We start from the raw sequence: 57500 nt of genomic DNA, 5'->3' as shown, positions 1-57500 counted from the left end.
TACAACACTATTACATTATTATACACTATTAGCCTGAGCTTTCATTGTGCCAGAGATTTCAGAGATGCCGCCGGGTACTGAGACATTTCTATTAGGCATATGCCAGAGTAATTTACAGAAATGTCTGATAGTTACTTTTCCCACAAGACAAAAGTTTACATGATCATCTCAGAAAGAAAATGAGTTGACCCAACATCAAATATTCCAAGTAAAATGAAAACGATTAAAAGCAAATGTTAGAGGAATTGTGATGTTAATGGTAGGTAAAGTAGTGAATTTTGGCCAGCAGTTCTGCACAGTTCTGATTTCACGGCCGCAATCCTTCAACTACATGCAGATTCACAAGACTGTTGTTACTTATACTTTCTTTGATTTCGTTTCCTTTACCGCGTGCGCATAGCAGGCGGCTGTTACCCGAGTGATAGCTTTGAGTGAGGGAAAAACAACTTTTACGATGCGACAACAAGAACAGTAAGAAAAAATACTATATTTGGTCTTATCCCTGACCTACGCATTTGCGCGCACTTGCCGAATAGGATGAACTAACAACATTAAGGAAATTAGAATAAAACAGTTGGAACGAGGGGTAAAATTGGTTTCAATTCTTTTACAAGTATTTACAAAGTTCAGCAGCCTATTTAACGAGTAAAACTTTTGAACTTCAAATAAAAAAATGTAAACCTTTAAAATATAATTTTATGTTACTGATTTGTCTCTTCGTTGTGTTTTTCACACTTGTGGAGCATATTAAACGTGTTCCAAAAGACATGAATTATATCGCGCTTCGCGCTTCCCATAAACCTTCCAGTGGTCCGGTCGCCCTGTACTTCGTACCGGTTTAACAAAGCAAACCCGCTCCTGAAAGCTGTTTGTTGGAGCTACTGCCATTTTTAGAGCGACTGCTGTTGTTGGAGCGACAGCTGTTGTTGGAGCCACTGCTGGTGTTGGAGCCACTGCTGTTGCTGGAGCGACAGCTGTTGTTGCAGCCACTGCTGGTGTTGGAGCCACTACTGTTGTTGGAGCCACTGCTGTTGCTGGAGCGACAGCTGTTGTTGGAGCCACTGCTGGTGTTGGAGCCACTGCTGTTGTTGGAGTCACTGCTGTTGTTGGAGCCACTGCTGTCGTTGGAGCCACAGCTGTTGTTGGAGCCACTGCTGGTGTTGGAGCCACAGCTGTTGTTGGAGCCACTGCTGTTGTTGGAGCTACTGCTGTTGTTGGAGCGACTGCTGTTGTTGGAGCCACTGCTGTCGTTGGAGCCACAGCTGTTGTTGGAGCCTCAGCTGTTGTTGGAGCGACTGCTGTTGTTGGAGCGACAGCTGTTGTTGGAACGACAGCTGTTGTTGGAACGACTGCTGTTGTTGGAGCCAATGCAGTTGTTGGAACGACAGCTGTTGTTGGAGCCGCTCCTGGTGTTAGGGCCGCTGCTGTTGTTGGAGCCGCTGCTGTTGTTGGAGCCACAGCTGTTGTTGGAGCGACTGCTGTTGTTGGAACGACAGCTGTTGTTGGGGCGACAGCTGTTGTTGGAACGACAGCTGTTGTTGGAGCGACTGCTGTTGCTGGAACGACAGCTGTTGTTGGGGCGACAGCTGTTGTTGGAACGACAGCTGTTGTTGGGGCGACAGCTGTTGTTGAAACGACAACTGTTGTTGGAGCGACTGCTGTTGTTGGAGCGACTGCTGTTGTTGGAACGACAGCTGTTGTTGGAGCGACTGCTGTTGTTGGAACGACAGCTGTTGTTGGGGCGACAGCTGTTGTTGGGGCGACAGCTGTTGTTGGAACGACAGCTGTTGTTGGGGCGACAGCTGTTGTTGGAGCGACTGCTGTTGTTGGAACGACAGCTGTTGTTGGAGCGACTGCTGTTGTTGGAACGACAGCTGTTGTTGGAGCGACTGCTGTTGTTGGAACGACAGCTGTTGTTGGAGCGACTGCTGTTGTTGGAACGACAGCTGTTGGGGCGACAGCTGTTGTTGGAACGACAGCTGTTGTTGGGGCGACAGCTGTTGTTGGAGCGACTGCTGTTGTTGGAACGACAGCTGTTGTTGGAGCGACTGCTGTTGTTGGAACGACAGCTGTTGTTGGAGCGACTGCTGTTGTTGGAACGACTGCTGTTGTTGGAACGACAGCTGTTGTTGGAGCGACTGCTGTTGTTGGAACGACAGCTGTTGTTGGGGCGAGAACTGTTGCTGAAGCGACGGCTGTAAGTTCTGTTGAAGGGACCGTATGGCTTGGTGAATGTTCAAGACTTTACGGTACATGTCCTGAGCGCTTGGTCGATCATTTCTGTCGTACTGCAAGGCCTCAAGAACGACCCTTTGCAAAGCGCTAGACCCTTGAGCACGCCTTGAAAACGTAATGCTGATACCGGGGCGAACCTTTGCCATGGCATACCCAAGGCCGAGTTTGCGCTCACCAAGAATATTTCCGAAGGCATCGTAAATATGAATATTTACGAAGGCACCGTAAATTGCTTTGTCATCAATCACGATAAAATCACGCTCTAGGATCGCGAAAAACAAGGTACCAAGGGAAAACACATCGGCTTCTTCGGTGTAACGATCAGTGAAGAATTCAGGAGCCACCCAGTGTATGGGACCAACTCCTGAGTTCATGTAGTATTGCATGTAACTGGCTATCCAGGAACAATCGTCTCGGTGAGCATCGATTCGTTTGAGTGCGATGTACTCGCGAGCGAGGCCAAAGTCAGCCAATTTCACATCCTCTGTTGCGGTTAAAAGCACATTATCCGCCTTTAAATCGCGGTGAACCACTCCGCTAGAGTGGAGGTGTGCAAGAGCTGCAGCTATTTGACAAATCCACTTCATATTCATTTCTTCACTACTCGGTCGAGCAAGGCGGTCGTTTAAACTTCCACCCGAGCAATACTCAGTCAAAAGCAGCATGTGTAAACCTTTACTATCTCGAAACTGGTCTGCTCCCATGACAGCAATCACGTTCTGATGAGAAATTTTGCTCAGTGTTGTAGCCTCGCGGACAGCATTATGAAGGGCCGAGATGTTCAAACAAAGAACTTCTTTTAACGCGTAGTCTTTGTAACTCGCCTCGTCTTTGACTTTGTAGACGACACCAAAAGTACCATTGCCAAGTCGCTGTTGGATTCTGACTGTTATGTTGCCAACCGAAACTGTTTGTGGAAGATCGGCTTGCTGCATTCTGTCAGTCGTATAAATTCGTCGAAAGATCAGCAAACGTTTGCTGTATTTCGTCAGTATAAGTTTTCGCCACTCTGCGTTATCACTTTAGTTTACAGAAATGTATCAGGTAAGCATAAAATTACTAGTTGCGATCGATTTTTCGGAAAAGCTCATGATCTATCGTGATCATTTGGTGTGCCGAAAACCGTTGCAGCGGAAAATTTATTCGGTCTGTCTTGCAAGATTTTTCAGTTGCCGAGATATTAACTTCGCGAAGATCAAAGGTGGTAAAGTTTTATTTTTTGGTTCGGATTTTTTTTAGAATTTTTGGAATAAACTAAAACTCCAAGAGATGGCACTGGGAAGTTTCGTAATTTTATCAGACTGTTGCTTTTTCGATTGACTGGAAAAAGTTGTTTTGTATTACTTTGGGGGGAAAAAGCTAGAAAAAGCTGTTACATGCCCAAATTATTCAGCAACAAACTCCTGCCAGTGATCTGAAATACCGGCCTTTTCCCGCGCATCAGGATATTAAAGAACGTGTTTTTACTTTATGCGTTCTGTCGTGACCCTTTACTGTCTTTGAGTTTGAACGCTTAGTTGATCATCTTTGTTGTATTCCATGTCTACGAGAGCTTTTTATTCGCAGTGTTGAACCATTGAGCAGAGCTTGACTGTGAATGCAATGCTGATGTCTGGATCATGTTGATGATGCTTTATCATTGAATTTGCACACATCAGGAATGCCTATAGATCCCCATGATAATGGCATTGTAAATTGCTTTTCTAGGAAATCGTGATAACATTTAGCTCTTTACTATAGTAGAAAACAACTTACCAAGAATTCGGTTTTCTCTCTGTAATGACCCCGAACTGACAGTTCCGGGGCGACCATGTCTGTCGCGTCAATTCTTGAGTTCGTTTAGTAATATCACGGTGTGTAATCTGGCCATCCGTGAACCATCGTTTTCGGTCTTGAGCGTCGATTCGCTTTAGTGTAAGCTGCCATCTACACCTCACCCTTAATCACTCAAGACCACATTTGGCTTCAAATCCAGTTTTAAGTGAACCATCTCTCGTTAGCAGTCAAGACAGGCGGCGGTTTGACTCGTCCTTTTTGAGTTCATTTCTGGAGTATTCTAGCGGTCAACCTAGACGCTCGTTTAAGTTTTCTGCATGGAACCGGTGTGCACTGCTGGTGACAATCACTTTTGAAGTTGAAGATTTTGTTCAGGGTTTTATCTTCGCCGCGACAGCATTACAAAGAACCGAAGCACTCAGACCGTCAAAGATCGTTTAGATCAAACTTTTATAATGAACTCTATTACCTCATAAGTTACATCAAAAGTGCCATCACCAAGTCGCTAAAGTTAATTGCCCCAGCTGAAGGATTCAGCATGTCTCTCTGAATCATATCGACGTGACTGTTTCCTTCTCCACTCTTAACGAAAATTTATCAGGCAAGCACGCATAAAATCAGCCGTCGCCGCTTCGAAACCGAAGGTCAATTTCTTGGAAAACCCTCTTGTTTGCTCAGTTTTTGCGTGACTTTTACGTTACATATCTATGTCTGTATCCTTATTCGGTTTTTCTTATGAACTACTCCGCCTGGGTGAAGGTGGACAAGACAAGGTCTGCAGTTGTTTGATTAACCCACTTCATATTCATTCCTTCACGACTAGGTCGAGCAAGGCGCTCCAAGTTGTTCGTTTAAGCTTCAACCCGAGCAGTTCTCAGAAACGAAGAGCTTAGTTAACCTCGAGAATCGAGATGATGGCGATCATGTTCTTGTGAAATAATTTTTTTTTAATCAACATTACAAAGTGTTTTTCCAACAAATCTTCGACCCCACTTTCTCCAAAACGGGTATCAAGTGTGTAATACTCAAGTAAAAGACATGAAAGGACTTTGTAGTTCAAGTTTTGAAATCACATGTAGATTTTACTTTTCCTTATTGAATTTCTGACTCCAAACCTATTTTGACCTTTTTGATCTGGTATCTCGTTAGTAACTTGAAACAATTAAATACAGTGCATGCGATAGTTAGTCAAAAAATTGAGACTGAATGCTTTCATAGGTTTCTCGAAATGCGCCTATTTCTCGAAAACTACTCGTTGGATATGCTGGAAATTTGGCAAGGAAATAAGTACTGTAGTGGATTCACGGAAGACACTCGGAAATTTAACAGTGGAAATTGTGGTTATTCTTTGACAATGGATAACAGCAATTGCTATAAGTTTGTTGAATGCAAATGATGATGAAATTTTAACGACTAGATTTTCTGCAAATAAACAAAACCCGATTTAAAGGCCAGTCTATTTATATCTAGTTTATGTTGCCAAGGCAACTCACTTACGTCAGCTAAACTATCAAATCACTATAAACAAACTGGTAATCACTATAAAGCGAACTGGTCTGTGCTGTTAACGAAGGATCGAGGGTTTTCAGTACAAAAATTCTGAATGAGGCATATTGGTATGCAAAACTGTGTTCAGCCACCGATCGCTTAACGGAGAAATGCAAAACCAACCCAAGTGCGAATTACTTTCGACACTCAAGTGAAAACCGCTCTGTGTTGTGAGCAAAACATGTTTTAATTTCAACATTAGATACAAACAAACCAATCACTAGCATCTCCATGGAAGATGTTAACAGCACTTGAAGGAATAAATATAAATAAAAATCTCAAGACGAAAATGAGTAACAAGTGTTGATCATTTCTTTCGCAACTGAAGTTTTCACGCAAGATAGGGATAATCCACGGTATAAAGGGATATTCGTCCTTTCGAGCAAATTGGCTTGGAGAACCACAGCTTGTTTTACAAGTAAAACTGTTGAGTCAATTATTCGTCGTGTTCGCGAGAAAAAGTATAATGTTGTCAGTTCACAAAGTCCAAGTTTTTTTCTGTCATTAGATGTTTCCATACACGAATAGCTTTATTAATGCAACGCGTTCCTTTACACTGAAAAATGGTTAAAATCTCTCTCCTTTTTGTCAGTAGCCTCCAAATGAGTGCCCTTGCACCTCGAACCGATTTAGCAACACCAAGCCGTTTCAGGTGAGGGCTGTTGATCGAGCTTTATACCTTGACGAATGTTCATGGACTTCATGACTTTGTCATACACCTCTTGAGCACTTGGTCGATCGTTTGCGTCGTACTGCAAAGCCTCAAGAACGACCCTTTGCAAAGCCATGGACCCTCGAGCATAGCTTGAGAATGCAATTTTGATGTGACGATTAAGCTTTTCCATCGCAAACCCAAGACCAACTTTGCCTTCTGTAAGATTTTCTGCAAAGGTACCATAAATTGTTTTACCATCAACCGCGATGAAATCCCGCTGTAGAATTGCGAAGAACAGCGAACCAAGGGAAAACACGTCGGCGTTCTCTGTATAATGGCCGGTGAAAAATTCAGGGACCATCCAATGTATGGAACCAGTTCCTAAGTTCAGGTAGTATTGCGCGTAACTGGTTATCCACAAACTTTCATCTTGTAGAATGCGGGTTGGTTTGACTCAGAGTTCTGTGTACTCGCGAATGAGCCCAAAGTCAGCCAATTTCACATCCTCTGTTGCGGTCAAATCGCGGTGAACCACTTCGCGTGAGTGGAGGTGGGCAAGAGCTGCGGCTGTTTGACTGATCCACTTCATATTCATTTCTTCACTACTCGATCGAGCAAGACGGTCGTTTAAGCTTCCGCCCGAGCACTACTCAGTCAAAAGCAGCATGTGTAAGCCTTCACTATAGAGGAACTCATCCGGCCCTACAATGGTGATCAAGTTCTTGTGCAAGATTTGGCTTAATGCTGAAGCCCGGCGGAGAGCATTACGAAGAGCGGAGTCATTCAAACATAGAACATCTTTTAACGCGTAGACTTCGTAACTTGCCTCGTCTTTGACTTTGTAGACGACACCAAAAGCGCCATTGTCAAGTCGCTGTTGGATTCTGACTGTTTTGTTGCCAACCGAAACTCTTTGTGGAAGATCGGCTTGCTGCATTTTGTTAGTTTATAGTATCTCTCTTCGGCTGCGTGTTATAGTTTCACAGCTTCTCGGAAAACTGATCATTATTTATCCTCATGATCAGGCTCTTCGGGGGAGGGGACGGGAAGAGGCATGTTGTTATGAAACGTATCTGAAATACATCTTGTCCTCAATTAAGCAAGAGCCGATTTTCAGTGGCCAACGTGATCCCACGGACACGGCGTCACATCTATAAACTTCAGTCGATGTTGTGAAGTTTATATGAAATAATTCATATATGAACTGCGGTTGTAGATGAAAGAGAAGAATGATCATCGCAGTTAACTTTCCAATTTAAGCAATTGGAAAGAAGAAACCTGAAAAAAAAAAAAAAAAAAATTCAGGGCTTCAACGGGATGCGAACCCGTGACCTCCGCGATACCGGTGCGATGCTCTACCAACTGAGCTATGAAGCCACACATTGTAAGCGAGGTCAATTAATTGAGTTCATATCTTCCCGTGAGGAGTGAAATGATGTGAAGTTTATATGAAATAATTCATATATGAACTGCGGTCGTAGATGAAAGAGAAGAATGATCATCGCAGTTAACTTTCCAATTTAAGCAATTGGAAAGAAGAAGCCTGAAAAAAAAAAAAAAAAAAAAAAAATCAGGGCTTCAACGGGATTCGAACCCGTGACCTCCGCGATACCGGTGCGATGCTCTACCAACCGAGCTATGAAGCCACACATTGGGAGCGAGGTCAATTAATTGAGTTCATATCTTCCCGTGAGGAGTGAAATGATGTGAAGTTTATATGAAATAATTCATATATGAACTGCGGTTGTAGATGAAAGAGAAGAATGAGTGAGTGAGTGAGTGAGTGAGTGAGTGAGTGAGTGAGTGAGTGAGTGAGTGAGTGAGTGAGTGAGTGAGTGAGTGAGTGAGTGAGTGAGTGAGTGAGTGAGTGAGTGAGTGAGTGAGTGAGAGAGAGATGTATGTATGTCACACCAATCAGATTGGATCTACTATAACAGCCAATCAAATCTCTTGTTGTAAAGGTAAATGGTATGTGAGAAGATTCGATCCCGATACAGTTTAGAACGGCCATATTTATTCTTCTATAAAGAGGAGGAAGTATTCATATATTGGGCTTACTTCGACACTTTCTCTGGGTTAGGCTGAGCATTTTAGTTACGAACGAGATGAGCCTTGAGGTTTGAAACACTAGTTCGTGAGTTAGTAATATGCAAATACAACGAGATATTTTTATTTTTAGTTACAAAGGTAACTTGATACTTTTGTTTCTCACAAGGAGTAAATTCAATTAGAGGTCACTAATCGTCGCTTCTAGTTCTTAGGACATGTTTTAGAGGAGACGAGACTATTTAGATTGGAAACAGTTCTAACGTTTACAATAGTAAGTGCAGGTGACGATTGTTTTGTTCTTGTTGCATGCAAATATAACGAGATATTTTTATTTTTAGTTAGAAAGGGTAATTTGACACTCTTGTTTTTCACAAGGGAGTAAATTCAATTAGAGCTGACGAATCGTCACCACTCTTCCCCACGAGATGTTTGCTATCTTTAGTTACAAATGGTAACTTAACACTTGTTTTTTATATTGGAGTAAATTCAATTAGAGCTAACAAGTTATCGGCTATTGTTCCCAGGATATTAAACAAGAAAAAGCTTTCATTTCTGGACGGTTTTTACGTCTCTGCAGTAGCAGTTTATTTTTATTTGATGGGCATTTTATGACATTCTTTTCAGTCTGATATTTTTAAAGGTAAAAGTATCAAAACTGTTCAAATGTTCTTTGAAGACTGCGTGGCACCAAGTTAAAGTGCAATTTAATTAAATCAGACTTTCAATGTGTCAGAGAGGGTTTTTTCTCTTTCTTTCTATTTTCGGTGAAGTAGTGTTGTTGTGTTGTGTTGTGTAAAAAGGGTAAACTTACGACTCGTATAAAATGCGAAAAGGTCTCTTAACTTGAGTATTTTTTAGCAAAAATTCCTCTTGGGGGTTGGACGGGTTATGTGATCGGTGAGTGAGGGTGTTATGCATGTGCACGTGTCACACCAATCACAGTTTGGGTTTTATCAAAGAACGAATCAAAGAAAAAAATAAGACGGTATCTACATTAATCCGGATACGTGTCAGATTACTGTAGTTTGTTCAGTCAAACATTTTAGGGCTTACTATTTAGCTATCTTACTATTACCGATGTAGCATCGTATGTACATCATAAATTCCCAGTTTCTTTCTTGCTGTACATCGCAACCAGAAAAACTTGTCAAATTAACCCAATCATTACTGTAAACAGCTCCATGAATGCTCCTATCTCCAAGACTTCACAAAAAAAAAACTCTTGCACGCCTTGCGTGCCTATGTTTTTTTTTTCCGGATTCAAGGTTGATTTTGTCGCAACATGGAATGTTTCATGTGGTAAGCTCTGAGACTGCTTCACGAGATACACAAAGCCTCAACTTGTCTCGAAATGTGAACAAATTTTATGCGTGACAAGTTGTGAGTTTGATGAACGAGCAACAAAGCCAAAATTTGTTTTTTTTTTGTTTTTTTTGCAACATAACAATTTCGTCTTTAATTTTGAGAGCAGACGTAGTACTGCTACAACTAATGTTATTACAACACTAAAAACACCAATATCACTAACAATAGACGGTTGCTCAAAGTAGACCCGCTCTCTACTATTCGAAAGAACAAGTTGATCACGCAAGGTGAAAAACTCGAAACGTCAGCCAAGTTGAGAGTTTTTGCATCGAACATATCGTCGCCGCCTTTAAAGCTGCGATATACGAAATACGGGTTTTGTTTCTTGTATTTCGCCGCCCTTAGAACACAGCGCAACATATTCATTATTTTGGAGTGCACGTTAGGTGGACTGCATGTGTTCAAAGAAAATTTGAAGGTGTATATTTAATAGACTTAATAAAGAACCATCGAAATAACATCTTGTTTAGTTATTATGAACTCGGATTTCGTTGTTTTGAGCTTAATTTATTTTCGCATTGCTTCGATTTGAAAGATTTAAACCTGAACAAGAGTTTCGAACGCTTGAGGAAGGACTTATTGTTTACCCTGCAACTTACTTGATCTGACCAAATGTCCCAAATGTATGTTGTTTCACAGGCGGCCCAGACGTTGAATACGATAATACATGACATTATGCTGTTGGCGATTGTGTTACAAGTTTAGCCGTTTATAAGACAATGTCAGGAGCCCATGACCAGGAGCCTCCATACGTACTGTACCCTTGAGTCAACCCTTTCCCGTATTAATTTATTTTTAGAATTGATCTCCCGCAGGTTTCCCGCATTTTCCACGCATTCCGCCATTACTGTTATTATTTCGCTGTAAGCTGTGACCAGCGGCGTGTGACGGGCGTGTGACGTATACAACAGCTTCCCTCTGATTGGGCATTCTAAAGAATTTGCGGCAACACGAGAGCCCCGCGGTGTTCTAAAAATAAATTAATACGGGAAAGGGTTGACTCCAAGGGTTAGTATGGGAGATGAAGGCTCCTGGTCATGGGCTCCTGACAATGTATGAGAATGCTTCGAAAATTACTCTAAATGCTATACCACGTGTAGAAAATAATTTGAATAAAATGGCTTACCTTATGTTTGCATTGCGTTATTTTGATGTCTCTGGGTTCCTGGAAGTGGTTTAGAGCCATTTTGGCGAGTTTTACCTTCGTAATGTACAATTCTTAAGCTTTCAGAAAATATCTACTTTCCGTCAAATGTCCGACTGTAAAGCGGCGCCAACGAATGATGGTCATTTGTACTGATACGTTAATGTTGAAATAATGCCGCATTAACTTCGTCAAGATTTTGAATCAGTTTTTTGTAGGCGCTGAAGACTGTGCCTAAGGAGCTCGATCGTAGTGTAGGATACGGTTTGATTGTTTGTGTGTGTTTGGCACCGGGTTTGGCAGGAACAAGTTATAGGTCCCGATCAGTCAACCGCAGGGAATGACAAGGGAATGGCATTTGAGAACACGAGAAAAAGTTAGAAAACACGAGCCGTAGGCGTGTTTTCTACCTTTCTAGATTGTTCTCAAATGTCCAGAGTGTTTTATCACAGTTTAATACACGGCTTAGGCTTCTTCATTTGCTTTATGATATAGAGGTAATGTGGCGAAAAACAATAAAACACGCTTTTTCTATGTTTTACACTCTGATAAAACATGGGTTTTTGACCAATCAGAGCGCGCGCAGAGTCCTATCTATATTATAAATAGGAATATATTGAGTGGAAACCGGTGAAACTGAAACTCGTTAAAATCGTGTTGAAATCGTCTCATAACGGCATGGAGACAAAAGTAACACAAGAGTCGAAGTAAGTCGTTTTTATTCAATTTCTTTTCCATTTTTCGAACTGTTACATACGATCGTTACATTCCCATACAAACCCTTATATTTGTGCTATTACGCAATGTCATATAATCATGCTCACGGCTCCCAAGGAACTTGGGATACCTGTGGTGCCTATTGCGTTTTTTTTTTTTCATAATAAAGTTATTTTATTATGTTTGCTTATACTTTACAACACTTCTGCTGTTACTTTGCACTAAAACAGTATAATAAAGGCTACATGCACTACTTACAATACAACAGAGCTATTAACACTACTTACAGTACAAGACAGCTTCTTCGCCCTACTTACTATAAAGAATCGATTTTGAACAATTTTACGTACGTAACAGCAATACAGGTATTTTCTAAATTGCATATCCGTAATTAATCTTTAGTAGCAATTAATCTAGAGATATAACACACTTTTCTAATACCTTTAAAGCATTAGCAGGACAGAAAATGCGAAGAAGCATCATAAAAGAGAACCAGAAACTTGGTTTTCTATTCTTAACTTGTAATTTACTTTTGTAATAAATTCAACCCAGTGCCTATTGCGTTTATTAACTAATCGTGCAAGCATTTTGAACATTTTAGAGCGATTGCCTTTTGGTGTAATTGTGGTTGTTACAGTTTGTCCTTTGTTTTAGTCATGACATTCCCCTACCAGATACCGGCGAACCATATGACGTTTTTTGAGTTAATGATTAATGAATATGGGTGTTTTAAATAAACTTAGTTGAACATTTAGTCAAGTTGTCCGGCCCCATCAGTTGCCGAAACATTTGCAAAATGATTATTGTTATTGTTACTAATATGATAATTATTATACATTCCCAGTACAAACTCTTATATTTACGCTGTTACGCGATGTCATATAATAATGCTCACGACTCCCAAGGAGCTTGGGATACGTCAGACTAAAACTTAGTTGAACGTTTAGTCAAATTGTCCGGCCCCAGTTGCCGAAACATTTGCAAAATGATTATTGTTATTGTTACTAATATGATAATCAATTTTTACAATGGCAGGTGTCAGCTCTGAACACCTAGCCTTATGGTAACAAAACTGTAAATCATTCTGCATTGCTGTAAATCAAATGCAAGTCAGAATACTCGGCTAATTGGCAGTGTGACAAAGGTACTTTTTAACATCCAAATTACCGCACCGCAAAATTATTTACGGTTTTGTTAACAGAAACCCGCACTTACATCTCATCTGCATCAGGTTTATCGCTGGTTTATGTAAGTTTATATTTAGACAGATGTTGAAACACGGTTCCTTGGCATAATCAATAATTATATTTTGGAAAATGGTAGCACAATGTGCCGTGAGGTTATTAAATTCATGCAACATGAAACGGGGAAACAGTTTTACTTCTTAGTAAATCGACCGGCTGGAGTAATACTTCAAGTTTGACCTGTGTGAAGCTTAGAATAGGACTGGGGGAAAATTTCAATGGTGCATTTGCCTGTGTGTGGTTTAATATAGCGATGACCAGCGATCGCCTTTCGCTTCAGTTGAGATCGACAAAAGTTATTCGTTGACTCCACCCCGGTGGAAAAGTTTGTCACAGGTGGTCACGTGAACAGCCGCAACCAGAGTCTTTCTCCCAATGACAAGGCGGAGGAGAGAGAGCCTGGGAACGATGGTTGGTCGTACCAGTATACGTTTTTCCGCATCCGGTATTTCCCAACCTCCCTACCAAACAAAGGCACGCAAGGCGTGCATGAGTTATTCTTTTTTTGTGAATATAAAGCCTCAAGAAGTAGCAGCATTCTGATTAGGTTAATCCACCAAGTTTGGTTACGATATACAGCAAAACAAAAGAATTTGTTTCACCTTAAGAAGTGTAATATCAGTCTAGTTTTATCAAGGTTTGATTCTAACAATTCGATCAGCGCTTTATTTATAAGAACTTCAATGGAGCTGTTCCCAGCAAGACAACTAAACGTCATGCAGTCTAAAATAGTAGCTAACGGTAGAATCAGATTGGTGGGTAATTTTTTATGGACCCATTCTATAACAAGAAGTAATAAAATGCTAAAGCATGGTCTTATTCTGTTGCCAGCATTGATCAGTTCGAATACAATTTCTCCGGGAAACCATTTCAAATTAATATCGCTTTTAAAAGGCATCTAACCGAGAAGACACTTTTGAAGGTGAAACAACTAGACCTTTGAAAGAAAATATAAATTTTATAAAATGCCTCAGGTATTTTTTTTTACCAAAACATAACTCAAAAATCGAGATTTTTTCTGCTAAGCGCTAGGGCTCAGTCCTCTAGTGCGTTGAGTTTATGTTGCAAACTCCTAACGTCGAGCCCAATAATAAAATAATAAAAGAATAAATAAAGGGATACTCATCAGCAGGACCAGTTGATCGAGCCATGCTGTTGTTGGAACGGTACTTGATGTTGGAGCCACTGCTATTGTTGGAGCGACTGCTGTTGTTGGATCTACTGCTGTTGTTAGATAACAATCTGTTATTTGAGCCGTGCTGTTGCCGGAGTCATGATGTTGTTGGAGCCATGGTGTTGTTAGAATAGAATCTGTTGTTCTAGCCATGCTATAATTGGAGCCATGATCTTGTTCGAGCCCTGCTGTTGTTAGAACAGAACCTGGTGGTAGAACCATGCTGTTGTTGGAGCAATGTTGATCGAGCCATGCTGTTGTTAGAGCGGAACCTCTTGTTGGAGCCGTGCTGTTGTTTGAACGGGACCTGTCGTTGGAGCCACTGCTGTTGTTGGAGCGACTGTTGTTGTTGGAGCCACTGCTGTTGTTGGAGCCACTGCTGTTGTTGGAGCCACTGCTGTTGTTGGAGCCACTGCTGTTGTTGGAGCCACTGCTGTTGTTGGAGCCACTGCTGTTGTTGGAGCCGCTGCTGTTGTTAAAACGGAACCTTCTGTTGAAGAATTCCTCACATCCTGACCACGCTGGGAATTCAAAAGATCTGTTTCAGCCCCAAAGTGCTAATTCAGCTCTATGGCCTATGAAGCTGATTTGACTCCTTGTGGGGCCATTTTGTCAATTTGGTCTTAATCGACCCCAATAAAAATTGTTTCAGCCCATTAAAAACCGATTTGGCCCACAGAGGACAATAAATCAGCCCCTTGGTGCGTATCAGCCCCTATCATTAGAGCCATTTTCGTTTAAGTCTAGTTGGCTAAAACTTAGGGCCGTCCCGGCTCCTATCAGTGGTGCCGTTTTAATATCGAAGAACAGAGTCATTTTGTTACTACACAAAATGACCCCAATCACAAGAGCCCATTTGACTCTGACTGGTGGAGCCATTTCCATTTGAGAAAAGATTTTTTTTTAAAAAAAATGTAACACTTAAGCCAAGATGACCTGATCGTACCTAGAAGACGTACCTAACCTAACCTCCTCAAATGGAGGGCAGGTGGCTAGTTTTTGGTCCAAGCACAGATCAACAGTCGGCCGACAGTCGGTGATGTGTCGGCGAGATGTCCGGCCGGTAGGGTGTCAGTAAGTTGTCGGTAATACGTGCTGTGATAAAATATTGATAATTTTCAGGCAGCATACTTCATCCCATATCCTTTACACAATAATAATAATAGATAATTTTCCAACTCCGTGTGATTAAAACTACTTGAAATAATGCGCTTCTGCAAATGATTTCTGGATATATAGTGCACGGAGTTTAGGGGACCCCCCACCCTTAGTTGACATTGACATATTGATTGTTAGTCACGTGATCACAAGATGTAATTTTACTCGGAACGTACAGTCAAGCCTCTATTAAGGAGGTTCGCGCAAAAATTTTCCAACGTTGATTTTTTTCTGAGACTTTTACCACTGTAAGATGATGAGTTAGTTGTGTCAAAATTGTAAAAAAAATGGGGGGTCACCGACTTCGCCCTGAAGAACCCCCTAAATCTGACAAAATCGGGCTTCAGTAGCGAATAAGGCCACAGTGTCTGTAAGCCCAAAGATATTGCAATTAGATATTTAAAAGGAAATGTTCTCTGCCAAATATTGTTTAAGTGGACCTAAGTGAGTTTAGTCAACAGGTGAGGTTCCTTAAAGAAGAAGTTTGCATTTAGCGACCATAGTTTCACGCACCTTGCAGCTGCAAGATGGAAGGATTCGAAGTCCCTTGGACAGAAATCTTGAATTTTTTTTAACTTCCCACATTGAGTTTTTGGTCATTTTTGGACAATGTGGAGATAACTGTAAATAAAATCTGCTTCTGGAAAGAAAAGTACGGGTCACCGAACGTCCAAGATCGTTAAATCCAGGCAAAGCTGTAGCAATGGCCATCTGCCCTATCATTGTTCATTTTGTTACTTAGCGCGCGCTCTCATGCAAGACGTGGCGTGTGAATTTGCGTGCGCAGTAAAGATGGGCAGAAACAATTAGCGCGAACGTCCTTCATTAAGGTATTAGCCAACCCAAAATTGACCGTTTTGCATAATTTTGGATTTTTATATGATTCGATAAATGTTAGGAATAGCTTTCGTTTAAAAAAAAAATCCACCAAAAAATGTTATTCGTACGGGAAGTTATTAAGCGAAGACAATTTTGCCATCTTAATTATTCTAATTAGCCGCTGACAACTCTTGTCATCGCGTTGTCAAATAAGGAGAGGTTACGTGACAGCTAAGTACATGTGTGTTTGTGTTTCACAAAACACACGCGATTCGCCATCTTGGAAGCTCTCAAAGTTGTCGTCTTGTGAAATCTATGAATTCTTCGAAAAAAAAAAAGATCGTGTCCCTTTCTTTGTCAAAACCAAGACCAAAGAAAGGAAAGAAAGCATTTAGCTGTGAATCGGAATCGGCAGCAGACATCGCTTCGAGCGACAAAGGCGACAACCAAGACGAATGGCTACAAAACATCGAAGAACATGAACGCAAACCGGATACGAGTGAAAGCAGTCGGTTGAAATGAGTGCAAGCCGTTCTAAAATTCGGTTAGAAGAAGCAGAAGAAGAACAAGAAATGTAGCATGCATAAAAAATAGAATCCAATAGGATTAAATGCTTGTTGTAAAAAAATTTATAGAAACCATTTATTTTGCTATAACATGAGCAATACCTAGAAAGTAAAACTTAGGGTTAAATTAATTGCTTAATTGCTATTACTGTTCAGGGTTGTCAGCGTTTTTAGGAAACCAATACCGCAACCGACGCCAGATTCAGACTGCCTTAATTACCCTTTGATACTGGTAGAAAATTTCACATGTACTATAGTGGATTTTATGCTCGGATCTGTTCAATACTGAGAGTTAACTCTACTGATTTGCAAGTTGTAATTGAATTTTTTCCTTTCAGTCCATAATGCGAGAAAACAGTTTGGTGTTCCACGTGGTATTGCAATTGTGAATAATAACATAACAAAGGCTGGAAATGAACCTCGAGCTCGCACACTCTAACGACATGGTTAGGCATTGATTGGTTACCTTATTGTAGCTGCAATGCGTAGATTTCTTTTTTCCCTTGCTCTGCAGTTATGCGATCAAGGTCAATGTATATGCCAGTTACGGTTTAAATGTGCGGGGCATTTTGCTGAGGATTTCAGTTAATATAATTAATTTATTTTGTGTTCTATTTGCAATATTTGTTTGTTTATTTACAGTGTCCTCAATTAGCACAACAGTGCTAAATACATTTGACACTTCAGGTGATTCCTCACATTTGCATTGCGCATCCTTACTGCGCATAATTTATGGCGTCATTAACGCGCGCACATTGAAAACATAGCGGATTTGCCTTGATATTGAGTTCTGTCAGTTGAGAAATGGCTATTTTAATCAACTAATCATTAGCTTTGCGTGAGAAAAGACTGATCTGATTTCTATGGTTGAAAATTGAATAAATAAGGAAAATAGCAGCTGCACTGTAGTCTTTTCTATTTTGCAGTTTGATAGGCGTGGCAAGCAATTTAGTTCCAATATTTTACCAAGGATTCAGCTGTCTGTCAAAATCAAACTTAAAAAGTTTATTTGTGTCCGACACAAGAATTGACTGTAGTTTGAGGCGTGTTTTCACGAGTCTGGGCTCACAAAGAGTTTACAATAACTTGGAATGCGTTCTTGTAATAAGCATTAAATAATGCTAAAATGGGACATATTTAATGCCTCACTGCTCCTTAACGAGCAAGAGCACCCCCCGTTTTATTTTATAATTAAAGTTCTCATATGATAAATATTCAGTGGACAAAGTTTGAACAAAAATCTATTGGCAGTTTTATTCCAGTGCGAGATACGTAAATGTGTTACTTATTGGGGAGGTGACAGGAAAAAATGTAACGGGCACCGTAAAAGTTTTCAAAAAGATGAATAACTTAAAAAAAAAAAAAAAAAGGCGTGGTTACCCCCGCATTATATGTTATGAAATGGAACTGGCAAGCCTATTCAACACGTGATTAGTTTCTGGTTGTGAGCAAAAGATATTTACACTGTAATTTAGCTTAAACAGAGAAGGCTGTCAGAGACGCTAAAAACGCTGCTACAACGATTTTGTTATTAAAAACATACCAAAAATGGTTTTTATGTGATTTGCCATGTAGTTAAAAGATCTTTTTAAATGTGTTTGCTTTTCTGTATGTAAAGGCGAATTCTAAGGAAATATGTGAAGAAATATCCATTCCTTCTTTTTACAGAAAAATGCTGATGTCAACATTTTTGTCGAGATTCAAGGCTAATCATCTCTCTGTGGACTCCAATAGCCCTTGCAAAAATCTACTTTTTTAGCGTGGTCCTAACCTGGTGCAAAAATCTTCGTATTTAGTAGGCACCGTCCTTAAGTTATCAATTGCATTTAACCCCATGTGTAAATTTAGAATTACTCTGAAGCATTTATCAACCTTATCCTCGGAAGAAGTAAGACCCTGGGAATGAGGTGAGCTTTTGCATCTTAGGGATTGATCAATTCTTTTGCAACACATGCCTCCACGTAATTTTGGTATGTTGGTTTGTAACCGGGAACAAGTATCAGAATTTTGCGGTTTTTAGCGCGAAGTCCGTAGTACAGAGTGTGGTGGTTCGGGCGCAGGTAGACCAAAAAGAGCTTATACAATAACAACAACAAGATTTATTTCTGCTCCCATTTCTCCGACCACATGCTTCGGTTCACCGCATCCCATAATAGACCAGTGATCATGTGACTGACACGTCACAACAGAAACACTACATCTCCCCCTAAGTTATTACAAATGTCAGCACTAGAGAAAAACTAAATGAACAGTATTACAAATCTAATTAATAGTCCTTAAAACAAACAGTCTCTCTCTTTATGTCTCTTGCACATTCTAAAACTAAGTGCATACGTAGTCTTTTAAATAGGCGGGTGGTTGTCTAGAGCGCGCAGGTCGCAAAACAACTGAATCGCCCGGCAAAGGGTTGGGTGGAGTCTCTTGCACCTCTGCTGGCTGGCTTGCAATTGTCATTGGATGCGTTTGTTCCACCTGGTCTGGCTCTTGGGGTAGTTGTGCTGGCTGTACCTGGTCTTCCTTTTCAGTGGTTTCAGGTGCAACGAATTTCTTCATGTGGGCTATGTTTCGCATTTTATTGTTCCCATTGGTATCTTCCAGTATGACGGCATTTCCATCTTTGTGAACGACCTTGTATGGCTCAGGTTCATAATTGGGTGAGAGTTTGTTCTCTCGAGCCTGTTTCAGTAGGACTTGATCACCCTCTTCAATGTCGCTGAATTTGGCAGCGCGTGTTCTGTCTGCATACTCCTTCTGTCTAAGTTTAGCATGAGCGTCCCTCTCTTTTAAGAGCAGCTGCCACTGTGCTTCAGTGGCTCGATCCTTGGGGATTTGGACTTTTGGAAGTTTGTCACGTAGCTTCCTCCCCATCAGTAGTTCTGCTGGTGATATCCCAGTAACAGTATGAGGGGTAACTCTGTACTGGAATAGAAAGTCTGCGAGTGCTTTTCGCCAATCTTTACCCTCTCGGCGCGCGATTCTCACGATTTTCAGTAAGGTCTCATTGCAACGCTCCACCTCTCCATTGCTTTGGGGCCAATAGGGCACGCCCTTTTTGTGTTCAATTGCTAGATACTCTAGGAATCCCTCGAATTCCTTGGATGCAAATTGAGGTCCGTTATCACTACGGACAGTCTCTGGTAGACCATGTGTTCTAAAAATAGCCTCCATGGACTTGATTACATTTTGTGCATCTGTTTTCTTGAGAAGGACAGCTTCGATCCAGCGAGAATAGTAGTCTACAACTACCAGGAGGTGATCTCCACTTGCAATCTCGAGAAGGTCAACTGAGATTTCTTGCCACGGGGAGTCTGGTAGTCTGGTTGATCTCACCGGCTCTGGTTTGGATCGGGGTCCGACAAGCTGGCAGGGGTGACATGTTCGTATTGCTTGCTCTACTTGCTTGTCCATTCGTGGCCACCATACTTTCTCTCGCAACCTGGCTTTAGTTCGGACCATACCTTGGTGTCCTTCGTGAGCCAACATTATGGTGCGCTTTTGAAGGCTCTGTGGAATGAGGATGCGGCTTCCTCTCATCACCACCTGTCCTATCACCCACAGTTCATCTTTAACTGCTTTGTAAATTGTGCCTTGTAACTGGCTCCAATCATCTGTCATTACAGCCTGCCGTAACATCTTTAGCGTTGGGTCTTTTTCAGAAGCGATTTCAACTTCCTTTGGCACCAACGCAGCTGGTACAGCCTCACTTACTACGCTGTACGCAAACTCTTCTGCAGCTTGAGTTTCGTGATCATGGGTAGTACCCACCGGTAGGCGGCTCAGGACGTCTGCAGCATTGTCCTTGCCCCGTATATGTGTCAACTTGTATTGGAACTGCTGTAAGTAGAGAAGCCATCTTTCTATTCGTGCTGATGGGGGCTTTGACTTTGCTCCGAGTACGATGAGAAGAGGCTTGTGATCAGTGCAGACTTCAAAGCTAATGCCATAGAGGTACAAGTAGAACTTTTCACAAGCCCACCTTACAGCCAGAGCTTCTCTTTCAAATTGGGAGTACCTCATTTCAATCTTACTCAGCTTTCTGCTGGCATAATATATTGGCCTGTAGCTTCCATCTTTTTGCTTCTGTTCCAGAATCGCCTCAACTCCCACTGGTGATGCATCGGTTGTCAGACGAGTTTCTGCGCCCTGTCTGAAATATGCCATCACTGGTGCACGAGTCAGCCGGTCTTTTATCTCTTGGAATGACTTTGCTTCCTTTACTCCCCACTTCCACTTGATGTCTTTTGCGGTGAGGTCCCACAATGGACTCGATATTGATGCAAAGTTGGGGATGAACTTTGAACAGAACTGCACGGAACCAAGAAAACTTCTTACTTCTGATGGGTTTTGGGGTGCTGGTGCCTCAACAATAGCTTTCACACGTTGACTAGACACTTTCAGCCCTTCCCCAGAGAGTACATCACCCATGTAGATCATGCTGCCAACACCAATTTCACATTTATCATAGTTAAGCGTTAGCCCACTTTCTTCAAGCTTGCGCATGACCCTCTCTAAGTTTTCGTCATGCTCTTCATCATTTGTGCCAACAACTCGTAGGTCATCGTGCAGGTTGTATGCCCCTGGGCAGTCTTGGATGATCTGCCAAACAATTTGCTGGAATTTTTCCGTGGCCATGTTTACACCAAAAAGCAGGCGCTTGTATCTGTAAAGGCCATCAGGCGCAGCAAAGGTTGTAATGTCCCTTGAGTCTGGGTGTAACTCAATTTGGTGAAAAGTCATATTTAAATCTAATTTAGAGAAAACTTTGGCATTCGAGACTTCTTGGAGTGTTTCCTCTACGGTGGGGACTGGGTGTTTCTCCCGCACAATGGCTTGGTTCGCTTGTCTCATGTCTAGACAGATTCTAATGTCACCGTTAGGCTTCTCGACCACTACTAAGGGGTTGACCCAGCTGGTAGGTCCCTCTACTTTTTCGATAACATCAAGCTTCAGTAACTCTTCCAATTTCTCCGTGACTTTTTCTCGTCTACTAAAAGGAATTCTGCGTGGGGGTTGAGCAACTGGTTGTACTTTTTCATCAATGTGTAACTTGAGCTGGTACCCTTTGAGCTTCCCCAGGCCCTGGAAAACTTTGGGAAACTTTGCCCTTAGGGAGGCCTTTCTATCTGCTTGTTTTGGATTGTTACTAGCACCATCAGATTCAACATCACAGCTGTTAACAGGGATACCAACCCTTAAAACACCAAGCAACTCAGATGCATCGCGGCCTAATAGCGTCGCAGCTTTGCCAAGCATAACATAAAACTCAACATTCAGGGACTTTTGGGTTTGTGGCACACGTACATCAAGATTACATTTTCCTTTGATTTGGAGTGGCTCTTCAGATGTATAAGCAAAAACTCTTTTGTTGCACTCCAACAATTTAACATTACCCCCCGTTACAAGGTTAAATACTTCTTCGGACATTAAATTACAACTAGCACCAGAGTCTATAATAATGTTGATAGTCTTATCTGCAATCTCCAGCTTCAGAGTGTTCCCGTCATCTGTCTCCCCAGTGTAGAACACGTAGAAATCATCCTTCCTTGCGGAGTTTCCAGTAGTCACGTCTTCGGTTACTTGGCGTACATCACGTTGGCCCTGTGAACTTCCTCCTCTTCGTCCACGGCTTTGCTTTCTTCCAGAGTTTCCACGGTATTCGTTTCCACGACCACGACTCGAACTGCGACTAGAATCTCGCCCTTTACTCTGTTTGGAGTGACAGCACACTTCGAAATGACCCACGTTGCCACATTTCCCGCATTTGTGGTCACGCGAACGAAGACATTCCTTCGCGAAGTGTCCCGCTTTATCGCACCGCCAACATTTTCCCCCTTGTTTGGCGTCTGGAGATATGTTATTCACTCGACCATCACGGATAAGAACGAGGGCTTCTTTGTCATGGTATTGACTAACGATTTCCAATAGTTTGCTCAATGTTAATGTTTCTTCGCGATACAACTTGGCCTTGAGGTTTTTGTCTTGAATGAAAGAAATCGCACGATCTCTCACCTGGTTGTCCCTTTCACCTTCGTATTCACAATGTTCGGCTAATTTCTGCAGGCGTGTGATGAAATTGTTAATGGTTTCTCCAGCGGTTGGTTGAGCTGCGAGAAACGCCTGTCTTGCCATCGGCGCGTTTTTTCTCGGTTTGAAATGTTCGGATAGGCTGTCCATAGCTTTCTTGTAATCCTTCGCTTCGCCTCGTTTGTCGGCAGGAATTGAGTTATTAAAAACGTCTCTGACTTGGGGCCCGGCGAGGTGAAGTAGAAGCGCCTTCTTCTGTGTTGGGTCGCTGATTCCCGAGGCAGTCACGTACAATTCGAATTCATCTTTCCAAGTTAGCCATCGTTGTGCGAGTGTAGCTGGCTCGCCCACAGCGTTGAATGTTTGTAAACCTGGCAGTCCGCTCAAGGATACGGCCATCTGTGCGAGTTTTCCACTGTTTAAACTCGTTATCCACTTTTTATCCGGTTTTCCTCGTCGCCAAATGCGGTGGTTCGGGCGCAGGTAGACCAAAAAGAGCTTATACAATAACAACAACAAGATTTATTTCTGCTCCCATTTCTCCGACCACATGCTTCGGTTCACCGCATCCCATAATAGACCAGTGATCATGTGACTGACACGTCACAACAGAAACACTACACAGAGGACTGTTACGGTTATTAGGGAGTTTTGGCAAACCACGACGGCGACGGCGACGAGAGTGTCATGAAACAAAAGGTTTTATGAGCAGAACAATAGCTGTGCACGTGAGTTTTGAATCGTTGTACATTTCTTCGCCGTCTGCAAAAAAAAACAACGTGAAATGACTAAATTCTACGTAGTTTGAAGAACGCGAACCACAATGACTAATTTTTCGTATCTTCTTTTGAAAGTGAACGCTGTCGGTGCGTGTTTAGCCTGAGCAAGATTTTAGACCGATAGGCGTACTGAACAGATCGACACAATTGCGACATTCGAAGGTAAACTATAAATTCGTGTTTTTACAAGGCGTAGTCTCCGCCGGCGCCTTCGTCATTGCTAAAACTCCCCATTATATTGGGAAAGGAACTTCAAGTAAGCGAAATGCTAGTTCCTAATCGAAAACGTGGCCTTCAGATGGAAATATTTTCGTCAGCTGGACACAATATGAGGACATACTAAAAGAACATAACAGGGTTTCCAGTTCCTGTTTTTTCCTACTTTTTTCCTATTTTTTGAGCAGATTCCTATTGTCTCATATTTTTTTAAATGAAACCTATTTTTTCTTATTTGTTTGGCTGATTAAGTAGCATGTGTTTAAATTGAGGGAGTACAGGTTTTTGTCGAGGGTCCAGTTAATATTTTAAAAAAGTTAAAGTGCCACTAACCCCAAAAATTTCTTTCGCTAAAATAAATTTCCTTTTTCTCCTGATCGCCACTGCGAAAAAATTATCCTTGTAGCTATTTTCGTTAATTTTCTATGATTTTTTTTTAAGTTTGTAAATTTGCCCTTTTCCATGTTCACGACCGAGGAATAGCGGAGAATGGGACGAGTTGGCTTTTGACGTCACTTCGGGAGTAACAATATTTTGTTTCTGAGAAGAATGTATGCGAACATGCGATAGTGTGTGTCAAAATCGTTGCAGAACGCAAGGAAGATATGTTGTTGGAGGCTGTAGCAATACAAGATGCGTAGAATAGAGCATTCCTCTTCATTCAATACCTCTATCTCGATGAAACTCTACCAGAAACGAGAAAAAGACCAAAGAAGTGGGCTGCTCTGTGCGAAGCTAAAGCCGGGGAGCCATTGAGGATTTCTTCGATCATGGGTTCGCCGCTACTGTAAAAACCTAGAGATTTTCATCGCCTGTATATTCTTCTCTATCTCTAGTGGAAAACTTGAAATTGTCAAGGTACTGCATAAGACACGAATTTGGGATAAGCTGGAAGCCATCTGGGTTGTGTCCTGGTGTACCGGTACACAGAGGGAATAACCATTGTACTCCTTTCTTTACGAACCTTTGTTTAGCTGTTGAACATTGTTGGGTCTTTTGTATCGGTTCTTATGAACTGGTACACGAGGACAGAACCGCCATCTGACTATTTCGAGTGCAGACGATCCTCCGACGCGAGTCCCAGACGAAACTAGCGATCGTTTTCACTGTCACGCAATAAAAAATAAATCGAAAACCATCCAGTGGAAAAAGCTATGAAATTATGATGTTATAGAAGATAACTAAATAAGCCACTTCTCCAAGTTTTAGGCCTGTGCGTTTCCCCAAACTTTAGATATTCGTCGAAATGTTTCGCCGATGTTTACAGAGCCCAGTATGAAAACGCCATGTTGGTGTATCTCCGTGGTACACCAATATGGCGGCCGGAAAATAGTGTAAACATCTGGAACTTACTTTGGCTATCTAGGCGACTGATTATCAGTACTGATCAAACAAACATTTACATAAGCACTTTTCCTAATGCTTTAACTTCTTAAAAGGCTCAAAATCATCGGATAAGTATACATTTTTCGACAAACTCGATCATAGCCTTGTGTCACGCACCTCCATAACCCTGACATTCAAAATGCTCTGGATTCCAAACGAAGGACGCTATTGAGCTGTAAAATTGTAAACAGATATAGATATACCGTTGAGAATTTGAACACTCTTTGATGGATTGTATGGGGAACTAAATACGGTCGATTAAGATCGCTAAATATTCCGAAATATGAACATTTTACACGTAAGATTAATAAAACTTACTCATTTCTTGTGTGTCCGTTGTGATTTTTGTTGATCTCTGCCGTTTTGAGCTTTCTTTGCCATCACTGTTATTCCTTCATAAGACGTGTTATGAATGACATGAATGGAATAACAGTGATGGCAAAGTCTCTCACCTCGATTTTTCGAGGGGAGGGGGCGGCTGTACACAGGCTACTCACGTGTCCGAGAATTAATTTATTTTTCGCTTTTCTCGAGGCATGAGCTTGCGACACCTGTGGTCTCTTCAGCACCTTCCCGCCTTGCACGTGTCATGAAAGGAATTTTTGACAACGTTAAAAGTCATTTTTGAGTTATTTTTTTGTAAAAAAAATACCTCTTAGTCGGCGTGTCGGGGTATGTTATGGACGGGTCAATGGATGAATGAGTGAGTGTGTGAGTGAGTGAGTGAGAGATGTATGTATGGCTTATTTTTATGAACGAAAACTAATATATGAAAAATGTTTGATGGCAAGTCTAACAAAAGAATTACGTAATGCCCAATGTACGATGGCAAGTAACAAAAGGATTACGTAAAGGTAAATGGTATGTGAGAAGATTTGATCCCGATACAGTTCAGAACGGCTATACTTATTTTTCTATAAAAGAGGAAGTATTCATATATTGGGCTTACGTCGACATTTTCTGTGGGTTAGGCTGAGGATTTTGTGGGCGGGTTTGATAATCATTTGCAACTGGAAAATCAGTCAAAGAAACATAGTGTTTGGCATATAACTAAGAGCATGCGATGAATGTGAGCTTTTCCCACTAGATAAGTTTTTTAATTGAGTCTTAGCCGCTCTACTACTAGATGTAAGGTGTGAATGAAAAGCAAGTTGATGTGGTTTCTATTATAGGATCAATTGTATTTTAGGGGGGCGGAATTCACTACCGGGAATGTTTAGAGATTGTGATTAGGTTCAAATCGTTTGCGTGTTGTATTGAAACCTAAGTATTGCTGCAGAGTTCGTCATGAGTGTTCCGGACGTGTCGTTAATTTCAGCATCCATTGATAAGCTTCAATGTCAAACGCGAAGAGACTACGATTAATTTCGTCAACAGAACAAAAAGATATTATTCTGTGACGATTTTACAATTACAATGGTTCTTGTTTACTACTGGAATGAGAAAATACGTTTTAATGAAACTTAACTTTTCTCTTCAATGTTATCAGGGTTTTGCTTATTCACATTAATAACCAACACGAATTGTAGTTGAAAAAAAAGGAAATTTTGAGGTATATGAAGTCTGGGGCGTTTTATTGTATTAAACACAGGGACTCTGGCCATGGTAATTGAAAGACTGACGTGTATGTTGCCGGTTTGTGATTTTCAGTCCGGTTTGGAGCGGAGTGTGACAGTTGCATACATACATTGGGTTGTTTTAGAGTAACTTGATGCTTTTGTTTTTCACAAAGAGTAAATTCAATTAGACGTCACGAATCGTCGCTTCTAGTTCTTAGGACATGTTTTAGAGGAGACAAGACTTTAGCTTTAAAACAGTCTTAACGTTTACAATAATAAGTGCAGGTAACGATTGTTTTATTTTCGTTGCATGCAAATATAACGAGATATTTTTATTTTTTAGTCACAAAAGGTAATTTGACACTCTTGTTTTTCACAAAGGAGTAAATCCAATTAGAGCTGACGAATCGTCACCACTTGTTCCCACGAGATGTTTGCTAACTGCCACTTTTGTTTTTTATATTGGAGTAAATTCAATTAGAGCTGACAAGTTATCGGCTATTGTTCCCAGGATATTGAACAAAAAAGAAGCTTTCATTTCTGGACGGTTTTACGTCTCTGCAGTAGCAGTTTAATATTTTTATTTAATATGCAATTTATGACATTCTTTTCATATTTTTAAAGGTAAAAAGTATGAAAACTGTTCAAATGTTCTTTAAAGACTGCGTGGCACCAAGTTAAAGTGCAATTTAATTAAATCAGACATTCAGTGTGTCAGAGAGGTTTTTTTCTCTTTCTTTCTATTTTCGGTGAAGTAGTGTTGTTGCTTTGTGTTGTATAAAAAGGGTAAACTTACGACTCGTATAGAATGCGAAAAGTTCTCTTAACTTGAGTATTTTCGAGCAAAAATTCCTCTTGGGGGTTGGAGGGGCTATGTGATCGGTGAGTGAGGGAGTTATACAAGTGCACGTGTCACACTAATCACAGTGTGGGTTGTATCAAAGAACGAATCAAATTGCCTGTTAGAAAGTAAGGTGGTATCTACATTAATCTGGAGACGTGTCAGAGTACTGTAGTTTGTGCAGTCAAACATTTTATGGCTTACTATTTAGTTATCTTACCATTACCGATGTAATATCGTATGTACATCACAAAGTTTCTTTCTCGCTGTACATCGCAACCCAAAAAACTTGTCAAATTAACCAAATCATTACTGTAAACAATTCCATGAATCCGAGACTTTTAGTTCACACACACAAAAAAACTCTCGCACGCCTTGCGTGCCTATGTTTAAACTGGACCCTACGATGTCATATATAGAAAAAATATAGCCTTTTAGGGTACGAAGTTACCTTTAATTCGCCTGGGGACAGCGATTGCTTTTATGCCTCGGCAGCAAAGGCTTTTGGAATTGAAACCCATTTTATCCTCGACCCTTGACATTTCACCCTCGACCGTCGACAAACACTACACTCTTTGCATTTCAATACTTGGCTTCCAGTGTTTTATCATGTCATTACTACATGTTCAATGTATTTTGCATGTGCATATAGTTTAATTTGGTCAAATTGGTCAGTTATATGTAGTGAGGTGACTTATTTTATGTTATTCCATTGTTTTTTTTTTTTTTCAGAGAACTACTTCAGTTGATAATGACATCATCTTTGTGCAACCAAATGTTGTTATTGAAGAAGGTTTTGACTTGAACGAACTCTCTGATATATCAATACGTCTTTTTGAGAGCAAGCTTTGATTGACATTGGCAGAGGCCATGCTTTGCTGAATGTCAGCTACCTCTTCTCATATCCAATGATATTTTAGTGAATTTAGCAAGTTTGAGGTAATTTAGCACGTCAGTTTCATAAAGATCTGATTCAAACTCTATTATATACCGGGAATGAAATTCTTAATTGCTATGTATGGCATGCTGGCATTGAGATAAGCCTTTCGACTGAACCACAGTCACTTTCTGTTTCTGATTAGTTTCAATCAATCAATCAATCAATCTTCATCGAGGGTAACACCTAATAGTTACACAACTAATAAACTTTTAGCCCTCTTAATATGCAATCATTGAAAATCTATTAACAACCTTGTTTGCCAAAAAGGTTAAATTAAGAGAATAAAATATTGTTATGTTGTTCTCAAAATGCGTATCCTGTGTTAATCACCAGTGCCTGTTTACCAGATTAAACATTTATTTTATTCCACACGATTTTATAAACCAAACTTTTAAACGATGCCCTGACAGTCCAAGTGTCCTCGATATTCGAAAATGCTCAAGAAGTTCCGATTCGTACCGCACACACCAAGGATTAGAATTTTAACTTATTTTTATGAACGAAAACTAATATATGAAAAATGTTCGATGGCAAGTCTAACAAAAGAATTACGTAATGCCCAATGTACGATGGCAAGTAACAAAAGGATTACGTAATGCCCAAAGGTATTGGTAAACACTAACGAATGCAATTGTCCCGTGTTCAGTGCCTACTGTGGTTCATATGTGGTGCATGTATTGATTTAAGCTCAATAGGGCAGTATCATGAGTGTATAATCAACTTCAAAATAAGAACATCTCGAGCAAGTGGTATTTGTTTTAGCCCTGCAATATACAGTAGCTGAATTAGACTCTTGAATCTAAAGCAGATCCGAGGTGAAGTGTCCTTTAAAATACATTGCAGTTAAAACAGCCCTGAAAAGTGCATTCGTTTTAGTATTATATGGGTAAGTCAGTAACCCACTGGATATTGTTTCCCTTTTATACAGGTTTGAAATGGCTCAAATGGGGCCATTTTCAATGGTGCCAATAATCATTTTGGTCCTTGAAAGAGGGCTAATTTTAAATAATTAAGACCCAAAACAGCATTTATAAAGAATGCCATTTCAGAGATAATGGTGCAAATTTAGTTATTTAGAGTAGATTTGTTTCGATCCTGTGAACAAAAATTGGGCTAAATTGGCCACAAAATATGGGCCAATTTTCTTTTTTTCTTAAGACACAAAACGGCTTGAGAAAGGCCAATTTAACCATCCAAACGCACCATTTCAGCCCCTTTAGAAACCAAAACTACTGTGCCCCCCGTTTTTCCAAAATAGCCCCTCAGTGGCGTCGTTTCGACTACTTATTGCAGAGCTATTTCTACCTATTTACTGGGGCCAAAACAAACCTATTTCAAGTGGGCTAAATCAGCCCCAAAAATAGGACTGTATTTTACTCACCACAAGGGTCAATATTTAGGGACTGATGCAGATCTTCTCGATGTACAGCTCTCCTCTGTAGCTGGGGCGAGAACTGGTGCTGTTGTTGGGGCCTTACACGTCACTGGGGCTGTTGGTTGCGCCTTACATCTAGAAGAATGTTCATGACTTTGTCATAAATCTCTTGAGCGTTTGGTCGAGCATTTCTTTCGTACTGCAGGGCCTCAAGAACTACCCTTTGCGTAGCGTTGGGCCCTTGTGCACGGCTTGAGAACGTAATGCTGATACTGGAGTCCCAATGTGCCATTGCATAACCAAGGCCAAGTTTGCCCGTACCATGAATATTTACGAAGGCACCGTAAATTGCTGTACCATTAATCACGATGCAATCTCGCTCTAGGATCGCGAAAAACAAGGTACCAAGGGAAAACACGTCGGCTTTTTCGGTGTAATGGCCAGTGAAGAATTCAGGAGCCACCCAGTGTACGGGACCAACTCCTGAGTTCATATAGTATTTCGTGTAATTTGTCAGCCATGATCCTTCGTCATCGATTCGTTTGAGTGCGGTGTACTCGCGAGCGAAGCCAAAGTCAGCCAATTTCACATCCTCGGTTGCAGTCAAAAGCACATTATCTGCCTTCAAATCGCGGTGAACTACTCCGCGTGAGTGGAGGTGGGCAAGAGCTGCGGCTGTTTGACTGATCCACTTCATATTCATTTCTTCACTACTCGGTCGAGCAAGGCGGTCGTTTAAGCTTCCGCCTGAGCAATACTCAGTCAAAAGAAGCATGTGTTTAAAGCCTTCACTATCTAGAAACTGGTCTGCTTCCACGACGGCAATCACGTTCTGATGAGAGATTTTGTTTAGCGTTGTAGCCTCTCGGACAGCAATACGAAGAGCCGGGTCATTTAAACAAAGAACATCTTTTAACGCGTAGACGGTGAAAATTGCCTCGTCTTTGACTTTATAGACGACACCAAAAGCGCCATTGCCAAGTCGCTGTTGGATTCTGGCTGTTCTGCTCCCGACTCTAACTCTTGTTGGAAGATTTACAGCAGCTTGCTGCATTATGTCAGACTCTTATCTCGCTTTACAGCACTATATAATCTTAAAATGTCATCAAAGAAAAAGTTCTGACAGTGTGACGCAGCTTATCTGGCGATTTCCCGGAATATTCTACTGCCATAGGTTGAGGGAGGGGAGGGAGGCCATCGATAATTAGATAATTAATAAGATACACGACCCCTCAAGCATGTAGTGCATAAATAAGGGAGTTTACTTTACTTTACTTTACTTTACTATCGAAATCATTCTTTTCGAGGCGATTTGCAGCTTGAATTGCCGGTTTTATTACTTTAAGTCGCGACCAAGATAACTTATTTTTGTTAACACAATATTGGTCATAACCTAGATAAGATACAAACTTTGTGTTTCTTTTAAAAAAGTGTTTTTACTTTGAAATTGCCCCCACCCCCTCCTCACACGAGTTCTATTTCAAGGAAACGGTTCTACACGACGCGGAACTTTTATTAAAATAGGAAATACAAATTGGTTGCAATGAAAACATAAGGACAACAGTTCAACTTGAGATTGTTTGAAACACTCCAGGGAATAAACTCAAGATATCAATGTCATTCAGTTTGAAAACTGCATGCTGGCAAATGCGAACTATTATTTTAACTGTTTTAAAGCGTGTCTGCTGGCAAAGAAGTGGCGGATCTAGGGGAGGGGCCCGGGGGCCCGCCCACCCCCGTTATTGTGGGTAAAAAAAGAAGAACCCCCCCCCTCCCCCTTAGCTCAAGGTCTGGATTCGCCAATGCAAAGTATGAGATAAATATAACTGATTGGCTTAGGGATGACTAAAATCTGTCTGGTAAACAAACTAAAACATGCTACAAAGGTGTGGGACACGGTTTACGTGACAATATTCGACCAATCTTCTGTCGTCTCAGCCGGAGCGATGGCGGACAGAATTTTTGTTGCGCGTTGAGAGTAGGTTGTAGTTTATCGACTGATTTCTGCTCACAGCAAACAGAATCAAACGAGTCTATTCCAGGAGATGCTAGTGTAATATCTAGGCCAGTTATTTGCCAAGTCTCAATTGTAGGTAAGCATTTTTTGTATCAAAACTAATCAATGGAAATCATGCTATGTTGAAAACGTTTGTTTAGCAAACGCGCTTGACATTGGTATTCTTTTGGTCGTTTGCGGGGTAACAAGGACAGCATTAGGCCAAGGACCAGATCATCTCAGGAAAAAACAGTGAACGAAAGCAAAATTCCCCCAAGAAAGAAGTGTTTTAAATTTGAAGCAATTATCTTAGGAAAATTCTAATGCAAGGATCCACGCCGTGGGAAACTTTGATCTTGATTCAGATGATTGGCGCAATGACTTCCCCGATTTCGCTTCCTTCCTGCGCGAGAGGCTGCCTGCCGCTCGAGAAACTGATTCATGCGTATGGAGAGAAACGAAAACAGCTTATATATCAATTGTTTATGAACTTGGAAAAATACCATTATGCCACAAGTTGAGAATAACAAGGAAACTTTATATTTGCATTCATCTGTAACATTGAAGATGCATTACAAAATATGTCATAAAATCAAAAACATGGCTTTAGTTTCAGGAAAAAAGATTCTATTTGCGCTACGCTATTAAATAATACAAACAGCATTAGACAGAGAAAAATATGAATACAAATTTTTAGGGTAAGCAAAAGATCTTGATGACTTCTGTTACTACTGAAGTATTTATGCAGAACGGTCATCTTCCTGGTTTCGAGCTACTAAGCTGATGGAAACGTTCTATTTTATCTACAAAACGTTTGAGCTCAAAATTGCAAGTCTTATCGTATATTCCGATACAGTTATGACATTAACTATTTGTTTCCAAAGAAACGTTTGATTAGTTAGTTTGACTTTCGTATGTTTAAATGAATCTTTCTCACTTTCGTTCTCTCAGCAACTTGCGAGGAGCGTTCTTGCATCTTGAACCGATTCAGCAACACGAACCCGTCTCTGCTTCCGGGGGCTGTTGGTTGAGCCTTACACCTTGACGAATGTTCATGACTTTGTCACAAATCTCTTGAGCGCTTGGTCGATCATTTTTGTCGTACTGCAAGGCCTCAAGAACTACCCTTTGCATCGCGTTGGACCCTTGTGCACGGCTTGAGAACGTAATGCTGATACCGCTATCAACCTTTGCCATTGCGAGCCCAAGGCCAAGTTTGCCCACACCACGAATATTTACGAAGGCACCGTAAATTGCTTTACCATTAACCACGATGAAATCACGCTCTAGGATCGCGAAAAACAAGGTACCAAGGGAAAACACGTCGGCTTTTTCGGTGTAATGGGGAATGAAGAATTCAGGAGCCACCCAGTGTACGGGACCAACTCCTGAGTTCATGTAGTATTGAGTGTAACTTGTCAGCCATGATCCTTCGTCTTGTTTAACATCGATTCGTTTGAGTGCGATGTACTCGCGAGCGAGGCCAAAGTCAGCCAATTTCACATCCTCTGTTGCGGTGAAAAGCACATTATCCGCCTTCAAATCGCGGTGAACTACTCCGCGTGAGTGGAGGTGTGCAAGAGCTGCGGCTGTTTGACTGATCCACTTCGTATTCATTTCTTCACTACTCGGTCGAGCAAGGCGGTCGTTTAAACTTCCGCCCGAGCAGTACTCAGTCAAAAGCAGCATGTGTAAACCTTTACTATCTCGAAACTGGTCTGCTCCCATGACGGCAATCACGTTCTGATGAGAGATTTTGTTTAGTGTGGTAGCCTCGCGGACAGCATTACGAAGAGCCGAGGCATTCAAACAAAGAACATCTTTTAACGCGTAGACAGTGGAACTTGCCTCATCTTTGACCTTATACACGACACCAAAAGCGCCGTTGCCAAGTCGCTGTTGGATTGTGACTGTTCTGCTCCCGACTCGAACTCGTGTTGGAAGATTTACAGCAGCCTGCTGCATTATGTTAGATTTTTATCTGGCTTTACAGCACTATATAAGCTTAAAATATCATCAAAGCAAGTGCGACGCAACTTAGCTTCGAATCGAAGCGGGTGGCGATTTCTTAGAAATCCTGCTATTGGCTGGAGAGTATCTTACGACTTCCATAGGCTGAGGGAACGGGGTGTGGGTGGGTAGGGAACATCAAAATCATTTCTTTCGAGCCAACTTGAAGCTTGAATTGCGAGTTTTATTACTATTAGTGGCCACCAACTGAACATTCTATACCGTTTACGTAATACGTTAACTTTTTTGTTAACACAATATTAGTCATAGCCTTCAGAAGATATAAACTTTATGTTTTTTAAAAGTGTTTATACTTTGAAATCGTCCCTCCCCCCTTCCGAAATGAGTGCTATTTCTAAGAAACGGTTCTGAATATGGCGTCAACATGACGCGGAACTTGATAGGAAATGAAATTGGTTGCATGAGCGAGCAGTCTTTGATCTTATAGTGTGTTACAAAAGAGTTGATAATTAACTATTAGAGCCTGCTTTGAGCGGACACCCTGTATTAAGCGGACACTCGTGAGTGTCCCAAGGATGTCCGCTTAATGCAGGTTTCACTGTAGTCACGAGCCATAAACGGGCTCACCGATGAAGTACTGTCATGGTCACTTGAGCTAAAACCCCGCAGGAAAAACGAAGATTCCTATTGGGACAACGAGGTTAATGCGATGCGTTGCTGTTGATAAAGGAAAATATTTCAAGTCAAGCTCGCACGTAGCAGTTCCTACTGTATCTCCTGCGAAGACGCTGCCAGTAAAATTTGTAGTTGAAGGAATGTTTTCAGTGGAAGCGAAAACAATTTCTACATTTGTTTTATTTAGAATCTTGTCTACTTGAATAAGTTTATACCCTTGAGATTAATATATGTCAATCTAGCGAATTTATCAGAGAGGCTCTGTGAAGAATCTTCACACAAACGACTGGGCTTCGGCCTAGTTCAGAAATATTCCTCAGTATTCAGTAAAATATCTGTACTAACTACGGTATCAATAGCAAGCGTTATCAATATTTACATACCCTGAAAACGTCGGAATTCATTAAAACAACTCAAATAAACGAACTAAAACTAAAACAGGCTTGTTAATCTTTCGGTAAATATTGAGCTATTCTCAACGTGTTTAAAGCGGAGAGCTGCGTGAACTGTTCGGAAGAGCAAATTCAACTACTAAGTTAAAATTTCAGTTAATTAGATTACCTTAAATTAAATCTCCATTGTGTTCAACCGAGCTAAAGAAGTGTCTTTCTGTGTCTTTCAGAATTCGCCGCGTTGCTGTCTGCCGAAACGACAAGACATGATGTTCAAAGTTGTTCAGTCCTCTTGTACCAGTCACTCAGCGTGTGCTGTTGAACAGCGAAGGCTCTGCCTAGATTTGAAATCGGCAAAATTGATCTTCATTGTTTTCTTCAGAGGAATTGATAAATGTAAAATAGTATCAATAAAACTAACCCGTCGAATTTTGTGGTTAAACCATTTAAACACCATCCCTGCCGCCACGCGTGACATTCCCAGACGCGAGAAAAAGCGGGAAATTTGTACACGAAATCGAGGCTTCTTGTGGCTTTCACAACTTGGAAGCAACTGCAGTATCTCGGTGTGTTTATTTCCTTCAGTAGCAAAAGTAGAGTTGAAAAATATTTTCAAATAATTTGTGGCATACCCCCGTATATTTAGTTTTGAGGATCCCATTTTGGGCGGTGTACATGCTCTCATCTGCCCATGTCATTACTTATGATATAAATAAAGTATGGTGTCCTTATAAATTCGCGGTCGGATACGTAATCAAATTTGACGGAATAAATGTCCATACATTTGTCCGAAACTTTCCCATCAGGCCATTGCCGGTATTTCGCTTGGAGCGAGTGGTAGTTGTGAAGAAAGAACATAAGCAGACATTAGAGGGGGGAGGGGAGGGCGAGGGGGCCAACCGTCTGTAGCCCCCACATTATTAACGATGTTCATGTGTTGTCGGCATGGGGTGAGGTTGCGCTCTCGCCGAAATTTTTGTCGGCCCCATCTTTCTGAGTTTTCTGGATCCCTCACTAAAGATGGACGAAAATACAGGAACGTATTTCAAAAGACCAGAGTGATGTGTTTTGAGTATGGTTCTTCGATAAGGGTTGTACAAAACTGCCCTGCGCAGATACAGTGCCATAGTTTACTGCGTTTAGTGGTCTTTTAGGAAAAGTTCGCATGCAAGCTCTCATTGAAAAAAAATTTAGACGTAGGTATTGAACCGGAAACACGCCAAGTGATATTGAAACATTTTTTTAGTTACAAATGCAATTTCAACCTGGAAAGGAAGTATGAGCCTTCCCGTAAGTCTCTTGGAACGTTTCACGCGTTCTGGTCGCCGATGTGATTTGCTTTTAGCTGTACACTTATACATCACACAATACAAATAAATAATTGAACAAAATTATAGAGACAAAGTGGCTAGGAGACCGAAAAGCAGCTACAAAGCTTATTTGTAATTCGCCCTTCCCCAGCTAATCAGGGGGGCTCAAATTCCAAAAATAGAAGGATACGGGACGGGGTTGACTCCAAGGGCTAGTTTGGGAGATGGAGGCTCCGGGTCATGGGCTCCTGGTACGAACTACGGAAAGAATACAAACTAGGTAAGTTAATAATTTACATGCTATAAATACGAGAAAATAGAGGTAACAAGATTACGGAACGTCTCCAGCGTAACTGAGAATGTTTTCTTTTCGCCACATTCTTCATTAAATATGGTTTCTTGAAACATCAAGACAACAGACAGAATCAAATGTCAGATTCTTTCGCCTCGACGAAGAATCGCGTCCAGTCTTTCTGGAGCGAGTCGACTTGTAACTTAAAACAAGTGATCTTTTGGAGGCAAAGGTCTTGATGGGGGAGCTTGGAATATTTGTAATTTTTGGAAAGTCTGTTCTGAGGTCGCTTTCTTTTCACTTGAATATTCTTCACTTTTAAATGTTTCTTGAAACATTGGAATAAGAAAGAGAATGCAAGACGCCAAGGCGCACAGACCTCCCGAGACAAGGAAGGCCAGTGGATAAGAATGAGACTTGTCGTAAATCCAACCTGAAGGAGAACAAAGAAGGGTTAATATCTTTGTAAATCATTGATACGTCAAGTAACAGAACTCGGCATCAAACGAGAATCAGGCCAGGGAGGACAAGAGTCGAGAATCTAACAACGAATCTATAGAATACATAACACTGGGCACGTGCTAAAGGTCATATAGATCAGTTGTCAATCGAAACCATACCCTTCGGCTTAAAACATACTTATATAGCTTTATTAAGAAATATCTTTTCCTTTAACTGGCTGCCTGGCAGTTTAACAGGTTATTTCGGTTATTTCCAGCACCCCTATCATTTTTTGATTTAACTCGGTATAATATTGTAATTTCTGTTCTAACTCTGGGGTGAAATAAACGTTTTGTTGTTCTTTCTTTCGTCAGTCATGAACTGACTTGAGCAGAGTGCATACGAGAGTCCACGACAACCTTCCCCCCCGGATAAGAACTCATGAGAATTGCTCCTGGTAATTATCTTAGCTTTGACGATATTGGTGCAAGGTTAAAGTGGTAATAAACTCACCCACCAGAGGAGGACCGGAGATATGAGCAAACTCCAGAATCCCAAATAGAAATCCAACTCCCTCAGACGCTTTGTCCTTTTCCAAGATCTGCTCCGCCAATACAGGCCTTAAAGGGATGGTCACGCCGGAAGCTATCCCATGAGCCACCATGAGCGCTACAAACGAGACGAAGGTTGAAGCAGCTGCGATGGATGTTAGTGACACAGCAAAAAGGAGGAAGCCCATTTGGTAGAACTGGAGACGGTGGGAAGAAAAGTAATCCACGATTTTGGTGAAAAGAAGGAGAACAATAAGAGAACTGAGAGCTTCAACACTGAGCAGTAAAGAGGCTTTTTCCACAGGAATTCCTACTTCTTTGGCAAATGAAGGCTGAAAGCAAAGAACATGTAACAAAGAACATTAAGGACATTTCTAATGTTCTTTGTAGAAATGAAGATATTTTGTCTATCAACTTTATTGGTCTCATAGGTAAATATGTACATATATAGCAAATCAATAAGAAATAAAATTTAAGACCAAAAGGGATTGCGCGAACGGGAAAGTATCCCATGCGAGACGCGGTCCTAACTCTAAAAAGAAGGGAAAAAAAAAGATAAAAAGATCAAAAATTTAACAGAATTACAATAAATCTAATTAATAACTAATAGTGCACAGTAAAGTGCAAGTAGAATCGGTCTGATAAATTAAGAACGGCCGGTGGCAAAGGCAGATCTTTTTCTTCCTAAACGCGTTGTAAGTTTACATCGCCAAGGTGATATTCGTGGGTTACAGGTGTTTTCTTTCGCGTGACTGTTCACTTTGCATTTAGAGGCGTTAAACTTCAAATTTGATTCATGTCTCCAGGTGTTCAAACTTGTCAGATCCTGCTGGAGAGTATCATAATCTTTCACTGTTAAAATAGTACGGTGCGGCTTGGTATCATCAGCATACAAGGCGGCTGGTTTGCTCGTGGATGGCATCAGGGAGGTCATTGATAAATATCACAAAGAGGAGTGGGCCGACAAGACTACCCTGGGGTACACCAGGAGTGACCGGTAGACGCTCAGAGGCTGTGCTGTCAATCACAACTCTCTGTGATCTGTCCTTTAGGTAGTCGGAAAACCAATCTAACAGTTGACCTGTGACACCGTACTATTTTAGCTTTTCAAAAAGAATGACGTGGTAAACTGTGTCGAAAGCCTGATTTATTCTTATTCTTGGTGCTAGTTTTGTCTTATACCCACCCAAGTTTTTCCATGATGGCCCAGAAAATCTCTGCTCCTTCGAGTCTGAATCTACGCAAGTACCCTACACAGTCAGTGACTGATTTCAGCTTCAAAAACCCCACGCTCTCCAGCGGCACATACCTATATAACTCACATATGACCATATATGGGAGCACCCACCCCCCCCCCCCCCATTTGTAAGACTAAATCAGGCTTTCGACACAGTTTACCACGTCATTCTTATTGAAAAGCTAAAATGGTACGGTGTCACAGGTCAACTGGTTTTCCGACTACCTAAAGGACAGATCACAGAGAGTTGTGATTGACAGCACAGCCTCTGAAGGTCCACCGGTCATTCCTGGTGTACCCCAGGGTAGTCTTGTCGGCCCACTCCTCTTTGTGATATCTATCAATGACCTCCCTGATGCCATCCATAACTCACATAGGACCATATATGGGAGCATCCACCCCCCATCCCCGGGCCGTAAGGAGAGGTTGGACTGTATTATTAAAAGATGCAGTGGAGAATGGGCCGAGTTATATTGTGCCTCTCTTTCAAAACGAGTCCTCGTGCAAAATCTTTCATACGAAAATGAGTTTGATTTGCACGAGGCCAAAGGCCACTTGGAAGTGGCCTAGTAACCGGACTTACCACATGAACAAAGGTGACAGAAAATGCTACAGATAGGACGCCGGTTGCAACAACAAAACTCATGTAAGGTTAAACTTTGTGTTTCATGACAGAGAAATCAAACCAACGATGACTCTTTCTGTTGTCACACATCACTTTTTTCTCCTCGCTCTGTGCGGTTTGGTTTATAAAAAAAAGGCTACAAGAGCACTGATAGTAAATGACCCTCCCAAAATAAGAAATGTCTGCGAGAGTCCAACAGCGGCGAGAACACGTTGTAAACATGGGCCTGCTACTGCACGGCCTGCGGCATCCCACATTAAAGCCAGATAATTGACCAAGACAAGTCTCCTAGATCGGAAATAAAAGACAGCGTAAGCCTTTTTTCAGCTGCTACAGCCTTTGTTTAAGCCTGAATGCTAGCCGTCTCTTAATTAATGACTGTGCACTGAAATTGGTAAAGAGTGATTTCCCAGATTTTGAACTATCAACCTTGAGCTTGCTTTCTAAATGTTTTTATCAGTAGTGGGCTGTGGCTGGAGAGATCGTCTACACGAATGGCACGGGTCTCTTGTTTCTCCGATGCTTCGGAAATAGTACCGGAGAATTCAGATCCTAACTGTTGAGCGACTTTTGAAACCTCAAAATTGTTTAATGAACTTATGAGCAATCGTACGATTTTGCTAAGGCGTGAAGTTTAATACTACTGTAGGAGAAGGCCACTTCAATAAACGTACTTTTTTTTCAGTTTAGACGCTCACCGAAGTTTCCGCCTCTAAAGTGAAGGTTTTCCTTACGAAATTCGTCTCGAACGAAGCCCAAAATTCGACATCGTTGCCGCCATTTTGAGCAGTACTTGGCAGCCAGGCCGCGTTTTCGTGACTTGATTCTGTCCAAGAGACTTTGTTTAAATGACTTCAACAAGCCTTTTAACCACACTCTGGGTTATCATTATGGCAGCTCTTGAGCGGCATTATTTTGAACCAAACATACTCCAAACTCCGAAAATGGTAGCTGTGAAGATTGTGAAGCTGATAGTCGCTTTAAAATAGAAACAAATTCATTTTGCTGACCTTGTGTAGGATGCAAAGTCAGCTGCAGGTTTTTCTCCTTCTCGCCAATTTCGAATCGGACGGAATGACGTCACATAAACACGGCCTGGCTGCCAAGTACAAGTACAGTTTCAAATGGCGGCCTCCGACGTCAAATACTGGTCTCCTTTCGAGACGAATTTTTTCAGGATAACAGGCACTTTAGGGGCTGAAACTTGGGTGAGTGGAAAAGCTGAACGTTTACTTGCTATAGATGAAGACAAGAAAGTAAGCTGTTTGGAGTGACCTTTTTTGTTTAACAAGTAGAGAAATAAATGAAAATGGGAACAATTTTTGAAGGAAAGGTAGATGTTAAATCGGACATCGGCTTTATCAACTAGCACCCCACTCTGTCAGCTAGGGTTAGGGTTGGGTTTGTCATTAAGGTTTAGCCTATCCTCTGCTTACCCCCAGGTGGTACTCCCAGAAAAATTTGGTCGGGGTGTGCGGCTCGCTTCTCAGAACCCTTACTCTATTTATGACCAGAATCTGCGATTTTCTTTACCCTATTTATGACCAGACCAAAAATTCGATACCCTATTTATGACCGTTGCGGCTAACACAGTTGCCCTAAAGATAATGTTTGAAGGGTTTTTGTTTATGGTCTTGTAGATAATGATGAAAGAGTAGCTTCTTCTAAAAAAACATACCCAATTCAAGACTAGAGTACAAAACCATACCCCATTTAAGACCAAAATGGCCAAATCGAAACCCTATTTATGACCAAAACGGCTGAAAAACCATACCCTTTAGGGCCGCACATACCTACGTAGTCCCCCGGATGCTTACCTTTGGAACCAGAGCGAGAACGCTCTGAGTGTAGGTATATAGCACAAACCGTAGCCAATTCCAACAATAACACCGTACGTGACACAAAGCCAGTCAATGCTTCTGGTTAACGAGGATAACATCAGCCCCAAGACACACAAGAGACCGCCAATGATTCCAGTTAACCTGCATCCCAAACGCCGGCAGAGTGTGGTAACAAGCGGGCCTATCAAGTAACAGGCACCACTATTGATGGAGCCGATCCACGCTAAAATAACAAGGAACAACGTAAAATAATTTATTATACTGACGCGTTACGGGAAATACTTGGAACAATTCGTGCGCGTTGATTGGTCAACTCGCTTAAGGTGGCTTCATACGGTAATCATTTATGGCGTTGCGCGCGCAAGTGTTATGCTTTGAATGCTGTTTTTGCATTCGCTTTCACACCTAGTCCTCTCAAACTTATTACATGTAATTAATAAGCAATGATTAAATAGTGTTTTGCTATCATCTCTGTTAAAATTTTGAGTTTTAGTCTTAAATTATAAAAGCCCAAACAAGTGTGTTTTTTACTGTTTTAAGGGACCGTTCATTTTTTATGAGGGAGGGGGGGCTGGTGGGATTTGGGAAGCACCATTTATAAATCGCATGACCCCCCCTCAGCTTACCAATTTTTTCACATGGCCCCCCCTTATAGCGGTCATTTTTTGGGATGACCCCCCCCCAAAAAAAATTAAACAAACAATTTTTAGATTTCAACTTTTTTAATATTTCTCTATTATCCCCCTACTTCACGTTATTGTGCTCACTATGAAGACAATATTTACAATCCCTATACTACAGAGAGCTGTTGTTTAAAAAACAAATCAAAAGAAAGAGAAGTCAATTTCGGATCTCCTAGTTATGGCTCGCCCTGAGCGTGTGGCATTTGGCCTCTCATTGGCATCTTCCTCATCTGAATTGATGAATGCAAGAATGACGTCACCAGAGTCATCTCCCCCAGAGTCAATGGCATCACTGTCATACTCATCATTGTCACTTTCATCCGTTTCACTGCTGTCAGCACTTTCTCTGTTGTCATTTTGTGTCAATGTCCTGGCATTTCTCAGTGCTGGTTGGCCAGCTCTGAGAGGACTCTTCTGCTGCAAGCATGAATGTCTTACAATTGCCTTTACTTTCTCACTCTTGCTGCTTTTCAAATGCTGCTTCAGCCCATGGTGGTTCAAGTACTTGTTTAGTTCTGGAACACGTAGCTTTTTAAGCTTGGTTAGATCTTCGCACAACTCAGTCCAAGGATAATCCTCATATGATTTATCTTTTGCGTCCCTACTTAACTTTGCCTTTTCTTCTGCTCTCTTTTTCCTTTTAAATTCCAGCACTTCAAGATGCTGAAGATAATCCACCACAAACTTTGATTTGACAATAAACTTATCTGCAAATAGAGCAACGCTCTCTGGGTGAGAGCACAGAGCAATGGTGGAAAAGTTGAATGTCATATTGAAAGATGTAAAGGAACACGATTCCACCCTCTTTCAGTCCAATGGGCTTGCTTTAAAGTGGGGCGAAGAATTTGCCCACAGTTTTAATGTAAAACAGATTAAATGTAAAACAGATTAAATGTATAGAAGCTAAGTTGACGAAGGTCACGCAGGACATGGAAGCACTAGAAAATAAGAAGAGCAATTATAACAGCATATTCAAGGGCATACTCAAACAGTACATCAACAAAAGGAGAAGGAAAAAAGAAAACCGCAGAAAGTCAAATGAAAGAAAGAGGAAGTGGACTGAAAATAACGTCCAACGAGTTTATGGAATCTGTGTTGGAAACCCGCTAGGAAATGATCATCCACAATGCCTTGTGTACCATCCTAGAACGGCCGTCCCGGAAGAGTGTATTAAAGTTGAGGATGTTTCCGCGTCGTTATTTAGAAGAGATGGCCCATATATCGCACAGCTCTTGGAAGGGAATTATTTCACCAATGCTGCAAGAAGCAGAATCACCACCAACCTTGAGCAGGAAGTCAGAGATTATGTTTACACCTTCATGTGCCCTGAAGAGTACACTCTGACCGAAAGCATTGCTGCTTCTTGCAGCATTAGTGAAAGAGACTCCCACAGCAGCACAAGCGGCGACGAAGAACTCGACGACAGTGAAGATGAAGATGAGTGCCAGTGAAAGTTGCATTCGAAAATAACAGTGTTAAATACTTCTTTTCAGTAGCTACAAATGCTTTTTGTCGCCAAACGTTTTTTTTAAAGCAGAAGCAAAGTTTGTAATAAATTTGTATCCTGCCTTCTACGTTTATTCTATAGCAATTTTTTTGATATTCAAACATTATGCCATTTTAAAGTTTTACTAAAATATTTCACGTGACCCCCCCTTTTGCCCTTATTTTTTTGGGATGGCCCCCCCTCGAAAGCCATTTTTTTTCGCATGGCCCCCCCCAAATCCCACCAGCCCCCCCTACCTTATAAAAAATGAACGGTCCCTAATGGCTTTATTTGTGATTTTCATGAATTTCCTTCGGTGAAATCTTCCAAAATTTTTACATCACATCGCTTCCTGCGGGATACGAATTTTAAACACGAAAAAAGTAGGGTTTGTAAAGGCATTTTTTTTTTGATATTTTTAAATTTGTCTTACCGCTGCGAAAAATCTGGTCCTGAAAAACGAGCTCCGACTAAAGTAAAATATTTACTACCAATCTGCCAAATTTTATGGAATTTCACCGAAGGAAACGCCAGAAAATTCACTGTCAGTTTTGCTTTTTGTGCTCATGTTGACGTAATGAAATATCGAAGAACACTGACGTTTTCCTTTGAGCGCGCGCAGATTACTTCCTCAACGCTCGTGCGATCGTAAAACTATAGGGAGCCACCGTAGCATATTTCTTTTAATACAAATTAATGAATACATGAAATATCATATGTTTGAACTGTGGAGAAAGATATGAAGACATGATTGTGAAATGAAAGCCTGAAAAAAATTCAGGCCCGAACGGGATTCGAACCCATGACCTCTGCGATACCGGTGCAGTGCTCTACAAACTGAGCTATCAAGCCATCTGGGAGCTGTCACTTTGTGAGTTCGTAATATACCCGTAGATGATGAAGAATACAAAAGAATATATGAAATATCATATTTGTGAACTGCGGAGAATCCCGTTTAGGCCTGAATTTTTTAAGTAGTGGGTATAACTGCGATGATCAATCATGTCTTCATATTCTTTCAACTTGTCGCGCAACACTGCTGATGTGCAAATTGAGAATCATTATTGCGCGCGTTGCCAACACAATCCGCGTTGCAAGTTACGTGACATGTTGCGCCGTGTAAACAAGATATCAAAACGGGCGCGGCAAGTTGCACCATTGGATGTGGGTCTTCTCTTGACTTACTCGATCATCTAATTGACTTGATCTTCTAGCAAAAGAACTCTTAAATATAGCATATCGATAGGCAGGTGTGGGCACAAGAGCCGACTGAGACTGGAGGATCAAACATCTTTGGAGATCAAGAGCACTGACCACTCTATCGGCAAATGAATAGCGAACCACTTGACACCATTAGTAAAACACTCAACCTTCCAGAATTAACGCCTAAACAGGAACCTTAGTGGAGGTCCTAAGCGAGGCCAGTAGACAAACCCAAACACGATCACCGATGGAAGCTATAGATCTAGGATTAAGAGCTATTGACGGGCATTTCAAAGACAAACAACTTGGTGGGAACAAAACACACAAAAATTACATGGCTGTAGCGCGTGATATACTCCCAAACTACGAAACGCCCTCCGGAGCTAGTGTCCTCAGACACGACTTCGTGAAATTCGGTTCCTTCTTTCAACATGAGGTCTTCTGCCAAATTGCGAAAACTCTCTCAAGCTTGTTAAGCTCCTTGAGTGAATGTATAGAGGGAACTATTTAGCGCTGGTAGTAAATACTGTATAGACAATATTCTCTTGAAACACGAAGAATGTAGCTAATGCGAAAGCTAGAAATTCGACACATGCTGTTGATACACGTCAGTTCAAGCTGGAGATCATTCCCCGTGGCCACTGCATGCCCCTAATGTGATATATATAGCCTGCGTAGATTTCGGTTCCTGTCACATTCGGAGGGTCAGGGTAAACAAAAAGATAACTCAAACATCAAATCTCGTCTTCAATGCTAAAAGAAAAAGAAATTAACCTTTTCATTTTCTTATGACCTAGTTAGAAATACACTTCACAAGAATCAAGCCCTTTACACCGACCGTTCCATCCAACATACTGTAGTAGAGTGTGAATACTGTTATTAACGAACCTATTGCTCCAGCAAACCGGACTACAGCTCGAGTTGTCTTTAAGACAGAACTCGTTCTGTGCAAGATTTCAAGTCAAGAAAACGGCAAAACGCATTTAATACATTACCTGCTTTTGCCTTCCTGCCATCGCTAAGATCCTTCAAAATGTAAATATACGGGATACCAAAGCTGCTCTGCAGTCCTGAAACAATAAACTGTACAATGCACGCAGCTGAGAATACCACCCAGCCATATCCACCGTCAGCAACGTAACCGTATTCTTTAGATTGTCCATACCCTGACATGGACTGAAACTTCCCGTCGCTTGATCTTGTTGGAATAAATACGAAGGTAAGCTGAAATTGTCACGTCGCCGTAGGAAACATCAATGTCGTTTTCACCAAAATACAATTTCATCATCACTAGACAGACGGTCAACCACACACTAAGCGTTCACGTCCGTGTCTATTCTACTATTCAGTTTTGGCTTGAAAATTAAATAACCATACATCCTGGGGGATACATGCACTAGTTTTTGGACTGCAATCCTTCAGGACATCAGGTCTACTAAAACAATTAGACTAGTCTGCCAACAGACGATTGCTCAAACTAAACTTTAAAACGATGCCTTGACTTCGAATCTACGATAGTCCAACTGTCCTCGATATTTGAAAATATCCAAAAGATACGATCTCAACCGAACAAGCCGAGCCTAGGGAAGCCTATGAGCCGAGAATTAAAATTCAACTGATAAGCGAACAACAAAACAAGGCTAAGTTCTCACGTAATATATGAGAAACACGTACGATTATAATAATAATAATAATAATAATAATAATAATAATAATAAAACCGAATATTTTAACAGGATGACCCATCAGTGTATTAAACACTGTTATAAAAGAAACTATACTGAAAATAAGGTACAAAAGGTAAAAACGGGTGAGAAAGGCATACAAAATTAGCAAAAGACAAATCTGACACAAAAGGATTATGTAACACAAAAACGTTTTTTCAAACACACTAACGAACTCAATTATCTCCTCTAAATTGCTTGCGATGTTGACGAACTCAAGACAAAATAAGGGTCAGTGGACAGACTTTTATTAGATAACTCCTCTTTTTTTCTACGAGGGATCTGTTCGTAGTCTATTATTTGTTAACTATTAATCAGTGACCGAACGTCACCGGACTAATTAATTACACTGACGAGCTTGGTAGAAGAAAGTTCGGTAACATTTGCCTTCTATAAATATGAGTTCCAAGATCTGCTCCATAAAGGCCCCTTTTTACTCTTTCGAAATCTCTCTCTCTCTCTCTCTCTCTCTCTCTCTCTCTCTCTCTCTCTCTCTCTCTCTCTCTCTCTCTCTCTCTCTCTCTCTTTCTAAAAGAAACCTTCACGTTACCGAGGCCATAATGTAAAATATTTCAGTTGAGTGCAGCGTTTGGGTTTCGCCCTTCTTTAACGCTGGGTTTCGAGTCGTGCAAAACCGCCGGATCCAAACACGGTAGTCTGCTCGCACACTGGCCTTGTTCGAGAAGAAGGCAACAATACAACAATGTGAATATTATAGTGTTTAGTTAGAACAGGAATTAGATAGAACTCGGGCTGTGCCTGACGACAAATCAAGAGAGCAACCAAATGCATTCGTGAAAGTTACCTGATTTAGCTTTCCCGCCATCGCTGATCCCTCAAAATGTGAATATACAGGATGCAAAAGTTGCTCTGCAGTCCTGAAACAATAAACCGTACAATGCACCTTATGCTCACCGCAAAACATACTATCCATCTGTGTCCACTGTCAGCAGCCGTATGCTTTAGATTGTCCATACCCTAACATGGACTGAAATTTCTCTCTTGGTTGATCTTGTTGAAATCATAGAAAGGTTTCGTCATCGTAGAGCATTACGCTCGATGTAAGGAAAAAAAAAATGGAAATTGAGCACACGGACAGTCAATGTGCTCTGCACCTGACTGGCTTTCACTGCACGTGGCTGTCTATAACTAAATCGAGCGCAGGTTGCTCTTTATTTTGGGCTCCAAAAATGAGCAACCATACAGATGTAGTAAGTTTTGGACTGCAAAAGGGTGTGTAAGACCACTCCCCTCGTTTTCTACGAGCGATGGTAACTCGCTCATAGAAAACTCGCTTGCTCTTGGTGCCCGAACGTCACTCAGGCAATTGCATGATCACGCGATCTGGGTTTCTGCTTTATCAGTGCGATACAGAGATGACAGAAGGTGAAAGTCGCTCGTTTTGTCAAGTTTGTGCTGTAAGTAACGAGGACTCGAGGTACGACATTTTGCGACACTCATCCTCAGAACCCGAGCGTTTTCAGTTAGTCACGGTGGTGAGCGAACGCGTGACGCGACGCTCTTGTCAAAACCCGCGAGAACGCAAAGTTCGATCTCCGCTGGCTGAAAACGCGCCGGCTCTGATATAGGGGACGAAGTTGATAGTTGATAGCAAAAACGAAGAAAACCAGCTTGCTCGACTTGGATTTACAATGTAATTAGAGTTAGTTCAGATCTTATCACAGCATATAAGTGATTTGAATTGGGAGTGATAAGGTTCTTGTATGTTTTTTTGACTTCTTTGCTGTTTTAATCATGTCACAAATTCTACTTACTTCCGATTTGCTAGTACTGCGAAATATCAGTCAACAACTGCATTGCTAGATAACATTGCTTCCAAACTTGTTGATTTTGAACACTGATATGCCCATATAAACAACATTCTGGACAAAAATAATTCCTCAGTGTTGCACTGAATCTTTTTCATTCTGAGTGATTCATGAGAAAAGATGCGTGTAACCTGGAATATACCAGGAGGCGCAGAGACATTCTTTAGGGAAAAAGTGATTCGCGCAGTTTTTGTGTTTGCATTTTGTACTTAGTAGAATGAAATAACAAAGAACAGTCGTGGCCTCCACATTACCGCAGGCCATTTTTTTGTGAATCACTTCGGTTGTCAATGTTTCTCGATTAAAGTCATTCCATTTTGGTCAGATATAAGATTTTCGTCTATATACTTCAAACTTATTTTCCTTCAAATCCAGTAATCCTAACCGTAAATATCTAGAGTAAATCTTCTCTACTGAATGGGAAAATAGTTTATCAAGTGAACTGAAAAAAATAAAAATAAAAATAAAAATAAAAAATACATTTTAAAAAAAGTACGTTAATCAGAAAGGTCAAAAGTACTGTGCCAGGAGTTAAGACAGTGAATGACAAATTTTATTTCCCTCAAACGAAACCGAAGGGATGGAATTTCAATTTCAATTTGTACACTGCCAGAAATTTAAATTTATATTAGTAGGAAAATATTTAATATTGATTTTTATATATACACACCTTTTGTTTACAATGGAAGAGAGGCAAATGGTTCCGTTTAGTTTCAAATGTTCGCTGATAACGAAAGCGAAAAGGATTAATCTAGACCACCGGAAACTGAACATATGTAATAAGGTTTCTTCGTTTTCTTGCCGACAAACTGTACGGTTTAAATTTTGTTCCGCTTGGTGACCTTGTTGTTTAATAGCCTGATAAAATGTTTTAAAGAAAAAAGTAAAACGAAAAGTAGTCTTTCCGTTATTTAAATCATCCACAGGAACATTAAACAAAAAGAACGAAACTCACAAAATACATGAAAACTATTTACGGTATGAAAAGGTTCAGCCCAGTTACAAAGGGTTGAAACTCTGATTTTCACCGTACAGCAACCATTCAAAGGACATGCTGTGACCTCGTGATTTCCCACAGCGACAGAAAATTTCCAGCGCTGCATGTGAAATAACATTTGTAAATATCGTTTTGTTTTGACATAGAATCGCTTATCTGCCGCAAATTGATGTAAATCTAAAAACAAAGTGTAATTAAAAGTCGTCTTATGTATGCTAGGACGTCACTAGAAAAATAATAAACATCTTATTTAATTTTAAAACGGCTGAGAACCCAACATGAACTTGATGAAACTGCTGAGCCACTTTTTAGGCGTTAAAATTTCCAACACGTTTTTCTAGCCGCTTATTCCTTATTTCTTTTGAAAGTGAAAATTCTCTTATCTATATTTGAACTCTCTCGAATGATCGACAGCTGTTTTTTATAAGATCATTAAAAAGCTATATATAGTAGTTTGACTCTGGACCTTTTTCAACGAAATTTGCATTATTTATTGTTAGTATTCAGGGTATTTGGAGGTGCGACAGTTTTTTTGATTTCGTTCTGTTTCACTTGCCTTAACTTTTCAGGTTTTTACACCGAAAAAATATTTCCAAGGCTATGAGTCTTTTTGTCCCTTCCTCTCATGGCCGAAGTTAAACTAGGGTGTAACAGCTTGAATCACGGCTGAAGTCGCAGTTAATACGACGATCGCTTTCGTAATGTCTGCGGCATTTAATACACTGAAAAAAACAGTGTATACCACAGAAAGCAAATTGTCATAGCCGTTTTGTTTAAACACAGGAAAACCTGTGTCAAGAACTTGTTTAGTGAAATTGTCATTAGTTATAAAACTTGGATCAGTGATATTTAGTTCGTCTGTACAGCCGAGTGTACATGTATAATAATTTCCGATTCAAAGTCTTTAAACTAGGTATTGATAGGGTTGTGAATTTCGTTGGTAAACACGTTTGACAATAAACTAGTCGGAAATACCTTTTTAGTTTCAATTATTTATTGAAAAACAAACAATCATCGAAGGTTGTTTTTCCTCATAAATGGTTACAAAAGAGAACTAAAGCCCACTCATTGTTATCGAAGGTGTATAACAGTTTTCTTTTACGGGGTAGAAAGCATGGCGTATGATCAGCCAAAAAACTTCATCCATTGAACTAAGATGTCAGCGTTTGCGACATATTTGTCTTCTTTTGATTCTTCGCTTTCCAACGTACTTTCCTTGTTGTTATTCCAATCGCTTGTGTCGGTCCTATCCGCAACTCGTCCTGTTAAAAATGCTGTTTTCAACTCTGGAAGATTGCATTGTCGCTTGCCATCTTGTTTGCTTGGCGGGAACGATCTTGGACGGCCCGCAGAAATCGGCTGAATGTTACACGGTTTTGAATGTTGCTGCAACGAACTAAAAGGCACGGGTACGAGAGAAGACTTTCGCCTTCTCACTACCGCTGTTTGAGCTGTCTGTTCATTATCGTTTTGCGGTTGCCGTGCTTTGATAGTGCCAGATAACGTTTTCACTGCTGGGCATGTGACAAATTTTGTGGTCGGTTTTCCTTGACGCTCTTCCGAAATTCCAAGTTGACCCACATTCTCGGTTGTGTAATATATCGGGTCGGAATGCCGTCGAGGCCCGGGGAAATCGGGAAATCCACTTTCGCGAATTGAATACGTTGCTTCCATGCTTTTCACCGAAGGTCTTTTGTCAAAGTTATTTTCACTTTCATTGCTGTCACTCGAACTTAACGATAAGCGATGAATAATATGTTGCGTTGTGATTGCACCTGGTTCCGAATATCTGCGCTTACAAGGGCTCAGTGTATTCGACGAACGTCTTATTCTCAAATACGAGCCGTCCCGATAAATTGCGGGTAACGACATTGTTCTAGGTCGACGGTAACAGGTCGGCTCATCATCAATTGCAGTGTTTTCTACCTCTGTACTTGCGGAGGTGGACAAAGACATGCTGTCGTCGCCAGTCTCGGAGATTGTCTTCAAATGAGTCGTTGGAACTGAGAGCCGTCTGTCTGCCAGTCGCGGGTGAAAAATGTTTCTTTCATTGCCGCTGAAAGGATACGCGCTTTTACCCCCGAAGATACTCTCGACCATGGTTCACTCCGTATCAACGTGGCAGATACCTTGATCTTACATCTAAAGACTGCCTCCGTCAAAAATCCAACAAATCAGGTCGGGTTATCATGTCAAATCTCGTCAAGATCTCTAATCCAAAATGTTCCCTGTAAAATGGGAAAACCACAACCTCTGCTTGCGAAAACCACAAGGTAGAAACAGAGTGAATCGCAGAGAACAGGCTCACAACGTTCACGGTTCCACTGCGAAGTCTTCCTTGCGGTCGGATCTCGACTCATTGCATGCTTATAAATATTAACCATGCGGTTAGGCCACACATAACATTAATAACAACAAGCAAAAGTGCTCTTTTTTTAGAACAGAACCAGTCAGCCGTAGTTCATGTGGCAGAGGTACTTTACGGTTGCGCTATCGTGTCGCTGGCTTAATGATATGTAAACACATAGTACTGATAATGAGGTGCATTTCACTCATTTCAGTGTTCTGATATAACCCTGTCATTGTGGAATTACCGTTTTAAGAATTGGTTCATCAAAGAAAAGAATTCTTTGATTAAAAAAGGCTATTTTTGAGTCCAGCTCATGCGAAATGTTTACTTATCGAAAGCCAGGTGATTTACTGGGCAGAACATCATCAGGACTAAATCCCCGAGACGTTTGTGACTGTCCAGACTTGTTTGTTTGCTTTCCTCTTTGGTGAAAATAAATTTGAAGAAAAAAAGAACACACCACATTTTCGTTCCGGGGGCAATTAACGATCGATCAGGTGAAGCGACTTGAATCAAATGTCTTTGTTCAGTTGGTAACATGTTCCGACTGAAAGAAATATGCGAAAACAGAAGTGTGAATGGCCAATTCTGACATCAAAGCATTAGCCCTTTGTTATGCTTTCCGCTGGAGTTAACGCCATTTACACAGCCTTAAGTCGCGAAAAAATATTATTGCTAAGCCAAAAAGCTGAAAGACAAATGATTTCGTATAAACTAGGATAAAAGACAGTAAAGAGATAAACTTTCGTCAATAAAACCGACACGATCCCGGCAACGCAACCTGCTCTCAGACATGCAGCCGTCAGATCTTTATGATTATGTCTTTTATGGTCAATCAAGCTTTAAATTTTAATATCTCCCTCAGTTCTAAAAATATCTTGACACAAATTAGGTCGACACGAACTCGCAATTTTATGAGCTAGCTTTGAAAACACTGGTGATTATTTCAAACATTCTTTTTTAATTTCATCGTCAGATTGTAGGTATCGTAGAAAGGGGTTTGAAAAAGAGTTTCCTTGTAAACGTTTGTTATATTGATGAATTGACAGTTACCTTGGAAAAACCTGTTCAAGTTAATTAACGAGTAGAGATACATTGGCTTTGACAAAGTTTTTCTTGTAATGGCTAACAGAGGTGCTAACATTGCCTGAATTTCTGGGCGAGTAAAGTTGTAGAGGATCCAACGAGAAGATATTTGGCATGCGCAGTTGGTTATTCATCAATTGCAAAGTTTGATCATGTGAATGCGATTTTCTCTGACTCAAACTTTGTCAGTGATAGTTTGCAATCCGATAGGCCGATTGCAATCTTTTCTGTAATTCACAACCTCGTAGACCCTCGTACTCAAGGCTATCGCCGACCATAATGAACGAATGCCCTGGGAACGGGTATTGCTCATAACGATCTCGCAATTATCAGTGAAAGGCAAAACTCGTCTTGTACATATCAATTATTAATTTTCTTATTTATTTCTCCTGTGTTTGTGTTTTCGTGGTTACTTCATATTTTGAGTGATCAGGGGTCCATCAGCCATATTGGCACCAAGGATCTAGGAATAGTCGTATCAAAGACCTTGCTATGCAGTCGAAACTCCCGTAAGCGACCACCCAAAATGTCAAGCCTAGGTGGTCGCGTACGGGAAGCTTAGACCATAGTGGATCAAACTTTTGCCTCATTAGCATATTGTGACACCAGAGACTTACCCTTGTTTTAAACTTTTTATTCATGTCAAAAGTCAATCTCGAAAAAAAATCTGGTTTCTCATTGAAATACTTCCGTCTCTTGTACTACCCAGGAATATATGGGGCGCCGTTTGTAAATTTATCATTTAGACCGAATTTATGCCATTTTCCCCTTATTTATAAATAATTGGAAATGCCACAAAATTTGTTTATAAATAAGACACAAGAACTTGTTTGTTGATATGTATATAATTATTTTAGGTACGTCCTGATTTATAAATAATCTTTTACCATAGAGTTATTATATATAAATAATAAATTAAACAACTTCAATTATTTATATATCAGGTCATCTCTAAAATAGTTATTTACATATCATAAAGTTTGTTAATCCCATTATTTATAAATAAATTACTTCGCCGGGAGTGTAAATTCATTATTTAGAAATAATAAATTTCACCTCGCCGAGTGTAAATTTATTATTTAGAAATAATGAACTTCACTGAATGTGTAAATCCATTATTTAGAAATAATGAATTTCTCCTCGCCAAGTGTTAATTTATTATTTATAAATAACGAACTTCATTGAGTGTGTAAATTCATTATTTAGAAATTAATTATTTAGAAATAATGAACTTCACTGAGTATGTAAATTCATTATTTAGAAATAATGAAAGTATGAATGGGTGACCCAGCGTCTCTTGCCCGATCGATTTCGGAGGCCGTTTCTCGCGCTATAAGTGAGACAGTCAATGCTACCCTTGCTCAAGTAGGTAACGGCGGCGGTATGTAGCCTGAAATTCAGCACTGGCGGATCTGGGGGAGGGGCTGGGGGAGGGGCTCGGGGAGCCCGTTCTCCCCCCCCCCCCCCATTCCCCGCCTCAGCTATCTATTATGGAGTTGTTATTCACTCAGCAATTCGGCAGCTCACACTGCAACAGGAACAACTACTCAAAGGCCGAGGTAACAGGTAAATTTTAAGAAAAGAAACTGCTGTATGAAGAAAATAAAAATCGCTTGGCGTGTTAAGTGAAATGTCTGATTTCTATTGAAATTCAATGATGGTTTAAACGTAAATGAATTTAGCTTTCCACGTGTACGATCTTTGGACTTGCCTGGAATAGACATGCCCAGCCGTGACTTGATCAAGACAAACAAAGTGTGTCACACAGCTATCCGTCCAAAGGTCACAAAGGTCACAAAGAATTTAACCTGCGAACAAACTCACGTTTGAATCAAACGCGCGAGTGACGAAGAGGAATAGCGATCGGCGGGAAAGAGGCGCCAAGAAGTGACTTTCTCCTCTCGCGGCTTCGCCCGTCGATTTCTCGCTCTCAGCTACGCCGAGCGCGTTTGTGCTCCAACGTGAGCCTGTTCGCAGGCTACAAAGAATTATCTAAGCATGTAAATACATTATTCGATTTCCCGATTTTAAAAGTTCTGCATTTTCTTCATGCAGCAATTTCTTGGCTTAAAATTTACCTGTTACCTCGGCCTTTGAGTAGTTGTTGTCGTTGTCGTTGTCGTTGTTCCTGTTGCAGTGTGAGCTGCCGAATTGTTGAGTGGATAAGAACTACGTAATAGGTATTTGAAGCGTGATTCTCGCTTAAACACAATTAAGCAAAATAAGGGGGGGGGGGGGAACCTCCCCTAGATCCGCCACTGCTGAATTTCAGGCTACATACCTACCTGAATAACTGTCTTATAACGCGAGAAACAGCCTCTGAAATCGATCGGGCAAGAGACACTGGGTCAGCCATTCATACTTTCATTTTTTCTAAATAACGAATTCACATACTCAGTGAAGTTCATTATTTCTAAGTAATAAATTTACACTCAGCGAGATGAAACTTCATTATTTCTAAATAATGAGTTTCTAAATAACGAGTTTACACACACGTTTAATTCATTATTTCTAAATAATAAATTTACAGTCGGCGAGATGAAACTTCATTATTTCTAAATAATGAATTTACACACTCAATGAAGTTCATATTTATAAATAATAAATTTACACTCGGCGAGGTGAAATTCATTATTTCTAAATAATGAATTTACGCACTCAGTGAAGTTCATTATTTCTAAATAATGAATTTACACACTCGGTGAAGTTCATTATTTCTAAATAATAAATTTACACTGGGCGAGGAGAAATTCATTATTTCTAAATAATGGATTTACACACTCAGTGAAGTTCATTATTTCTAAATAATAAATTTACACTCGGTGAGGTGAAATTTATTATTTCTAAATAATGAATTTACACTCCCGGCGAAGTAATTTATTTATAAATAATGGGATTAACAAACTTTATGATATGTAAAAAACTATTTTAGACATGACCTGATTTATAAATAATTGAAGTTGTTTAGTTTATTATTTATATATAATAACTCTATGGTAAAAGATTATGTATAAATCAGAACGTACCTAAAATAATTATTTACATATCAACGGACAAGTTCTTGAGTCTTATTTATAAACAAATTTTGTAGCATTTCCAATTATTTATAAATAAGGGGAAAATGGCATAAATTCGGTCTAAATAATAAATTTACAAACGGCGCCCCATAGGAATACGACAAAGCTTCACCACCTTATTATATAATTTTCGCTCTATTATCTGTGAAGTGGTCGCTTATGGAAGGTTAAAAACAAAAGAAAAATTTGAACCTTTAGCTCTAAAAGTGGTCGCTGTCGCTTACGAGAGGTGGTAGCTCATAAGAGGTTCCAAATATAGTGATTTGACTTGGAAACTTTTGGCATCTTGGAAAACTGGTCGCCGAGGAGAGGTGGTCGCTTACGAGAGGTGGTCGCAACCGGAGGTTCGACTGTATCCAAAATTACAATCTTAGAAATAGCGGCAGGTTTTTCAAGCAGTATTGTTTATGTAACGAAAACAGGGACGACTTTGACTTACAGCACACTTTCACGTAAGTTGAATAGAAATTTATGTGTAGATGCGTGGCAAACAGGTGGGAAATTATCATACAGAGTTACCCCAAACTGGTCGAACTGGAAATTAAACAAATAAACATGTACATTTGTAAACTATATTTTCTATTTATGATTTAGTGTGATGCTTCAAAGGATTAATTACTGACGCAACGAGATGATAATACTGATGATGATGATAACGGTGACCTTGTGGTTATCAAATCTAAAAAAGAATCCTGACGGATATACACCTCAACATCAGCTGTTATCTCGCTTATAAACTGCTTGCTGTAGTCCTCTACGATATCATAAATTTTATAACATAGTACGCGTAATAATAATCGTAGTTACTATGGCAACCTCTCAGAACAAAACCATTAAACGAGCTACATGAAGAGCGTTAATTAAGAATTATGGCTGAGGTAAAGTAATTAACTGAAAAATACATTTTTGATGTGAAAGCCGTCATTGTACAGGCCTGCAAATGATCCCGGCCCTCAAATGATCCCCAAATTGTACCGCAAATGATCCCAGGACCGGAACTGATTCCACCGCAAATAGTTAGGAATGGCGTGGACTCCATGAAAAGTCTACGGATGGAGATATATTTTATTTAATTATCCAAGGTGAAGAAAAGACAAGCGCCTCGGGCATAAAAGCAGTAATAAATAACGTGGAACATTCTGCACAAAATAACGTGGAACATGCTGCGCAAATTGGCATGTGTCAGCTGTATACATTTTTCGATTTGGAAACGCACCGCAAAAATAAACGTGGTTTTCTCGCTTGTCCTGAACTTTATTGTGATTGGTTCAGTAGACAATTAACCTTTCAGAACCAAATCAAAGTGTTAACGGCTTCCTGGGTATCACAGTCATAAAAAATCTATTATATAAGTTTTAAATCTACTGTCCAAATTCCTGGGTCCACACTTTTCCATTGTTTATGTTGAGGCGACCATTTCCGGCCCGGGATCATTTACGGTGCACTGGGGATCATTCCTGGTCGCGGTACCATTTGGGGATCATTTGAGGTCCGAGGATCATTTGCGCGGGCCTGAACATCTTTCAAACGATACTGCCCGGCGACACCCGATAATGTCTACAATGACTAGCTGTATCATTTTGGAAAACGGGGCAAATATCCACGTTTCTGTGGATTTGCAAATGGCTACTTGATGGCATTGCCTTGTCATTTTATTATAAACATGGCAATAATCAAGACTTTTTAATTCCAAAAACGACGTTAATTACTAACCGCAGTTTCGATTTGGAAACAATGCTTCTCAATTTATATTTTGGCAAACATCATGTCATGGCAAATATTCACTTTGTTGTTAAAGCAAACAGCCGTAGTTTCTGTATAATACCAAACAGCTTCTTGACGTCTGTAATCATATATTGTCATTTTGGTAAACATGGCAAATATTCACTTTGTTAACGGCATTAATTCGGTACGAGGCGTAGCACTTGTATTTGTAAAGTGCTATTCTGCAGTAGAACTCATTCTCGGCTCAAAATAGAAAACGTCTTTGTTTCACTTTTTAAACTGTTAACCATAATCTAACCATACCTAAGTAATAAAACTATAAGGTCTGATAATAGCCTTTTAGTCATGATTGAGGCTCAATCGTGTCTGTCTGTCTGTCTCTTGTTAAATTGTTGAAAATCTGGCATTACGTTGTTTGATTATCGCTCTATATTTGTAA

General features: G+C 40.6%; 4 protein-coding genes, 1 long non-coding RNA gene and 2 pseudogenes across 5 annotated transcripts; 1 reads left to right on the top strand and 6 right to left on the bottom strand.

Moving 5' to 3' along the window:
* Positions 1–838: 838 nt before the first annotated feature.
* LOC110050675 (uncharacterized) lies at positions 839–3291 on the bottom strand. Its single transcript, XM_089298290.1, has 2 exons — positions 1420–3291; positions 839–1262 (listed from the first exon to the last, which is right to left on the bottom strand). Exons 1-2 carry the CDS (start codon positions 3168–3170, stop codon positions 839–841), a joined length of 2175 nt encoding a protein of 724 aa, XP_089154416.1. The 5' UTR covers positions 3171–3291.
* Positions 3292–6070: 2779 nt separating this feature from the next.
* Positions 6071–7192, bottom strand: LOC149106131 (serine/threonine-protein kinase pdik1l-like; annotated as a pseudogene).
* A 4282-nt stretch (positions 7193–11474) lies between these two features.
* On the bottom strand, positions 11475–31276 carry LOC110050868 (serine/threonine-protein kinase PDIK1L-like). Its single transcript, XM_020756842.2, has 2 exons — positions 29577–31276; positions 11475–14428 (listed from the first exon to the last, which is right to left on the bottom strand). Exon 1 carries the CDS (start codon positions 30622–30624, stop codon positions 29677–29679), a length of 948 nt encoding a protein of 315 aa, XP_020612501.2. The 5' UTR covers positions 30625–31276; the 3' UTR covers positions 11475–14428; positions 29577–29676.
* A 187-nt stretch (positions 31277–31463) lies between these two features.
* Positions 31464–35033, top strand: LOC149106130 (uncharacterized). Its single transcript, XR_016209935.1, has 2 exons — positions 31464–31663; positions 34835–35033. It is a non-coding gene; the product is annotated as an uncharacterized LOC149106130 (long non-coding RNA).
* On the bottom strand, positions 32084–33786 carry LOC110050849 (serine/threonine-protein kinase PDIK1L-like). Its single transcript, XM_020756825.2, has one exon. It carries the CDS (start codon positions 33529–33531, stop codon positions 32554–32556), a length of 978 nt encoding a protein of 325 aa, XP_020612484.2. The 5' UTR covers positions 33532–33786; the 3' UTR covers positions 32084–32553.
* A 938-nt stretch (positions 35034–35971) lies between the features above and the next one.
* On the bottom strand, positions 35972–45446 carry LOC149106129 (monocarboxylate transporter 10-like; annotated as a pseudogene).
* A 4353-nt stretch (positions 45447–49799) lies between these two features.
* On the bottom strand, positions 49800–51497 carry LOC110050615 (uncharacterized). The gene has a single exon (XM_020756536.2). The coding sequence runs from the start codon at positions 50921–50923 to the stop codon at positions 49949–49951; it is 975 nt and encodes a 324-aa protein (XP_020612195.2). The 5' UTR covers positions 50924–51497; the 3' UTR covers positions 49800–49948.
* Between the last annotated feature and the right edge of the window lie 6003 nt (positions 51498–57500).

This window comes from Orbicella faveolata, unplaced genomic scaffold (assembly GCF_042242905.1).
Source record: "Orbicella faveolata isolate gen_17 unplaced genomic scaffold, um_ofav_v1 contig_3, whole genome shotgun sequence".
Lineage (NCBI taxonomy): Eukaryota > Metazoa > Cnidaria > Anthozoa > Scleractinia > Merulinidae > Orbicella > Orbicella faveolata.
Note: the sequence above shows the minus strand (reverse complement) of the source record. Positions and strands in the feature narration are given on the sequence as shown.

What these genes read in the sequence shown, in the direction of transcription:
- LOC110050675 (XM_089298290.1), bottom strand. Translation starts at nt 3,170, where the DNA reads ATGCAGCAAGCCGATCTTCCACAAACAGTTTCGGTTGGCAACATAACA. An exon ending in CGGCTCCAACAACAGCAGCG is followed by an intron (nt 1,263 to 1,419) that starts GCCCTAACACCA and finishes CTCCAACAACAG; the next exon opens with CTGTGGCTCCAACGACAGCA.
- LOC110050868 (XM_020756842.2), bottom strand. Translation starts at nt 30,624, where the DNA reads ATGCAGCAAGCTGCTGTAAATCTTCCAACAAGAGTTAGAGTCGGGAGC.
- LOC110050849 (XM_020756825.2), bottom strand. Translation starts at nt 33,531, where the DNA reads ATGCAGCAGGCTGCTGTAAATCTTCCAACACGAGTTCGAGTCGGGAGC.
- LOC110050615 (XM_020756536.2), bottom strand. Translation starts at nt 50,923, where the DNA reads ATGGTCGAGAGTATCTTCGGGGGTAAAAGCGCGTATCCTTTCAGCGGC.